Source organism: Antechinus flavipes, chromosome 2 (assembly GCF_016432865.1).
Source record: "Antechinus flavipes isolate AdamAnt ecotype Samford, QLD, Australia chromosome 2, AdamAnt_v2, whole genome shotgun sequence".
Taxonomy (NCBI): Eukaryota; Metazoa; Chordata; class Mammalia; order Dasyuromorphia; family Dasyuridae; genus Antechinus; species Antechinus flavipes.
In genome coordinates this window covers 9542347-9614230 of record NC_067399.1, presented here as the reverse complement: position 1 = coordinate 9614230, position 71884 = coordinate 9542347, and the positions used below count along the sequence as shown (strand labels likewise).

Genomic DNA, 71884 nt, shown 5'->3' with positions numbered 1-71884 from the left:
CTTTCTTTTCCTTCTTTCCACTCTGCCCCATTGGCTTGATAGAAAGAAATGCAAAAGCTCTGAGTGGATAAGTTAAGGAAGGGGGGGGGGGAAAGGCCAGTGTCGGAAGGAGCATGTGAGAGTTGGGACTGGGGCATTAATTCTTTTCCCAGAGGGGATCTCCCCCCTTATCTAGGGGGAAAAGGAAAAAAAATGGGGAGAGGAGCTTCTCGCTGTTGGCAGGTGGAGTTCAAATCTAAAAAAACCCTCCTTTCTGAAGCTGGGAACAAGAGGTGAGGGGGAGTGTAGCTGTGTGTCCCCTCTACCCCCTTCCCATGCACACTAATATGGTGGATAATAAGACCAGAGACTCCATTTTTATTTTAATTGGACGGGAAGGAAAACAGTTGGCATCCTGCCCAGCTTCTCACTCTTGACCTGAGTCCATTATGTCAAAGAACTCACCAGGTAACTCCTCGATCCTCCCTCCTGTCCGGCAGCACGGAACCAATGAGGACCCATGGCTGTCATACATCCAACGATTACTGCAGGAGCCCAATGCAGAGCCCAGCCTTGCCACTTCTGAGGGGCCAAGTCTGGAGCTTACCATCTCAGAGCTGATCCTTGGGTTAATCGCCCATCGGGGACTCCACTGCCAGTGGGATTGAGTACTACATGGTGATGATAGCCGCTCCTACGTCACAGGGTCATACGGGGCCAAAGTGAGGTAATATAGAGTTATCTCCAGCAACGTGAAGACACAGGCCATCGCCGACGAGGGCCCCCGGTGACGGGGTTCCAGAGGTAACTCATACTCGGCCATAATGGATTCTTTGAATTAATCAATAGGATGGAAGAGGATCAATAGGATGGAGAGGAGACGTTCCAGTATAGAAGAAGGCTCAAATGTAGCCGAGTTATCCATTAATAATGGATATTATTATATTATTATAATAATTAAATAATGTATCCATTAAAGGGCATATTCTGGGGACAGTGAGTCATCTGGTTTGACTAACGAGACTACAAAGTGGGGAGATGGGACTGGCAAAGTCCATTGGAGTCAGATCGTGCAAGATCGTGAATGTCGATTAAAAATTTCCGACCATATTTTGGGGACTCGGGGGGGTTGGATGTATGCACTAAGAAGGTGACTCCAGCTGTTTGCAAGGGAGAAGGTGGGGAATAGGACTGGAGGTCAGGGACACTAGGTGAGAGGGTAGCATGGGATAAATGTTGGGGAGAATGGTCCCATGCAAGATATACAGCCAAAATATAAGCAATGGGGTTTTTTGCCTAGAATTGCAAAGGAAGGGAAGTTCATGAGAAGCAGATGTTTTTAGTTTCACTTTGTTTTTCCCAGTGCTAGGACAATGTGTAGGTACTTAATAAATGTTTATTGGTTAATCGATCCTTTGGGCATGTGGGACAAAGGGCAGGCAAGGGCAAGTTTTTTTTTCCTGTTGTTTTTATGGGGGTTTGTGTGTTTTTGTCTTTGTTTTCGAAATCCCATCTGGGATTTTCTTGGGTTAGATACTGGAGAGGTTTGTCGATTCCTTCTCTAGCTCATTATCCAGATGAGAAACTGAGGCAAACAAGGTTAAGTGCCTTACCCAGCTCATTTTATAAATAAGAATCTGAGGTGATAGGTTAAGTGATATGCCCAGGGTCACATACATAGTAAGTATCTGAAGGTGAATTTGAACTCAGGTCTTCCTAACGCCAGGCCTGGTACTCTATGCCCTATGGTGCCATCTAGCTGCCCTCCAAGAGTAAGTTTGCCATAATACTATAAGAGTGACTGAAGACTGAGCTCATAGGATCTCCATCTGAAAGGAAACTTAGAGATGATACAAAAACAGCCTCAACAATGGTAACCATAATGGCAAGAGTTGGGATACTGCTCCAATTCTAAGTTTCGTATGTTAAGATCTAGAAGAGGCTTCCAGGTCAGTAGTCCAATAGACCCATTTTATGGTTGGAGGAACTGAGGACCAGAAAGCCTCAGTGATTGTCCGATATTTGACAGGTAGTGGGTGGTTGGGTGAGGATTCAAATCCAGCTCGTCTACATCTTTCTACAGAAACACGCTTCTCCTCCTACATACAGAGCCCCAGCATGCTTTTCTTTGGGGAGAGATATCCAAATTTTAATAAATAAACTTGGGGCCCCGTCCTTATGAAACTTCTCTTGATGGGGATAAAATATATAATCAGATTATTATAATGCCTAGGACCATAGCATAATTACATTGCAGATTTGATCTGTGAGAAAGGAGCATTCGTTACTGCTTGAGGAGGTGGAGGATTAAGAAAAGCTCCCTGGAGGAGCAGCCTTCAGACCAGAGATTAGAAAAAGCCGAATTTCTCATCTGAAAATCTCAATGTGGAGATTTAAGCTAATGTTATTGGCACAGAGCCTTTCTGGCAACAAGAATTTATTCAGTGATGGTGGGTGACCAATATCTCAGTCAATCTATGAGCATTTATTAAATATCTACTATATTTCATGCAATATTAAGCCTCTTTGGCTTCAAAGACAAAAAGGAGACATACTCCATCTTTGAGAAACATTCTCCATCCTCCACACTTATATTCTCTCCCAGTGTATGTATAGGTGCCTAATGAATGCTTGTTGATGCTTGTGCATTTATATATATTTAATATGTATATGTAATGTGTATTACATATATGTTAATATATAATATATATTGCAAAAATAAAACGACTTTAAGAGTCAGTCAATTCACATTTATTGAATGTTTATTGTGTTCCAAGGACTATTTTACTAAATGCTTGGAATGAAAAACAAATAGAAAGTCCCTGTCTTTAAGGAGCTTATATTATAATGGAACAAGATAAACCATAAAAGAAAATTGAGGAATGGAGGAGTAAAGGAGGGATATAAAAGTCTCCATCATGAAGATGGTAAACTCTGGGAGTAACGAGAAAAATGAGACATCACTGGCTGGGGTATCTGGGAGAAAAAAGAGACATGACTGGCTGGGGTATCTGGGAGAAAAAAGAGACATGACTGGCTGGGGTATCTGGGAGAAAAAAGAGACATGAGTGGCTGGGGTATCTGGGAGAAAAAAAGAGACATGAGTGGCTGGGGTATCTGGGAGAAAAAAGAGACATGAGTGGCTGGGGTATCTGGGAGAAAAATGAGACATGAGTGGCTGGGGTATCTGGGAGAAAAAAGAGACATGAGTGGCTGGGATCTCTGGGAGAAAAAAGAGATATGAATGGCTGGGGTATCTGGGAGAAAAAAGAGACATGACTGGCTGGGGTATCTGGAGAAAAATGAGACAAGACTGGCTGGGGCGTCTCCTTAGAGGAAGGTTCTAGAGACAGCAGGGGCTCAGACACAGAGACCTCAGAGGCAGAGGTTCCTTGCAATGTGCTGGGTCTAGATGGAGACTTGAGGATTCAAACCTAAGAGGAGGTAGGCAGTGCAGCCTGGGAGGAAGGAGGGGGTGGGCTAGCAGCTGGGAGAACAGAAAAGGCATCATGTGGGTGGCCTTGCTCGAGTTGAGTTGGAAAGGAGCTCAGAATGCTCGAGGTGCAGGTGAAGAAGGAGGAGCAATCCAAGTTTGGGGGGCAGCCGGGGGAAGACAGCGAGTTAAGCAAGAGGAAGGGGCGTGCGATCAGCTTGGCTGGAATATAGAGAGTGTGAGGAGATGGAACGTTTTGGCCATTAGTACATCATCCAAGATTGGATGTGAACCGAACCAGGAAGGTCCTGGTGTCCAGGTGTCCCAATGCCTTCCGCTAGACTCCTATAAGATGAACATCCGGCCTCTCCCTCTCCAGGGTGTAAATTTATTCAATCCAATGTCACTGGAACTAAACTTGTAAAGTATAGGTCAGGTGATCACTTGTACTGTAGGCTATGGAGAGAGTGCCTGCTAAGGGACAATTTGAGCTCTCTCCCAGTGCGGAGGTTCCATGACGATGATGGATGATGATGATGAAGATCAAGATGGCCTTCAATACAACACTGATGATGGCACTAGAGAAATACCCACACTGCCTAGGGGCATCCTGGGGGCGGGGATTTATAGCTCTCTATTGGTTCTCTTTTGAGTTCCATAGAATCTGTCTCTTCTCGAGTCCCATTTCTTACCGTGGTATTATCTTTCCCAGTCAGAAATGGGGATTCCATCAACTTGAGCACAGCTCCCCAAGCCAAGAAGATGAATGAACTGAGTCACCCAGACTGTGCTTCATTTAATTCTAAAGTAAGTGAATTCCTCTTAGTCATGGGCTCCAGTCATGGAGACTTTTCCAGCTGGAGCCTCAGTTGCCCACGCTCATTTCCTTTTGAGATGAAATCTGTGTCCGGATACTTAGCCCTGCCCACTCGACCACCGCCGCCGCCGCCGCCGAGCTTTCCCGTTAGCATCGGCCACGGCGTGCAAGGACGAGCCAGGTTCCCCCGGACTCCGGCTGCCCCCTTTCCTTTGCGCGGGACCCGGCGACTTTGTCTCATGCGACATGGCCATGTCCCCCTCAAAACACTCAAGATGGAAACATCTTCCTCCGATGCAATATTTTACCCCAAATTGCCATGTCAGCTCTGTGATGCCATATGGCGACTCCCCCCATTGAGTAATATTTAGCAGTTTGATGAACAAGGACTGAATCATATCTTAACCATCTTGGCCAAATATTTTTTTTTTAAATAGCAATGGCATTAGTAATATACATAGAGATAGATATAGATATATGTTTTTTACACTCCTACTTCCTGTTCCACCCACTGGAAATTAAGATCGAAACCTCAGGCAGCCTGTTGAAATTGCCTCAGTCCAAGAGAGCAGCTCAGTCTCATTAGGGAAATTCAATATTGTATTGTAAGTCGGATACAGAATGTCTGTTTTTATTTCTCATGAGCAGCTGTACCATATTGAGCAATCGTCCCTGGGAGGAACTCAGCAGGGGGAAAACTGTTCAAGTGTTTTATTCATAAGCAGGGCCCGGCCTTTACCTGGGGTTGTCAAAAACCTGGGAGAGTTCCAAAGCCCAGAGAACAAAGGCTGTGTTTTCCGAGAGTCAGAGGCCAGAGAGTTCCAGACTCCGCGCCAGGACCCTGGCTCGGAGGCCGATCCCTGCCCAGGATCGCTCAGCCAATAGTGGCGGAGCGTCGGAGTTTTTTCCATCATCTCCTGAGTCAGACATGTTGCCATTTGATTCATCTCAGTGATGATTTATTAAGCACCTACTATGTGCAGAGCTGGAGGCTACGAGCAGACACAGGAGAGAGAGAATCAGTCTTTGTTAAGTCCTGCTTCTGATGTTGCCTTGATCTTTTAGAGTCCTTGATAATTCTCAGAAAGGGTAAGTTATAAGTGAGCTGCCCATCTGTATGATACAAAATCACCGGAGCAACAAGAGCAAAAACAATAATGTCCGAGACCTTGGATATAGAAACAAAGATAAATGTTTTTAATTGGATAATTATCCATAAAATAATCTAATTATCCTCAAGGAGAGAGGTGAAGAAAAAGGCTTCCTTGCCTTGGCATCAGTGGCTAAGATTGAAAAAAATCCCAGTGCCCCCAATTCATAACTGCATTCACTATCTCCTTATTGTGCCATCTCTTAAAACACACACTCACACACACTCACAATCACACACAATCACACACACACACAATCACACACTCACATACACAATCACACACTCACACAAAATCACACACACACTCACATACAATCACACACACTCATACACAATCACACACACACATAGTCACACACACAATTACACACACAAAATCACACATACTCACACTCACACACAATCACACATTCACACACACTCACATACACACATGCTCACACTCACACACAGCACCTCAAACAAATAATTCTGCTTGCTTCTAATCCAGGATTTGCGAATTAGTAACTCGATTTACCAAGTAGAACCTAGTACTAAAGACATCATGGAAAGAGAATGGATTTATAAGAGAATGCCAAAAATAAAAATAAAAAGGATAATCTTTGGTTAAATGAGGTATCTAGTTATATGGGGCAGTAGGACAAATATTAGGCTTGGAGTCAAGAAGGCCAGAGTTCAAATCTAGTTTCACTTAGTTCTGTGATCTTAGCCCAGTCACTTAACTTCTGTCTGCCTCGGTTTACTTACCTCACAGGGTTATAGAGAGCACTAAATGAGATAATGTTTATCAAGTGCCATGCGGAAGGCACTTAATAAATACTCCTTTACTTTTCTTCTTCATAAAGTTTTGTTAGGGACTTATAAACCCCAAAGTAAGATGATCAAACCATAGTATCTCACCCTCTTCCTGCCCATTGACCTAGGATTGAATTCTTCTAAGAGTTATTATTGGGTTCAGCAGATCAACAGATGATGGAGCTGAATAAATCTTTCCTAGAAGATAGGGAAGCTAGGGACAGTTAGGTGACTTAGTGGATAGAGTCCTGGGCCTGGAGTAAGGAAGACTAATTTTCAATTCTGATCTCAGACACTAGTTAAGTGACCCTGGATATGTCACTTCACCCTGTTTGCCTCAGTTTCCCCATCTGTACAATGAGATGAAGTATTTTTGTCCAAAACATAAGTGAAAATGACTGAACAACCCAAGACTTATAAATTGCATTAAGTCATCCACAAACTTTTGTTAGATACTTACTTTATGCCCTACTCTTTATAGAAGTTCTGGGTATAGAAAGAAAGGCTCCAGGTACTCCATTCCCTCAAGGATCTCCCTTTCAAAAAGGAAAGATAATAAACAGACTACTGGCTAACCAGGGGTTGCAAGCAGGCGATAGGCCTACTTTGGTTAGATTAAGAAGGTCAAGTGCTTTGCAAATCTTAAAGCACTAAGTACATTTCAGCTATCATAATCATTCATCTTATTTTTCTCCTCTTCTTTTTTCCCCCAATGAAATTGAAATAGAAAAGCAGGGCTGAGACAACTCACTATCTAGCCATTATTCATTTAAATTTAATGTTCTGAAAATGATTACACAGATGTGTGCACAAAATTACTGCTTTGCAGGATTTATTTAAAGTTTTAAGCCTTAAGCTCATCTTCTATGGGCTCATTAATACATTTTCAAGACAACCCAGTTGCAGACAAGACGAAAGGAGGCTATGGATCCTATTCTATCCCATCTGATTTTGATTTCTTTTGCTAGGTCTCCAATATAGAGAATATAAAAATATCTCTAAAAGATATTTTTAATTCCATGTAGTTCGGACGGTTTTAAGTATTTTATGTGATCTCATCTATTGTAACTGTTGATCTGAAATTTTAATGGATCTATGTCCTATCTGAGAGATTGTGGACAGCACTTTTGTCTGTGATGATGATCTGGCTCTAGTAACAGTTCGTGGAATTCTCAAGGATATTTTGTAATACAGGATTTTTCCTTTGTTAGTTTATAAAAGATAATATTTTCTAATGTAAAATACCAGCTATCAAGTTGTCATAGTAGATATTCAGTAAGCATTGATTTTTTTTTCAATTCCCCAATGATATGTTGTACAGTTTCTACTTTTTATTCGCATAGTCTATATGGATCACGTGCCTGGCTTCTTTATGGATCACATGGCTAGGAAATTAACCAGAGGCAAATTGAAGCTTGATTGTAAGTAAAAGTTCCAAAAAAAAAAAAAAAAATCAAAACTGCCCAACAATAGCGTGGCCAGCTTTGAGTGTAGTAGAAGATTCCCCTTTACAAAAGGTCTTCACTATTCTTTTTCTCAGGTAGAAGGTAGATCAGAAAACTTCCAACATCCCTTCCAAGTCTGAAATCGTAGTAGTCTAGGATAGTTTGGTGAGGTATGTGTGAAAATATCAGCTGCCGTCAAAACGTGCCGGGACAAAAATTGGACAGAAGGATTTTGGGACCGAGAGTGATCTAGGGGCAAAGGAGATATTTTAGGCAGAAATAAGAATCAAACAGCTTCGGAGATGGTGCTGATGAGAGTAGGGGCTGGGGGCCAAGCTCACACAGGAGAAATAACAAGTTGTTGAAGAAGGCAAATGACCATCTCAATTCACTACATTCAATTCTTGCTTATCTTTGTGCTTATGGGTATTTGGGTTTTTTCTTGAAGTTAATTCTTTCAAAGAGCTTTGACCATGATTCTTATGATAAGAGAAGAGAAATATCCTCAGAGGATACTAGAACCCAAGGAGGCAGTGTAGCATCCTGGTTGTATAGAATGGAAGTTCCTTGAGGGCAGGGGTCATGGTTTAGAGCAGTGAAACTTTCTCAGGATTCTACTTAAGACAAGAATTCAATAAATATTTGGTAACAGGTTTGTTACTCTTCTTGGATCTTTTTCCCTATCCAGTTTCCAATTTCCCTATTTTGTTTCTGATCACTTCCCCATTCTGAGCCTCCATTTTTCCACTATACAGTGATTGGATTGGAATAAATATTATCTAAGGTTCCTCCAGTTCAGACATCTCCATTCTTTTTTTGAAGGTCTTTGTAACAATGGCTGTGTTCTGAGGTCCCTTCTGCAGTGACATCATGCATTTCCTGTTCTAAAGTCCATTCTAACTCTGATATTCTGTATTCAAAAGTTCCTTCCAGCTCAGACATTCTGTTTCATGTTTTAAGATATCTTCCAGCTCTCAAATTTTGTATTTTATGCTCTATTATTATGTTTTATGCTTACTGTGCTCACCCAGATCCAATAGGTTCTGATCCTTTGAATGTGTATGGCAAAGACACCCGTAGCTTTAAAACGAATTTTCAGACATAGCTCATCATCTCCGACGATACTGAAGAAACTTTTCTTTGCACCAAGTTTTTCCGGTAGTTAATTTCTGGATCTAGGAATGGGCTATATCTGCTTAGTTCCATTTATGACTTGAAGCTCCTTATTCAAGGTAGCAGGGGGCCATCATTGCAAAACCAAGAATGGTTTATTGTGGAGACAGAAGAAAATCGAATTATCCAGCCTCTGTAAGCACAATAGAAGCATTACAGTTGGGAAATGGCATCCTCAGAAATCAGAGGTTCATTAAAGAGATGGCCACAGAGCATAAGGAAATGTTTGAACAAAACAGGCTTTTTTTACTCCACTTCAGTAACCCTGGTTTGGGGCCCACTGAATACAAATTCAGTGGGTCAGTCAAAAAAAGCATTTGTAAAGCCTTCAGTACCAAGTACTACATGAAGAATTAAGGATACAAAGGAAAAGGAAAACCAGTCCCTGACCTCAAAGGGCTTATGTTTTAAATGGGAGAAGGACCATGCAAATAACTTGTCTCATACGTCTAAGAATAGATGGAAGGTAATCTGAGAACCTTGGAGGAGGGAAGAAAATCTCTTGCAGAGGGTGGGATTGATGAGGAATCTTAAAAGATACTAGGGATTGTGCGGAACAAACAAGAAAAGGCAGAACATTTCAGGTAAAAGGGGCAGAAAATTTCAGGTAAAAGGGGAAGTAAGTGCAAAGGCAGAAGGCACTGTGTCATGTCCTGTTCAGGTAACAAAAAGCAGAGCCAGGTGTTGGGATCATGGAGATGTGAAGGAGAATGATGTATTGAAACACTGGAAAGATGGAGAAGAAGCAGGTTGTCATCACTTTTAAAGGTCAAACAAAGGGGAGCATATTTGACCCTTGAGGTAATAGGGAGCCATTGTTGCTGAGTGCAAGTAAAGGAAGGATTTGGTTAGACTTAAGTCACTTTGGAAGTGGAGTGGATTCAAGCCAGCAGGGCCAAGACACAGAGAACCGGTTAGGAGGTGATTGCAGTAGCCTGAAGGAAAGATGATGAGTAGTGGCTGCCTGGGTGGTGAGAAGTAGATAGGAGTGAGAGATGCTAGAAATGACAGGGCTTGAAACGTGGGGTAAGCGAATGAGAACATTGTGTGAGGCTGGTGGGAGGGGCTGCCAAAGAAAGCCCTGTCCTTGCCCTTGACCCCCAAAACCACAAGAGCACATTACTTTGGAGCCTCAGAGGGATGCTGTGCCACAGGACGAGCAGAATTATGTTGCCCATTTTGTAGGTGCAGAGATTGAGGTCTGCTGTCTTATCAAGTGATTCAGTCTTCCTGAAGACTGTAGACCTGAGAGATGCTGTATCCTCTGTGACAGTCACTTACTCATTGGATCTGTCAATCAATCTCTGTGAATGTGATCACAGAGCCCACGAGTGCCAGAGGCAGGGTTTGAACCAAGGCATATCAGGATCAGTTGAAATAGCTAAGGATCCCTAACCTGAAAAAGAAACGACTTAGAGAGGACGGGAGAGCCCCGTGACAGAATTTGATGGGCTGTCACGGGGAATAAAGTTTTGCCAGAGGATTCTGGAAAGATGGTGGAATAGGTCAGAAAATTTTCAGCTCTCCAAATTTCTTCCACAAAAAAGGATAGAATATGTCCTCAGAGGGAGGATAGCAGCAATAAGCAGAAGTCAGAGCAAAGCAGTTGTTCTCCTAAGACAATTTAAGAAGACCCCAGAGACCTGACTCACAGGAGCAGAGGTTCTGCCCCCAAGACTGTCTGCTGAATCAACAAGCAACAAGCTGTGGGGGCATCTGGGATTGGGAGGTGGTCTCGGTCTCAGAAATTTTCAGACATATGTGGGGCTCTCAGTGGTTGAGTAGGAGAAGACTAAAAGTCTTCCACTGGCAAGGGATGCCAAGCACAGACACTGCCTCTGTAGGGGAGAAGGAGCTAACACACATCTGCTGAATGGAGCCTTTTAACTGTGGGCACCTGCAGAAAAACAGTCCCAGGTTTCAGTTCCAGGGCAGAGAGGACAGCTGTAGTTTGCAACCACTGGAGGATTCGCAAGACAGTACGGCTGGGGACCCTAGCTATGGGTTAGGAGTGAAGAAAAGAGTCCATCTTTGAGCTTAGGAATGAACCTCAGTAAATAAAAATAAGAAGGACCTGAAGCTTGGGGCATCATTCCTCATGCCTCATGACTAGAACTTGATAGTATTAATGACTGCTAAGTAAAACAAAATTAAAAAATAAAATAAAATGAGCAAGCAAAGGAGAAATATCCCAACCCAAATAGCTGCTATGGGGACAAAGAGGATCTTGGTTCATATTCAGAGGAAGATAATGGAACTAAAAAAGTCACTCTGTTTTCAGTGATAAATATTTCAAAAGCAGGAGTTGAGATCACAACCAGTAAAGTTAAGTATAATCCTGAATGAAAGAAAAATGGATATTTAATGAACTAAAGACTTCCAGGTATTGGTAACAAAAATTTGTGACAGAATTTAAGGGAAATTTTGACATATAAGATCCAGGAGAAATGTTAGGTAACCATTGAAGAGCAATTATGTTTACTTCTTATATATGAAAATGTTATCAATTCTTTTATTGTTATCATAATTTGCTTATAATTCTTGGATTGAGCTGAGTAAGAGTATTTTTCTTAAAATATAAAACTGTATAGAGAGAGATAAAAAAGGAATATCTCACTAAATGAGGCATAAAAGGAAAAAAATGATTCAGCAGAAGCTAGTGTGGGGAGAGTGAATAGTGCTAGAACCTTCCCCTCATCAGGAATGGGTTGAAGAAGGAACATATACATCTAGAAGAATATCAAAGTCTTCTAAATTTAGGAGAGAAAATAAAAGGGGAAAGGGATAGGGTGGGAAGAGAGGATAAGGGAGGAATTCTTGAAGAGGTAGATAGGTTTAGGAAAAGGAGGGCAAGGTAACTGGTAAAAGTAAAACAGAGAGGGGAGGAGGCATGGAATCAGGATGAGAAAGATAGTAAGAAAAAAATACAAAGGAGGAAAATGCACAATAAGTAATATTAGTTTAGAATGTAAATGGGATGAATTTACCCATAAAATGGAAATTAATATCAGATTATAATTTGAATTCAACAAAATGTTGCTTCTAGGAAATTCTATGAAAATGAAAGATACATACAAAGATTAAAAAATCAGCAGTAGAATTTATTATATAAAAAGCTGGGGTAGCAATCATGATCTCACACAAAATTAAAGCTAAAATAGATTTAATCAAAAGAAAAAATAGGGAAACTACACTCAACGATTTTATTCAGTAGAGTATTAGATTAAAATAATTAGACTGCATAAAATACCTGAGAGTATACATGCCAAAACAGACACAGGAACTATAGGAACATAAACATAAAACACTTTTTATACAAATAACTTCAGACTTAAAAAGTTGAAGTAATATGTATTGTTCATGGAGGGTAAAGTCAATATAATAAAAAAGTGACAATTTAACCTAACTAATCTATTTATTCAATGTCATCTCAAATAAATTACTAAAAAAATTCTATTACTGGGTTAGAAAAAATAATAACAAAGTTTACTTGGAAGAACAAAAGGTCAAGAACTTCAAAGAAACTGGTGGGGGGGAGGATGGAAAGGAAGCAAATTCAGCAGTTTCAGATCTTAAATGATATATAAGGGAGGGGCTGGTTAAAGTAGAAAACAGATCATTTCAATGATTTTAAATTAATTTTTTTTCTTGTTTAAATAAGACCTCTGCAATCAATAATAGAAAAAAAGTGCAGAAAATTTTGGGGAAAACTTTCATTGACAAGATCTCAAATAGGAAGTGATTAGGTTGGAATATTACTGTGGTCTAGGAAATAGTGAGTTGTTTGGTTGAGAAAAAACAGGGAAGGACTTGAACTTATGAAGAAAGATGTCCATCTGCAGAGAAATAGATGACAAGAGGAAATAAGCATAGTACGTAGTTTTCCATATATGTTTAGGTATGTTTATGTTTATAGATATCTATGTACATCTATGTATGTGTGTATATTCCATGTTTAATTGTAGCCTTCTTTAGAGTAAGGGAAGGAAAGGGGAAAGTAAAATGAAAGTACACAGCAGAGAACAAAAGAAAACCTCGTGGGAAGCACAGAAGCTGGACAGCTTTGAAAGCAATGGGTAATGTTATATAGGCTTTCCTTCATGTTTCAGATGAGGTAAATGGGGTCCAGGAGGATGAATTGACTTGGCCAAGATCACATGGTGAGGAAGTGATGGAGAGGGGACTAGAACCCAAGTCCCCCCCTTCTTGTCCTCTTGGCATTAGGCAGTGGGCAATAGTGAGCACTATTTTTTTTTTCTTTTTCTTAAGCATGCCATAGACTAATTATCACAATTACTCTCTGGTCCTTGGAGAAGTAACATTTCCAGAGGAATGTTAATAATCAAGATTAAACTTAAAAGTGTGAGAGTTTTTAATGGAGAGCTGATTGTTAAACATTTTCTAGAATGCCCCATTTATATTCACGAACTATCAGATCTAGAAATTTGAAAATAGAGAAGACAAAATGTTGAGGCTCCAAAGGTCTTAGAAGATTAAAAAATCAGAGCTGGGAGGAGCCGTAGAACTACAACATTGAGGACTGAGGGGATCTCTTCCCTTTTATTTGATAGGCCCAAAGAGGAACCAGTGATGTGCTAGGAAGGTTTATGGGCATGAGGATTTTGTATCAGAAGCCCTGACCCCAACACTGATAAGCTTGGACAAGAAAAGATTCTCCTAAGTTTTGGTCATATTAGGCAGCTAGATGGAGCAATGAATAGAGTGTCAGACCTGGAACCTGGGAAGAAATCCCACCACAAATTATACTAGTTTCTAACACTGGGCCACTCACTCAGTATTTTATTTGCCTCAGTTTCCTCACCTGTCAAATAGAGAGTAAAATATCACCTACCTCCTAGAATTGTTGGTAGGAATCAAATGACTAATTGTAAAGCACCTAGTGTGTAGAAAGCATTATTTAAATTTTGCTTTTATGATTAGTGCTCTCCTTAGGAGAAACAGTCATATATATGAAGTCACTTTGGCTTTGTCACAATGAAATGGGCTATTTTAAGGACAGGTTATTATTCTGGATTCTTTGAGCCCAGTGACATATCCCCTGGATCACAGGGACTATTTTCAAGTCCAGAGTCACCACTGCAATCTATCCCCCCACCAATAATCCCTTCCACTGACCAAATGACTTAATAATGACAGTATTAGTCACTCAAGCTGAGGTCATTCCTGGAATCTTGCCCTTTCTCCTTGTGGAGAATCCTTTCAAACAGTTAAACTTCTTCAAGAAATGATGAAGATCAAAGATAATGTGTCTCAGAACCGAAATTTGAGTTTCAGGGGGGTTTATTTTAATCATAGGATGAATGAGGGTCTCTTCTTAATAATGTTTGAGCTTCTGTCTCCTCTAGGATTTTCTCTAGACATAGTAGAATTAAACTCATGTCTATTAAAAAAAATAAAAAGGTAAAACGCAGGCAGCTAGGTGGTACACTCCATAGAGCACCTATCCTGGAGTCAGGAAGACCTGAGTTCAAATCCAAGTGGGCAAGTCCATTAGCTCCAATTATTGGGGTAGAAGTGGGAAGGAGAAAAAGAAAGAAAAGTTAAAATGGCATGCTCCTTTGCAGATGCTCAAGCTGACAAAACACTGAACTTTATTCACCCCATCAGGGAATGTAAAATGACCTGTTCCTGAGTCCACAGTCATGACAGATCTCCCTGGTATTACTAACGACTCAAAGAATGCGATCTCTAATGAGCTATAGCTCCCCTAGGCTTCTATACAGGCTTATATGGCTATTATGTGGCTGATGTTTTTTTATTAGGAGAAAGGACTTAGGGGCAATAGAAAGGTGAACTTTCCCCAGACCTGCACCGTCCACATAGCTCACATTAAGAGTGAAAGGCAAGGTTCAGGATTGTTGCTTCCCATCATGGCTCGGGCTCCCGCTTTCCCTCCCCTTTAGGTTGTACTAGATCCAAGAGCTCCTTTGTTGGACCCAGGAGGGTTAGAGTTGGTCCAGGAATTTCTAAGTTTCTCTGCTACTGCTACCCCAGTGTTGCTGGCTTCCACTCCTGCATTTCCTGACTTGGTCCAGAAACTATTCTCGCACAGTTGTTTGCACATTTTCTCCCCAATTAAACTGTGAACTCCTTGAGAGAGAGAGGCTGCCTTTTAACTTCCTTTTTGTATTCCTAGTGCTCAGTACAGCGCCTGGTACTTAGAAGGTGCTTAATAAATGGACTGACGTCACCATCTCTCAATTTTAGCATCTCATATTGTGGTATCCTGGGTGGATCTCACGGCTGTGACAGGAGACAAGGTTCGAGTCCTTTTGTGCAGCTCTTCCCTAAATGTCTTCCTCTTCATTGCAATAACTCTTCTGTCCCTTTGTTTTTCTTTTTGCTGAGGCAATTGGGGTTAAGTGACTTGCCTAAGGTCACACAACTAAGGGGGTTAAGTGTCTGAGATCAGATTTGAACTCAGGTCCTCCTGACCCCAGGGGCTGGTTCTCTGTCCACTGCGCCACCTAGTTGCCCCTTCCATCACTTTTCAAGACCACGTATAAGGCTGTAGCCTGGGTGTTAGTACCAGGAGTGAATCAATCTACCGTGCTTGATGAATGAACCTGTAGAGATGTGCAGGTACCAACCAGTAAGGGTCTCAGAGCTAGGATTCAAGAGCTGAAAAGGGTACTTCTTTCAGAGAATAGTCTCTAGTCGAGGCAGCCATATATGGGGAACACCAAGGCCAGTCCATAACTTGTCAAAGAAACAGCCTTGTCCAAGATATTTTAACAATGCTCAGGAAACAGAAGAGGGCTTCAAAAGGCAGTCAGAGTGTTCATGGAACCTCAGCCTGAATAAGGAGAGCAGAGCAGGAGCAGGCAGGCAGGCAGGGTACTCTAGGTAGCTCAGACTACATCTGGACCATTCATTCAAAATAAGGATGGATGGTCTGACTGCAAAGATAACTGATTAATAAATGACTCCCACATCAATAATCAGCCATTTCTTCACTGAGGGATGGTCAGTATTCTGTATGTGTGTGTGAGTGTGAGAGAGTGTGAGAGAGTGTGAGTGTGTGTGTGATATCGCCGGTCTAGAGTCCCTTGACTTTGCTTGAAGGAAATAGTCGTGATCCCCAGATCCAAGGGTTGCGAGATTTCTATATGATCTTGGTCTCTTCTGTTGCCTGATCTTTCTCCGTATTTTCCCATATATCTTCCCCCATATTCATGACTCTTATTGAAGCAGCTGAGAACCAAAGTCCAGGGTGCCTTAGCTTGGGGGTCCGTGTTAAGTAGGGGGCAGAAAGTCTGCACCAGCTGGGGGTACACGAGCTGCCTTTATCTTCCTGGAGATCTCCACATGTGCTCATCCAGCATGCTCAAGCGCATCTGATGATGAGGGGGATGACTCATATTGAAACATCAGCTTCAGCTTTGCAAAACACTTCTCCATAGATTACCTCATTCTATCCAGAATGGGGGAGCACCTAGACCTGGAGACAGGGAAATTCAGGGCTAAATCAGGGCTCACTCAGAAATTCACACCCCCCTGTATGCATCTATGTGTATGACGATGGCTGCGGGCTCTGGACTTGTGATCTTCACAACAAGAGTAGGTGCAACTATTGCTCATATTCCTATAAGGAAACTGGTCAGAAGTCTTGAGATGTGCCCAGATTTGCAAGGATCTGAGATGATTTGAACTCAAGGCTTTCTAATTTTAAGTCCAGTTCTCTTTCTTCTATGCTAATTGTTGCCTTCAGCCTCCACTAAATAGCTAAATTCCAAAAAAAAATTACCTACTGTGTGCCAGATTCTGTGTTGTGCCAGGTTGTCTGGGTGGTAGGAAGTATAGATTCAACATGTACACTAGTGACTATAGTCCAATTAATCTGTAAATACACTTTATTCAATACCTACTAGAGGAAAGGTGATGAGATTCCCTCTACAGAAAAACAAAAACAAATGAAACAACCCTCTTCATAAGGACCTTAATATTTTAATGGGGGAACAAGGATATAGATATTGATAGAAGCACAAATAAAGATTTTGATATAGATATTGCTATAAACATAGACAAGAATAAACATGATATAGGAGGATATATGTGAGATAAACACATATGATGGTATATAATGTAAATATATCGATATAGACATAGATAAGATATAAATATGATATAAATATAGATATAGATGTTGATGTAGATATAAATATGATATAAATATAAATATTGATGCAGAAATAGATATTGATATAGGCAGATAGGATTTAAATATAACCAAGACTTAGATATAGACATATATTTATATAGATATAGGGATAGAAATTGATATAGACTAAGTGTTGATAATGATATAGAAATAGATTTAGATATTGATATAGGCATAGACAGGATAAAAATATAAACATAGAACTAAATATAGGCATAAATATTGATACAGACTAAATATTGATAGAGAAATAGTTTTAGATATTGATTTAGAAATAGACAAAATAGAAATATAAATAAAATAAATAAGATAAAACTATGATATAAACATAGATATTGATATAGAAATAGATACAGATGTTGACATAGGCATTAAAGGATTTAAATATAATACAGACATATATTGATATAGATATAAGTATTGATATTGATATAGGCATAGACAGGATAGAAATATAAACATAGAAATAGATATAAGCATAGATATAGATACAGACATAAATATTGATAGAGAAATAGTTTTAGATATTGATATAGAAATAGACAAAATATAAATATAATATAAATGTAGATAAGAGAAAACTATGATATAAATATAGATGTTGATATAAAAATAGACACAGATGTTGATATAGGCATAAACAAGATTTAAATATAATACAGACATATTGATATAGATACAGGGATAGATATTGATATATATATATAAGTATTGATATTGATATAGGCATAGATAGGATATAAATATAAACTTAAATATAGATATTGCTATAGATATAGACATAGATATTGCTATAGATATAGATGTTGATATAAACATAGGTTATAAATGTAATATATCAGACATACACTGATGTAGATATACGCACAGATACTGGTGCAGACATATTGATATAGAACTAGATTGAAATATTGATATAGAAATAGACAAACTATAAATATAAGCATAGTTGTAAGCATAGGTATAGATATTGATATAGATGTAGCTATTGAAAAGCAAATCCTTTGTATGACTTTTACAGCCCTTCACTATCTGCCTGTTAAGCCTAATTATCTTTGCCTGCAAGGCAAGGATTCCATGATCCAGCCCGCATTGTCTTCTTGCTGTTTCTTATCAATCTCTTCCATCTCTGTTCTTTTGCACTGAGAATCTTCAGGCTCTACAATGAACATCCTCCTTATCTCTTTCTCTTAGATTCCCATTTCCCTTCCAAGCTCAACCCAAGTACCAGCACCTATCACTGGAGGTCTCTCTGTAACCCTGCAGCCCACTACCTTTGCTATCTGAATTCCTTGTATTCACATGCGTCAGGGTAGCTAGGTGGAACAATGGGTCTGCATCTCTCCCTGGGTTCAGCCATAAAATAAGGGCCAGAAAGAGCTAGTGACATCCCTGACTTTAAATCTCCCTACTTGGCCCACTGTACTCCAAGCCTCTCAGCTTGGGAGTGGGGAGACAGCAGGAACTTCCAGAGACAAGATTCTTCTGGTAGAACTTTGAAGAACCAATGAGGGACACTTGACTAGATACTATGCACATTTATTACGAGAATTTTGTTTCTCCCCCCTGTGGGGAGATGGGAAGGAGAAAACAACAAATCCTTGATAATTAAAAATATACATAAATACATATACATACATTTATTTAATTACATTTTTTTTCAGAAAAGAACAATGTCACCCCCAAGTCAGAATGAAACGCTAGATTAGGAGGTTGGAGAGAAACCAGTGGAAGTGGGAAATGCTACATGGATGAAAGCCCAGATTCCCTAACAGACTAAAGCAAAGCTACACTGCTACCTACAGACATGGGAAGAGGTGGGGTGCCATCGTGAGTGGGGAGGGTATGGTTGTGAGATTTAGTTTTACATTAGACTCAATAGGCAGAGTCTCTCTGTAGAACCACATGGTATAGATCTGTGAGGATCCAGCATCAGCAGACTTGAATCTGACCAGTTCTTCTACTGCTTAATACCTGGGTAACTGCAATATTGAGTTCAGTTGGTTCACCTGTGAAATGAGGCAGTTAGAGCTGTCCCAGCTTTAAAATCCTGGGAAATTCTATAAAATCCCAAACTCTCAAAGCTGGATGATACTGTGATGGTCATCTGGTCCAATCTGCTGGATGATACAGTGAATAGAATACAGGGCTTGCTTGCCAATCTCCAATTCTCTCTCTTATTTATAATATATAACATATACATATATGTATATATGTGTATAAATGCACACATACAAATTTCTAAGGTTTTACACATTATTCATATTATATTTATTATACTTAAGGTCTAATATATATTATATATTTCTAAGGTTTTATGGGTGCTTGCAAGACATGTATATGCATTTATGTATACACACATGTATTTTTATCTATATATGTATACACACATGTGTTTTTATCTATATATGCACATTTCCCAGGCATCACTTCAAGATTATCCATGTGCTGCTGAGTACTCAGTGATTAGCTAGGAATTAGGATCATGGCCACCCTCAGGGATTCTTGTGTTTGAAAGTCTCTTCTAGACTCGGGTCAAAGCCTTCAACCTGAAAAGACTTGCAGAGATCCTCCTTTCAATATCTTTCTGGGCGACAGAAGAAGTTAGGTCTCCTGAGGTAGAAGCAGCCAAAGCAGGAACCCCCCTCACCCTCACTGCAACCTTTTCTTCCCTCTCAAATCCTCTAAATCCATCACTTGCTCCATGTTGCATAAAGGCTGATACACATCTTTGGCTCTCTGTGGGGGCCCTTGGTATGGTTTCTCCTACTTCCTGACTTTCCTCTTTCAATAAACCAGCAGTTTAGTTCAGGGGAGGGAGGTGATGAGCGAAGGAGAAAATGGGCATGGGAATTCATTTCCCATTTGCCCATTTTAAACTTTATGCTTTCCATATGCCTTATTCTGCTTGATTCTTCCCAAACCAAAGCTAGTTGGAGGGACTGTATAAGTTCTGAGCCTCTGAAATAATCAAAGGACACGGAAATATGTCAGTGCCTGGCTCTTTGGTGCCAAGGAAATGCAGTGCATGATGGGTGTGGGGGAGGGTCACTCCACACTGCTAGTCTAGCAGGAGAAGTGGCATGAGATGGTACAAAGAACAAAGAGTCATCGGACTCAGAAAAAAAAAAATCCATGAGATGGGGGAAAGTGAGCAGGATTCTATATGAAGAGGAAAGGATAAGTCAGATGCTCTATGAAAATGTACCCAGATGTGATGAGCTGGAGTCCCTAGGAAAGAGTCCCAGGAAGATGTGATTAAGAAGCACAGATGCAGGGCAGAGAGAGTAGGGAAGGTGGAAAGGGTGAAATGGAGATTGAGGGCTTGGGGGAGGAGTAAACTACCCATACAGTTAGGGGAAGAACCTGCATGGAGATCACAGGTGTTGTTGAGTGCTGAAGTGCACCGGGGCTCTGGGATGAGAGGACTTTGGATGTGCAGCAGGGGCCTGGCTGACATCCCCATGCTCCCAATTTGGGCCTCAGCAATGGTTACCATCCAGCTTGGCCTTTAAATGAATTCAGGATTAGATAATCTCAAGTATCCTTATTCTTTTTTACAAATGAGGAAATAGGTTCACCAAGGGAAGGATCCTTCTCAAGATCCACTCTAAGAGGAAAGAGGTCCACCAAGGGCAGGGTCATCCTTCAAAGTTCATTCTAAGAGGAAAGAGATCCACCAAGGGAAAGGGCCTTCCTCAAGGTCCACTCTAAAAGGAAAGAGGCCCACCAAGGGAAAGGTCCTTCCTCAAAGTCCATTCTAAGAGGAAGGAGGTCCACCAAGGGAAGGATCTTTCCTCAGGGTTCACTCTAAGAGGAAAGAGGCCCAACAAACGAAGGGACCTTCCTCAAGGTCCACTCTAAGTCAGAATAAAAAACAAAAAGCCCTGGGTGTTGATGTCTAAACAGTGTTGGAATCTCTTCCTCCAGTGGTCTTTCCAGACCCTGGAGTCATTGTCTGAATCAGTTTTTTTTCTTTAAAAACAACAACATTTTATAATTCTGAGAGACTTTGGAATTCTTAGCCTGCAAGATTTCTCATAGTTGCCCAGGACTTTCTGGGAGAGAGGTGATGGACTCCAGGTGCAGATTGAAATACACATTTTTGGACACGGTCAATGAAGAGAGTTATTTTATTTGATTATGTCTGCTTGTCATAAGAGTCTTATTTTTCTTTTCTTTAAAATGTAAGTGAGGTGGGTAGGAGAGGAAACATTGATTTTTGTTCTTTAAAAATAAATTATTTTAAAACTATTTTATCAATGCTTTGTTTCACACAATTGCCTCTTTCCAATGACCCCAACACCTCTTAGCATCCTCCTGAATTACAGCAAAGCAATATAAACATACATATTCCACACCTGGAACCCAGCACCTCTAGTCAGAAGAATGGCTTTCATCATTGGTCTTTGGAATTACAGTAATCTGAACTCTGCAGCTTCTGAGCAATGTTTTACTTTGCATTCTGGTCACTGAGCAAGTGCTTCTCGTTGCATCATGTCCTGTAGGCTTTCCCAAGTTCCTATTGATTCCTTTTTTTCCATTACATGGCTCCTCTTCACAATATTCACATATCTTGGAGAAGAGAAGGCTGGCTAGAGTGGGGGAAGAGGAGAGGGAGGAGATAAGTGCTTCAATATCAGATTATCAGGGGGAGCAGAGCTCAGCCTTTTTCTATTTGGCCCCAGAGACAGAACCAGGAGCCACGGAGGGAACTGTGAGGAGCCTAGTTAGGTCTGATGTGAGAAAACAAATGTCTTAATAAGAGCTTCCCCCAAGTGGCAGGAGCTACTTCTAGAAATAATGGTTCCTTCTTTTAAAATTTCTGAAGTATATTATAGTGGGAATCCCTTTCATGTATGGGTTGAACTCAATTATAGGATCAAGGACTTAGAGGAGTGGGAGCTTCCTTAACTCTCTTTTTATCTTTCTCTGTATCCCATCTGTCTCTCTGTCTTTTATTTGGCACACAGAAGCAAGGGTCCCATTGTAGGAGAAAATCATTTGATGTTGACAGTTTTCTTATGGATAATAAAGCCATTCTCTCATCTTCAAGGTTCCCAAAGCCTCCTCCCCTCATACTTCCTTGTTGTTGATCATACAAGTATTATTTGCCCCATTCTGCACAAGGTTCCAGAAGAAAGATGACTTCTGTGGTCAATAAGTTACTCTACAAACATTTATGGAGAGCTCCTTGTGTTCTAGGCTCTGTGCTTGCTGAGTGCTAGTGAAAATAATAAAAATAATAATAAAAAGGCAAAAACAAGGATTCCTTCTCTCAAGGTCACGCAGCTAGGAATTGTCTCTCTGGATCTAAATTACTGCCCTGACCCCAGTTCCTGCAGATCTATAGGCCACTTGACTATCCATGACAGTTTCTTAGGGCAGCATAGCTCAATGTGAGCTAGAGGGTTTCATCATAGTTTAGGGAATGTTGGGCTTTGGAACTTATTCTATGGTCACTTCTGGCCATAAAAGGGGCTTTGTCATCCTTTTGCGTATTACAGAGCCCTCTTTCTGGGAGAAAGTGAGCTAGTGTGAGAGGAAGAGAGAGAGAAAGAAAGGAAGGAAGAAAGGAAAGGAGGGAAGAAGGAAGGGAGGAAGGAGGAAGGAAAAAGAAAGAGAAAGAAGGAGGGAAGGAGAGAGGAAGAAAGGAAGGAAAGGAGGGAAGAAAGGAAGAAAAGAAGGAAGGAAGGAAGGAAGGAAGGAAGGAAGGAAGGAAGGAAGGAAGGAAGGAAGGAAGGAAGGAAGGAAGGAAGGAAGAAGGAAGGAAAAGGAAGGAAGGAAGAAAGGAAGGAAAGTAGGGAGGAAGGGAGGGAGGGAGGAGGGAGGAAGAAAGGAAGGAGGAAGGAGGGAGGGAGGGAGGAAGAAGGAAGGAAGAAAGAAGCAGGATGGAATAAAGGGAGGGAAGGAAAGAGGGAAAAGGAAGGAAAAAAGGGAAGAGAGGAAAGGAGAGCTGAGTTTGAGTTTAGGCTCTATGGCTCCCAGGGTGCTTTGGGGTAAGTCACATCCTCTTGATTGGTCCAAAACAGATTAGATGGACTCCAGGGCCCTTCCTGCTCCAGATCTCTCATCCTGTAAACTGGTCAGCTTGTGAGAAGTGTACTTTGACAACCTCCCTAAGTCTCTGCTTCACCACCAGAAGATGGGAATGATCTTACTCTGTGAAAATACAAGGCTGAAAGACATGTGAGTTATCTGGTTGCCTGGTGGGAAAAGCCTGGGAATGCAAGGTCAGTAAGGACGATTTTCCTCATGTGATCTTGGCTAAATGATTCTGGCCACAAGGCGATAAAATAGTAGGTGATACAATGGAATCAGTGCTGGTCTTGAAGTCTTAAAGATATAAATTCAAATGTACCTTCAGCTGCTTATTAGATGGGACTGTGAGGAAGTCAATGAACCTGCCTGCCTCGGTTTCTCTATTTGTAAAAAGAGGGTGATAATAACTCCTGCCTTTTAGGGGTGGATCAGAGGTTCCAATTTGCAAAGCACCAGCTGTAGTTTTTCTGGTCTGACTGTCCACTGTTCCAGGCAGCATTTTAGCATGCCTAGTGGCCATTTAATATAGCACGGATGCAAGTGTGGCTGGATTTCCCTTGCCTAACATCTGGCTGGAGCTGAGCAGAGTCAGAATACCACCTGCCTATTAATGACTTTAATTCTGCAATGGCCACAAAGTGTTCAGTGCACGTAGTCGAGGCCTCTGGGATAAGGGACAGGGGCTGTATATTTCCGGGCTTTTGCTTACTCTTGCCCTCCTCCCCCCCCAAGGTTTAAAGATGCTACTTCAAATGGACTGGAACAGAAATCCTCACCCACATTACGCAGGGAAAGACTGGGCTGTGTGTGTGTGTGTGTGTGTGTGTGTGTGTGTGTGTGTGTGTGTGTGTTAATCCAAGCTCCCTAGAAAATATGATTTATTCTTTGGAAGGGAAGACAATGACAAAGAAAAAGGGCCCATACAGTGTTGGGGGTGAGGGGAGTGCGTGAGCCGGACCAGTGCTCGACGAGCTAGGATCCCAGTCCTTGAGTCTCTTCCCCTCCTTCCTCAAGTTCAAATCCAGCCAGTCCCGACCTCATACTGGGCCGGTCACTGCCACATCTGGGCAGATGGTGGGGGGAGAGAGAGTAGGGGGAACGCGTGCCGAGAATGCACGCCTGCTAGGTGGTGCAGGGCAGGTGAGTCTAAGACCCTGAAAGTGCAAGAGAGTCAATGAAAAGCGGGGATGGGGGGAAGCGGTGAAGGGAAAGGGGGTCAGCGAGCTGCTGTTGGCCAGGCCCCGTGGCCAGTCTCGGCGGCAGTGGCGGCAGCCCGCGGAGCGCCGCCCGCCTTCTAGACCGGGGGGGCGGGCACGTGTGCCTAGCTGCAGCCCTAGCTGCCCCTTCTCTGCCCGGCACAAAGCCGGCTGCGGAAGGATATCTCCACGGGCTGACCCGACACAGTCCGCTCGGGGTCCCCAGCCCGTGCCCTTGCAGGCGGTGGCGACCCGAGCGCGGAGTAGCATTCCGCCCCCCCAGCCTTAGAACTGATTGACGGGCGGGTTGCTCAATGAACGGCGTGCGGCAGGGGGCGGGGCGGGACCGGGGCCAGCCCCTTTATGCCTGGGAAGCCCCGCGGAGCGGCTGGGGCGGGGGGCGGGCCGTGCTGGTGACATTGACTAGGGAGCCCCCGGTGGGAGGCCGAGCCAGACTGCCGGGTGCGCGCGCACAGCAGGGCTCCCACCGGCGCGCGCACAAGCCTCCTTCACAGTCTCTCCTCTCTCTTTCTCTCTCTCTCTCTCTCTCTCTCTCGCTCTCTCTCTCTCTCTCTCTCTCTCTCCTCTCTCTCTCTCTCTCTCACTCACACACACATACCCTACATACCCCCCCCACCACACACACACACACACACACACACACACACACACACACACACACACACACACTCAGACAAGAGATCCTGAGCCACGTAAGTAGCTATTAATACGGACCGTGGCGGATGCAGGCTTCTTGAGCGAGGGCTCGGGCCCGGGCACTGTGGGTGCCCCCCGTTTTTTCCGCACCAAGCCTCCTTCCACCAGCCCCCTCCCCCCCGCAGAATCCCCGCCGGGCCTCTCGCCTGCTTCTTTCCAAACTGTCAAGACCCCCCCTCCACCGTTGCTCCCCTTTCACTCCCTCCCAGAATTTCCGCCTTGGGCTCTGGAGAGAGAAAACAAGAGCCCCGGACCGGCATCACGGAGGATCGGCGAGGCGAGCCTTGCTTCGGGACTGGCCGAGAAGAGACAGAGAGAGCTCGCCAGCCAGAGCGGGACGAGACCTGCTCCGGAGGACCGGCCAGCGGGGCCTGGGCTGAGAAGCGGGGGCTGGAAGTCGGACAGCCTCCGGTCCCGACCCTTCCACCCCACGCTAGGGGTGTGTGCGGGCCCCGGGCTGAGAGTCCCGGAGGGGCCTCTGGAAGGCTCGCACCCGCCTCTTCCTGACTCGCTCCGGAGAGTTGAGGACAGCAGCAGAGGCGGCAGCTGCAGGAGCTAGAACTGGAAAAGCATGAGCCTCCTCTGACCCCGAGCTCTCCTTCTCCAGCGAGGACGCCCCGGGCTGCGCGCCCCACGAGCGGGTCGGCTCGCCAGGCTCGCCTCCAGGCGCCGCTTCGGAAGCAGCTTTTGTTGGCTGCGCCGTGCGCCCGCCCGCCAGTCTGCCTGTCCGTCTGTCCGCCCCCTCCCCCTCCCCCCCGCCGTGTGTCTGTCCGTCTGTCTGTCCGCCCGCCCCAAGTTCAATGCTCCCTCGATAGTTGGTGAAGCTTTTGAGAAGAGCCTTCGCTCGCTGGGAAAAGGTGAAGACGCCATCTACAGTTAAAACGTAGACAACTCTCCTCGCCTCCCCACGCCCCCCACCAAAAAAAAAAAAAAAAAAAAGAGGAGGAGGGGGACCTCCGGCTCCTGTATGCTGTGCCTGGAGTTGCAGAGCTCCGCAGGCTGCAGCTTTTTTGCCTTCCACGTTGGGGCTTGGACTTTTCTTCCTTCCTTCCTTTTTTGAAATCCGTTCCTCGGGCAGCCTGGACCCTGGGCCCGCTGAGCGCACGCCCTCGGACCCCGCCGCCCCGGTGCGATCCCGCCCTCCGGCTCCTGCCGCAGCTCGCGCTGGCTGAGCTCGCCCCGGAAAGCTCCCGCGAGCTCCCCAGAGGCGGCCGAGCGTTGCAGTTCGCCGCGTCCTGAAGCCGGCTACTTTGTTTCCCTCGCCCTGTACGTTCGGAAGCATTCAAACCAAAGCAAACCCAACAGCGTTCGAACGGCGGTTTCAGTTCATCGCCCGCAGCTGCGGCGGCGGCGGCGGCGGCGGCGGCGTTCCGAGCTGGGAACAAAAGGGGCCGCTCGCCGACCCGCCCGCCTGCGGAGAAAGTGCTCTCGGGACCGGCTCTCCCGGCGGCGGAGGTGCCCACCCTAGCCGCCTCTTTCTCTGCCCCTCGGCTCTCCTAACTCTTCCTGCACGCCAGCCCCCTCCCCTTCCCTCTCTTCTCCTCTCCTCTGCTCTCGCTCCCCCCTCCACCCCTTTTTAATCTCTAACACAAAGGCGCCTGCAGCCGGACTCGCCAGCGTTCGTAACCCGTCCCCACCGGGTTTTGTTGTTTGCGTGTGATCGCCACCCTCATGAACATACAAAGATCCACCCCGATCACAATCTCACGCTATGGGAGACCGCGGACCAAAACCCAGGATTTCGAAGAGCTGTCGTCCCTGAGGTCCACCGAGCCCAGCCAGAGCTTCAGCCCCAATCTCGGTTCCCCAAGCCCGCCGGAGGCTCCGAACTTGTCGCATTGCGTTTCCTGCATCGGGAAATATTTATTGCTGGAACCTCTGGAGGGAGACCACGTTTTTCGGGCTGTGCATCTGCACAGCGGGGAAGAGCTCGTGTGCAAGGTAAAACTCCCCCCTCGGCCCCCCAGACACCCTCTTGCTCCCGTGCCAGTTCCGCGGTTCTAGAGGAAGGAGAGCCGCACACTCCCGTCCCCGAACTCTCCGGCTGGGAGGAAATTCCCGGGTACCTATTTTAATTTTAGGATTGTATTATGATTTGAACGGAGGACGAGCTCAGAACTTTCCCGGCCACTTCAGACAATAGGGCAGGCTCTGTACCGGGGGCGTTCCAGGGAGAGACGTTCTGAGAATCAGGGAGCCCTGGGTAGGAAGAGAGGCCGGGGGGGACCATATGTCCACATTCTGGCAGGCTTTTATTGCAAAAGTGCGAGCGGACGTCTGCTGCAGGACGGATCCTGGGACGACCTCGCACCCCCCTCTTCGGGCTCTCGAATCCCCGCACCCCTCTCCCAGCCCCCACAGATGGAGGGAATCCCCTGCTCGTTTTAAGACAATGCTGGTAGAATCCCATTGAGTCAGAGCTGGAGGGGTCCTGGGCCGATACCGCTCATTTCGCAGATGGGGAAACTGTGGCACAGAACTGCAGAAGGTTTTCGCCAGAGGGTCTGGCTTGGTGCTTCCCTCCCTAGCAGTACGGGGTGGGGGGTGGGGGGAGGAAGCTTTGTTTGGAAGCAGGCTTGGAAAAGGAACCTGGAGGTCTGGCAGTCGGGTCGTCCGGGGCCCTCCCTCTTTCCCTCCTCGGCCCCTTTGTACAATGGGAGAGGGAGAAAATCCCAGGCGCACCTCGGTTTGGGAAGAGGCTGCCGCTGCCACCTGCACACTGCCTCCCGCCCTCCCTTTCTTCCCCTCTCAGCCCCCCTCCCCTTCCCTCCCCTGCCTTTACCAGTTCTGCCAATTCTCCCAGGCTCCCTTTAAGGTTTAAAGGGAAGTTAGTGCAAAGCATGGGCACAGCTGGGGGAAGAATGAACAGGTCTGGCTTGGAGCTTGGTGGAGAGGGAAGGCATCTGGGCTTTGGGGGGTTGACCCCAATAAGGCCTGAGAGAGAGAGAGAGAGTGTGTGTGTGTGTGTGTGTGTGTGTGTGTGTGTGTGTGTTTGTGTGTGTGTCCAGTAGTCCTGGAAAATCCAAAATCTGCAGAAATAGACTCAGCCTGGATTAACCTGCTCCCCGCAGTTGGCCAGCATCAGCATTTCATCCTCGTCCAGCCTTGGGTTTTTTTATTATTATTATTTTTAATAACTGCTGGGTTTGGAACTAGAACACGGGCTGGGCATTTAATGCTGGAAAGCTAGGGGAGACAGGCAATCCCTCCCCCATCCAGTGCTTACGGTAGCCTTTGGCAGCTTACAAAGGAGCTTTTGGGAGAATGGTTCCAGAAGGTACAATGACTATTAGCACGTCATGTTTTTTACAGCTGGGGAAACTGAGGTGCAAGGGCATAGGCCTTGGAAGGGGTAAAACCTGTTGGAACCTGACTCCCAAGTCACTGGCCATAGCGCTCCTGCTTTCTGGAAGGGTATTTGATTCCTGGGGATGTGGGGATTGGCGGCCCCTCCCTCCCCCCAGCTGGATGTGGAATGTTGAGGCAGGTTTTATTGCAGAGTTAGGATTTCCAGGCCTCCTCCCACCATCTTTGAGTCTCTAACCTCAGGGAAAAGATGGGGAATTTTGTATTATCTGGCTTAGGAGTGAGCCAGAGCCTTGACCCACCCCTTCTTCCCCCTTAGGGCCATTGATTTAGAGTTGCGAACTTAGAGGTCACAGAATCCTTAGAAGCCTTTCTAAGGCTTAAAGGATGTTGGGACCAAGCTCAGAGAGCGCTGTCCTGGGAGTCGAGACTCTGAGGCAGGGTCCAGAAGTCCTGGCCCTGTGGGCGAGCAGCACCTCTGAGATGCTGGGATCCCATGATGCTGGAGTTTCCAGCAGGCAGCCAGTCCCTGCCTCCTTCTGCTCCTTTTCCAAAGGGCCTTGTTCCTTTTTTCACCAGAATTAGGATGGCTTTGCTGAGTGCCGGCCTCCCAGGGAAAGTTCTGTGTGAGAGTCCTTTGTTTCAGACCAGAGCTGACCACGTTGCTGGCTCAAAGCTGGAAGGAGCCTTCATGATTCTCTAGCTCCCCCTTAAGTCCCCTCACCCCCCGCCCCTTTCTTTTAACAAATAAGGAAACTGAGGCCAGAGCCAGGAAAGTAGCTGCTTGCCTATGGTGACCGGAATAAATCCTGCCAGATCCTGGCAGTTGGGTCCCCGGGCCGGCCGGGCTCTGTCCACAGTAGCAGCCTTTTCTGCTCATCCTCTGAATCCAGTCATTCACCGCTGCCTGTGTAAACCTGTGCCCTGCCATTGGCCTGGGTTCTAACAATACACTCTGTCTGTGACTTGCTCAGCCTCCAGCACCCCCTCACCCATTCGCGGGCTCTTTAGCGCCCCCGTGAGGACAGGACTGGTATTACGGTCTGAGCCAAGGCTGGCTGGCACGTTTTCACCTTCTCCTACCTGCTTCCAGACAATGCTCCTTAGGCCCACGCAGGCTAAAGGCGGATGCCAGGCTGCTCCAGCCCGGGCTTTGAGAAGGATGCCAAGAGAAAAGCGGGAACTGGCTGGGAAAAGCAGCCCGGGGAGCCCGGGCTCCTTCAGGTCAGGCTGCTTTCTACCTGCTTCTCCTGCCTGGAGAACAAAAGCTGCTCCTATACAGGTCAGCTGATAGTCACAAAGGATGGGTAGAGCGCTGAGGATAATGGAGGTGGCGGCGGGGAGCGAGTCAATCAGCAACCCTCTTAAGAGGCAGGATCTGAAAGAGGAAGGAAGGGAATCAGCATTTATTCTGTGCCTGCTGTGTGCCAAGCACTTTGCAAATATTAGCTCATCTGATCTGCCTGGGACCCCCCGGGAAGCAGGTGCAATTTCTACCCTCATTTTACATTTGAGGAAACTGAGGCAAAGGATTTAAGTGACTCACCCAGGCTCACACAGCTAGTGAAAGTCTCAGGTCACATTTTAATTTTGTTCTTCCCGACTCCAAAGCCAGTCCTCTATCTAGTGCTTTACCTAATTACCTGGATTTGGGGTCAGAGAGTCTGGGTTGGATACCGGGCTTTGTAACTTGCTCCCTGTGTAACATTTGTTGGATCGCTAAATCTCTCTGGGCCTCAGTTCTCCATTCATAAGACAAGGAGTTACTCTAGATCGTATCTTCTGGTTGCAGATCTTTGATCTTTTAAGATCTCACCATCACAGAAAGTCATTTTGAGATCCCAAATGCAGATTCTTTTAAGGGTTTTTTCTGATATGTCATTTATCAGACAAATAGACTCATTTTAAACACTAGATGTAATTAAGGTGCTGGAAGAATAGTTAGTGTCTTTGTTTGGCAGGAGGTTTGTGTTTTCTCTCTCTCTCTCTCTCTTTTTTTTTTTTTTTTGATAGGGAATGCTGGGATTGCATTGAGGGACACTCAGTGTAGAAGTTGCCTTCCCTGTTACAGGCAGATGCTTAGTAGCCTGTCTTAGGAACAGTTCTCAAACCCCAAACTTTCTGACTCCCAAGTCCCAACCTCTAACCCTTATGGTATATATCTCTCTGGAAAGAGGCGATTAGATGTCAGATAATTCACCATTTATAAAGTATGGAGAGTGGAGAGAGGTCTGAATTTGGAATCCAGAGAAAGAAGGTCTGGTTTTAACTTAGGGGGGACCAGGATAGCACCTCCTTTGCTACATGCTAGGCACTTGGGGGTGATGCAGAGATAAGAAACAAACCAGCCCCTGCCCACAGGGAACTTACCTTGTGTTAAGTGAGAACAATAGCTCTCAGAAAGTTAAATATAAACCTGATTTAAAAAATACAGAAATGTCTGGTGGGAGAGCCTTAGCAACTGGTATGATAAGGTTTCCCTTCCTGTAGGAGGTGGCGGCTCAGCTGAGCCTTTAAGTATAAGCCAGGGATTCCGAGAGGCAGAGGTTAAAAAAATAAAAATAAAAATTCGGTTAGTCACATGGCCTGGAATGCTTTGAGTACAGGGAAGAGACTTGAGATGACTTCTTAGGATCCTTCCTCTGCTACATCCGTGACCCTGTGACTTCCCTCCTCCCCGGGACCTTAGGTTCTGTCTCTATAAAATGAATGGGTAGATTCCCACCCACTCATTTTGAGTGAAATGGCCTGGCTGATCCCTCTGGGGCTCCAGCATTTAGGGAGATGTCATCCATCACTCTCTACGATGAAGGTCCCCAAATGAAGAAACCAGACTTACCAAGTGCTGGCCAGGTTTCCTCCTTGGGGAATAAAGGAGGATTGATTGGCAATGCAAACCCATAAATGGAGTTATTTCCTCTAATAAAAATTTGGCTCTTTTGCTTTTTATGAGACGGAAGGAGCTGCTCTGTTTTTTGAGACAGTCTGCCATTTTAGACAACGACCCCTTTCCTCCTCCCTCCTCCTCCTCCTCCTCCTCCTCCCTTTCCTGCTGGACTAGCCCATGCTTCCATCTTTGATTTTAGGAAATCTATCTCCTGCCAGGAGGGATTCCTTCCCTGAGGAGGAAAAACAATAGGCTGCATCGGCCTTGTCAGATGAAAGGAAGCAGCAAAGGAGGGTGGAACGAACAGTTGGGAGACGAGGCTGAGGGCTGCCTGCCAAGGTCACTCTCCCTCCATGCTCCAGTTGCTTTTTGACCTCATCCAATTCCACAAACATTGATCAAGCATTTACTCTCATAACCAGAGCCGACGCGTAATCTCATAGGTTTACAGACGACTTCACTTATTAATTATCTCTTTGAATCCTGTGAGGTGGAGGCTGTTATTATCATCTCGATTTTACAAATGAAGCAATTGAGGCTCTGAAAGGCCCGAGCCAGGGAAGATCTGAAAAAGGGTGGCCAGGGGGAGTCAAACCCAGATTTTCCTGGCTCTCTGCTAGATCAGAGGATTCAAGGGTAAATCCTATAAGCCGTTTCCTTATTTGATCTTTGATTTTCATCTTGATAAAATGAGGGGTTTCTTCATTAGAACTGGAAGAGACTCTAAGAACCATGGAATCTATCTCCTTTATGCTACACATGAGATAACAGGCTCACAGGGGGTTAAGTGACTTCCTCAGTCACCCCCTAAGGAGCAGAGTCTGAACTGGAGCCCCTGTTCTGCAACTCTGGGGACAGCCAGCTTTTCTATTGTCCTTGGCTGTTTGTTGACCGAGTGGTTCAGATCCTGGAAAGCCCCAATGCCTATGCTCTAAGGCTCCTTCCAGCTCTAGCTTTAAATAGTCAGTACAGTGGAGAGAACCCTGCATTTGCAGTCAAAAAGCCTGCTTCTAATACTACATCTGTTACTGGGTCACAGTAACACTTTATAAGCCTCGGTTTCCTCATCTGTCAAATAAGGAAGAATTAAGTTGTGATCTCTATGATCATTTTGCTGCTAAATTTATGATCCTATATTCTTCTCATCCAGCCCCTTTATCTGAGCTCTAGAGAAGGAAACTGGAGAGAATAATAACTGGCCTTAGAACACATGGTTATTAAGGGTAGTCTTCTGCTGCTCAAATTTAGTGCATTTTCTACTACTCCATCTCATATTCAAAGGCTCCACATTAGCTCTCTACTTCTAGAAAAAACATCTCTGAAAATCACTTTAATTAAAAAAAAATTAAAAAACAACCTTCCTTTAAGAAGTAGATAGTAAATTGTAGTCAAATACATTTAGAGATGTCAAACAGGAAAATGCCGGCCCCACATTTGCTATTCTCTAACACGCCCTCTGTTGCTGGCTGGTTACGTCTGCGCAGAGCTGGGAGTCTTCCCCGAGAAATCTGTGAGGCTTCCCCCAGTTTCAGCTGCCCCTTTCTGGGTGTTCCCATTGACTCAGGCATTTCCTAACCTTAATTGCCCCGGCCTCTGAGGGCAGAGCTCTGAGGTCAGCACTTGACAGTCTCCCTGTGTGATTTGTGGTTGTGGGAGAGATGTCGATGTGCTGTTCATTCTTAAATTCTCGGTGGCAGCCGTGGTGGCTGGGTGGCTTTCAGGAGAGAGATTTATTAGAGCTCGTCCACCCGCAGTCAGAACGTGCCTTATCGCTTATCCACTAGCAGGGTGAGTGGGCTCAGAGCCTCAGTTTGACCTTGAATCTAATCATGATTTTTCCATTTTATTTACCTATGTGACCATGAAAATCACCTCTTAGGGAGCCTCAGTTTCCTCACCTGAAAAATGAGTGGATTGGTTGGACTTAACGGTCCCTTCCAGCTATAAATCTATGATCTTATAACCCAGGATGAAATCCTGGCTCGGATCTTTACTTCCTGTGTTACCTCACGCATGGCCCACTTAGTTTCCCCATATTAAAAATGAGGGTTTGGGACCAGATTCTGCCTTTCAGATTTCTCCTACTCTGAATCTGTAGACTTAAGATCCACACTCTTAGGAAATAACCTGAAAATGCTCTGGGATTCTCCCTTAGTCTTAAGCAGGAACTCAGAGCCGATGACTGTGCTCGGTAGCTAATAGACTTGCCGAGTCCCGAATGGATGTTAATTGATAATATGAAGTGCATTGTTTAGAGAAGGAGCCAGGCTGCTTTCTAAGTAACGGTTCCGCCCACACTTTGTGTCTGCCTCTCTCTCTTTCACAAGCTCTCGCATGAATGACATCGCTAACCTTCATTCCTGGCCATGTTTTTCAGTCACATGGTGAATCCAAGGACTTGCAGACAATAGACTGGATTTCCACCACGTTTCCGAGCCTGGGTCCCCGTTAGACGGGGTTTCGATTCCTCCTGCTTTGGGAGCGTTGGATCAGCTCACAAACACCTGGGGTTTATCAACCAGTAAGAACTGGAGACCTAGGAAATCACGCTACTGGGGTTTCATTAAGGCGATCGGGCCTGAAATTCTCTGCTCTCCTGTCTCTCTACTTTTTGAGATCCCACCCATATTTCAGCACCCAGCTTCAAGGATACCTCCTCATGAAGCCTTTTGCCATCCCCCGCTCCCTAAAAATAAACGACATTGATTTCTCGGGTCTCGGAACTCTTATAGCTCTTTGTATGTCTCAGACATATTCTCCTGTGGATTCTAGTTATTTCTACTTAGGTTTTCCTCCCCTGCTAGACTGAAACAACTCCTGGGCTTTACCCATTTCCCGAACCCCTCCATATCTAGCTCAGGGCATTGGATGAGGGAGCCGCCGTCTAGCTGTTTTAAGGAAATGAATTGGCTAGAAAATGTAAACGGGTCTAAGAGATGCAAGATCATAGTTGTAGTCTTGATCCTCATCCTTAATTCAAAGTGAATTTGACCCAGTTATTTCTCTTCTTCTCTGGGTTCTGGTTTCATCCTTTATGAAATGAGGGGGTCAGACTACATCTTGGTATGCCATCCAATGCCAACATTCTCCATATCTGTGAGGTGCCATTCAGTGCCAACATCTTCCATATCTGTGATGTGCCATTCAGTGCCAATATCCTTCATATCTGTGATGTGCCATCCAGTGCCAACATCCTCCATATCTGTGATGTGCCATTCAATGCCAAAATCCTCCATATCTGTGATGTGCCATCCAGTGCCAATATTCTCCATATCTGTGATGTGCCATCCAGTGCCAACATCCTCCATATCTGTGATGTGCCATTCAGTGCCAACATCCTCCATATCTGTGATGTGCCATTCAGTGCCAACATCCTCCATATCTGTGATGTACCATCCAATGCCAACATTCTCTATTTGGTTTAGTGTTTGCCAAGGTTGTTCCTAGTTAGAACATTTTCATTCTGAAGTCCTTCCCCACTCTTATGTTGTGTGTCCAAAGGTTCCTCTTAGCTCTAACATTCTGTTTTATCTTGTCAGGTCTCTCCTCAGCTTTGATATTCCATATTGTAAGGTTCTTTCCTCTGTTCTCCTTTCAAGTTTTCCCATTTCAGCTCAGATATTCTATAGTATATTCCCTCTTTCCTTCCTTCATCTCTCTTTCCCTTTTCTCTCCCTCTCACCCTTCTGTTTCTCTCTCTCTCTCTCCTTTTCTTTCTCCCTTTTTCTCCCTTTCCCCCTCCCTCTCCCTCATTTGAAAAAAATTACATTTTATTTTTAAACAAAATTTATCCATTAATGTTGAGGGTTGAATTAGAATTGAAGGGGAAAAAAAGGAAAAAAAGCAAAACAATCTGTGATATACATTTTATACAGAAGAGAGAAGAGGGAGAAGCTAGGTTATAAGGAGGGGGAAAAGGTATTCACCCATCCATATCCACACAAGGTGAAGGAAAGATAATCTGAGGAGCAGGTTCAGGACTCTTGGCTAATCTTGGTGTGGGCATTCACTAGGTACAGTTACCCTTGCAGAGTTAGGGGCACAGAATCCCTGCCACCTGAGAAATTCGCATAAGATTCTTTGGCTCTGTCTGACTTTTTTCTTTTTATTTTATGTTTTTTTTTTTTTTACAGTAATTTGTTATAAAATTTGGGTTGAGTATTTGGTCATAGGCTCTGTGATATGTGATGGCTTTCATATGTTTATGATATATTCTCCAAAGATCCTTCTGGCCTGTCAACTTCTGTTCTATATTTTAAGGACCCTCCCTCAGGGCTGATATTTTGTGTGGTAGAATCATTCCTGACCTGACACTTTTCCTCTTGACTGTATTTACTCCAAGCCAGGCCTTGACCCTCTGCTCTCCTGCTTCTGCCTCTCCTAGGTGTTTGATGTAAGCTGCTATCAGGAGTCTCTGGCTCCCTGCTTCTGCCTACCTGCTCACAACAATATCAACCAAATCACCGAAATCCTTCTCGGGGAGACCAAGGCGTATGTTTTCTTTGAACGGAGCTATGGGGACATGCATTCCTTCGTGCGAACCTGCAAGAAGCTAAAGGAGGAGGAAGCGGCCAAACTGTTCTACCAGATCGCATCTGCCGTAGCTCACTGTCACGATGGGGGACTGGTCCTTCGGGACCTCAAGCTTCGAAAATTTATCTTCAAGGACGAGGAAAGGTAAGGCTCTCTCTGCTCCCTCATTCCTCACCATCATGTCCCAGTGGGCAAGTGCTTCTTTAAAGGAGATGTCATGGAGATGTGTGTGTTCAGGGTGTATTCCCTGAGAGGCAGCTAGAGAGTATAGTGGATAGAGGACTGGTCTTCCTAGACTTGGATTTAAATCTTACCTCAGACCATTAGCAGCTAGATGAAGTTTCCTTCCTTCTCTTTAAAAGAAAGGGGTTCAGTTCAATGACTTCTCGGGTTCCTGCCAACTCTAAATTTATGTATCCATGAAGACAGGGTAATCATAATTTTTAAAAAATGGCTCTGGGAGACCATCAGTATAAATACTGGCAGGATTTCAACAAAAACCTAAAAGGTAAGAAAACCGAAAGCACGCGCATCCTTTGTCAATCTCTTTGTAATTAGATAATAGCAATTGAAGTAGGGATAGGGGCCAGATGTGTGATTCCATGGGTACAGGGAGTACATCTACTATAAACCTTCAAAAGGAGGTGAATGCATTGAGACTAAAAGTGGGCCTGCTTTGCTACAGCTAATGAATAGCGGAATATGGATTTGAAAGCAGGTCCTGGGAGATGAAATCCTAGGATTTTGCTGTTCTTCCGGTTTCCTCTCTTCAGATTCAAATCTTCCTGTTCTCTCTTTTTAGTTAGCACATCTGGTCATCTCCAATTCTGTCCCTAAATATTTATGGGACCTTGGCCAAAGCTTTCTTTTCTTTGTATCTTACTTTCCTTACTGATGAAACAAGGAGGTTGGACTAGATGTCTTGGAGGCTGTCATTCAATTCTCAAGTAAAATGACATGTGACTGTCCTGGCGCTCAGCAGGACTCACACTTCACCCCTATTTCTTCTTCCAAAATTAAAAAAAAAATGTTTAACTGGTTGAAAAATCATAGAATTAACAGAAGAGGTGATATAGGTCAGAATAGCAAGGAATAAGTACTTTAGAGATGACACAATCCAAGTATTCCTCACCTTGTTGGTTTCCTGGATCCCTTCTCAGAATGATAATTCCAAATGCACACAAAAAAATATAGAATTTGACAAATCAGCCAACTATATTGTAATAACTATAAAATTATTTTTTAAAAAACAAGTTTATGGACTCCAAATTTAAAATCCTTGATTTAATCCAATATCCTCATTTTGAAGTGAGAGAACCTGCTTCCTAAAGATAGGAGGTAATTTGCTCAAGAGCCTAGATGCTCTAACCCTTGGTACTGGGGATTTTAATCCCAAAATCTAGCTCCAAAAAAGCAATCAATCAAGAATTATTTGTTAAGTCAGGCACACTACCTTTAGAATGGAAGCTTGAATCCTTTCTCTGGCTTTCTCTGTGAAGGAAAGGTCTGAAATTCTGTTCTTTGTTGTGAGATCTTGGGCTCTTTCTGCTTCTTTATACAGCAACACACCTGGGTTTGGGTCCTCATTCCATGACCTTTGATAAATCACATGAGGCTGTAGTTGTCAGGCCTTCGGATCCCTCCTAAGTCATGATACCCATTGATGTGGGTTTGAGTGTCTGGATATGTTGAGGGATGTACCTGCCTGCCTGAAATAGGCTTTGGAAGGAGATCGGAGAGATGTCGGAAAGGGGCAGGCTGTGGCTGTGTTCATGAGCTCATTAGTGCTTTTGGAATTTCTGGAGGTCTAAGTAAGCTTCTCCCTTCATTTTCCCAATGGGAATGAAGCAAGATTTTATACTCTGAGGATTGGGATACTATAGACATGAAGGTGATGAGAGATTCTCTGCAGCCTCAGCACAAGTGAATAGTGAAGCAGCATCTGGCATCTAGGCTTTGGATCAGTTCCATATTTTGGGGGGGAAATAAAGACTGGGTTTCATGCTCTACCTTCTTGGTTCCTACAGCCAGGCAGGTACCGAGAGTTCTGGAGTAATGGGTAGGGTGATTCCGTAGTAGGGGCCATGGTGAAGTGGACTCAAAAAGTCATGATGAGACAGATATTTGGGGAAATGTGAGATTGTGAGATTCATTTGTGAAAATGTGAGAAGTTACCGTGACTTGGTTGTTGTATGGAGCACCTGATCTGGAAAATCACTTGACTTCTTGGACTACCAGCACAGATGTGGTCTGGGGGGTGGAACCAAGGGATAATCCTAGGATTTTTGATTGCATTGTTCAGTAAGGAGCCTTCTAGCTGAGGTGTGCTGGGCTTAGTGGGTCTACAAAGGACCCGAGATAAGATTGAACTTGAAAGTCTTATCCCTCAAAGGGATCCTCTGCACTCTCCCACCCAATAGAGGAGAAAGCAGATCTTCAGAGAGGTCCTGGGTGGGGAGGAGGAGATGGGACCTTTAAGGTCAGCTGGCCCATCTTCTCCAGGCGAGGGACCAACAAAGATGAAAGCCCTCGGTCGCGTGGCTCTCGGTGCTTGAGTAGGAGGACGTCTCGGATCTTGCCGCGTGTGCCCTTTCCGTGGCGGGCTCCGAGCTGGGCCCTCGCCTTTCACTGGTGCCAGAAATTGAGACCGAGGAGATCTGCTGGATGGGGAGTAGCTGGCTTATGTCCTGACGGGGAAGACAATGTAAACACAGGAAGGAGTGACAAAGATAAACATACTCACTTATGCATGCAGTCTGGATCTTTCTCTCACTCTCCTCCTCTTCCACCCACCCCCAACACCCTGCCCGGCCCTCCGGGGAATCCTTGTACTAGGGTGTCCCTGGGGTGGCAGCTTCTCCTGATTCATCCCTCCTCCAGAAAGAGGTACACACTGTTCATTGTCCCAGAATTGTAGAGCGCAGCGCTATCCTGGAAAGCACCCTCTGGCCATAGCAGATCCCACTTGGGAGGAAGCTTCAGAAGATAGAACGTCAGAGCCTGGATGGGGAGGGCCCTTGGCGTATAAAATCAGCGGAGGTGGGCAGAAACCTGGAACGTGGGATGTCAGACCTTAGGAATCGCAGAAAAGCCTTAAAGAGGACCCAGGTTAGTGTATGGAGTCAGTAGCATTGCAGACCCCTGAGGAGGTCGTTCTCCTTTATGTCTGGATCATACAGAGACTGCCTGCTATTGGGGTTTTGGTTGAGGGGCCAGGGGCAATGGGCCCAGCTGGAGCAAGGGGAGACCAACCAGAGGCTGGGGATCAGTCAAATGGCCCCTCAGGTTGTTTTATTTATCCCTGCTCTCCCCCCTAAACTTGGGCATCGAGAGGGAGACTTGAGTTGGCGGTCGGTAGTGACTTGAGAAGACACCACTTAACTGAAGAACGCTGTATATTTTCCCCTCGTGGTGTAGCCCTGGACCCCAGCAAAACTCAATAACTATTTCATGTCATTGCCTCGGCCCATGTGGGTCAAACATCTGGCCGGCTTCCTTCTGCCGGCCAAGTGTAGGCCAGTGTGTTCTGCTGAAAGGAGGAAAGAGCTTGGAGTCGGCAATCTGGGTACTGGATGGGACCCTGCTTTAATTAGAAAGCTATAGAGACAGAGAGGGGAGGGAGGAGGAAGGGAGAGGGAGCAGCTAGGTGGTCCTGTCGATAGAAGGTCAGGCCTAGAGTCAGAAAAACCTGAGTTCAAATTCAGCCTCAGGTACTTACTAGCCGTGTGACCCTGGGCAAGCCAATGACTCTCTATATGCTTCAGTTTTCTCAACTATAAAATGATGATAACAATAGTACCTGTCTGCCAGAGTTGTGGCAACGGTCAGATGATACAATAATTGTAAAGAGGGTATAAATGTTAGTTATTATTATTATCATTATTATAAATCTAGATGATAGATAGTGGAGATAGAGATAGGCAGATAGGATAGGTAGGTAGATAGATGGATGAATAGATAGATGATAGATAGATAGACAGAAGGATGGGTGAATAGGTAGGTAGACAGATGGACAGATGGACAGATAGAAAGATAGAAGGATAGATGGATAGATAGGTAGGGAGATGGATGGATGGATAAGTAGATAGAAGATAGATGGATGGATAGATAAATAAGTAGATAGATAGAATAGGTAGGGAAGATAGGGAGTAAGGGAGGGAGGTAGAGAGAGAGAGAGAGAGAGAGAGAGAGAGAGAGAGAGAGAGAGAGAGAGAAAAGAGAAAGAGACAATAGATTACATAGATTTTAGGGAGAGAGATGAAAACTAGCTAGCTAGGTTTATGGATAGATGGAAGGATGGATTGCTGAATGAATGGGTAGATAAAGCTATCATTTTTTTAAAGCACTTATTCTGGGCCAGGCTCTGTGCTGTGTATTGGAGATAAAAATGCAAGCAAAAGAAAATCTAGTTTTTGCCCTCTAGTATTCTAATGGGGAAGATGATATAAGAACAGACTATGAGAAGGTCAGGAGGCCAGAAGTGGAGAAGTCCAGATGATGATGAGGGGAGCCCAGAGAGAAAATTAGTTCAGACACTTTTTCATTGAAGGCTCCAGAGGGAAAGAGAAGGTGGAGGCCTCTTCCAGGGAAAACAAACTGCTGGTTCCCCTCTGAATCAGACCCTCTACTAGTCTGAAGGAGCTGTGGAGGCTGAATTTGGAGAAGAAAAGGCTCAGGGGAAAACAGTGTTTTCTTAAAATATCTGAATGGATATTATACAGAGTAGAGATGGAAAGGGATCATGCACTTGATGAGCTCCTACTATGTGACAGTCACTAAATTAAGTACTTTATAAATATCTAATGCTCCTCACAATGACCCTGGGAGATCGATTCTGGTTTTATCCTTATTTTTCAGATGAGGAAACTGAGGTAGAAAAAAAAATAAAGTGACTTGCCCAGGGTCACATAGCTAGGAATATCTGAGTCCAGATAAAGTCAGTGATCTATTACTAGGTCATCTAACTACCTGAAGAGAGACTAGACTTGTTCTGTTCTTGTGGGAGAGACCCAGGAGCAAAGAGGCTGGGGAAACCCGCTGACAGTGAGACTTCCTCGGCAGTGGAAGCAGCTACCTTGGAGGATGGAGGTTCCCTGTGCCGGGGCGTCTTTGAGCGGGGGCCGGATGACCACTCGGCGGGGATCCCCTTGGCACAAGACTTGATGGCTGTGGAAGCTGCTTCCAGCTTTCAAATTCTGTGATTCTGGGCCTACTGGGAAAATAATATCTGACAATGACAAAATGCTTTAAAGTCCAAAGCTCTTTGCAGGTATTATCTTGTTTCAGCCTCACATCAAGACGGGAATGGGTCACACGGGACAGTTTTGTTATCATCTCCTTTGTACAGATGAGAGAACTAGGCCTTAGCCTTGCCCAGTCACACAGCTAGTTTGTTTGGGAGGTGAGATTTTGAATTTAGGTCTCTTCTGCTTCTGGTCTAGTATTTTTTCCCTATTCAGTACTGGCATCCTAATCTTGATCTCTTTTCCAGGCAACTGATGGCAGTGGATAGAGCACCAGGTCTGGGATCAGGAAGGTCTGAATTCAAATCCAGCCTCAGACACTTTTTGTCTGATTGTGTGATTCTGATCTTGTTACTTAACCTTGTTTGCCTCAGTTTCCTCATCTGTAAAATGGAATTAGCTAATATCACCTCGATTGTGTGAGGCTCAAAAGAGCTAGTAATTACAAAGAGCTTAGCATCATAGTAGGTGCATAGAAATGTGAGCTATTGTTATTTACTGATATTTTTCCCAGGAGCCTCCTGGTGCTCTCCGAGTGGGGGCTTACTAAGTCTTTGTTGAAATGAGTGTAATGGGAAATATCCCCTTCCTGGGGGCCCGCTGCTTCATCAGTCCAGTGCAAATGACATCTCAATTCCTCCCTTCTTCCCTCCAGTGTGCATGCTAGCATAAGAGATGAGGCAGGACATGAGAGATGAAATAGGGCTCTTAACAGGTGTGTCAAACAGTCAGGGAGCTGCTTCATGACTGGGTTTTGGATGAATGCATGGATAGATGAATAATTCACTTATTGGTTGCTTAGCGTCATAATGTTGGAAGCAGACTGATACATTGACCAGGCCGGGACCCTCCATCCGTGTGTGAGGCCATTGTCATGTCAGGCTTCTCTCTGGCATCTAGGCCGGGACCCTCCATCCATGTGTGAGGCCATTGTCATGTCAGGCTTCTCTCTGGCATCTAGGCCAGGACCCTCCATCCATGTGTGAGGCCATTGTCACGTCAGGCCTTTCTCCGGTGTCTAGGCCGGGACCCTCCATCCATGTGTGAGGCCATTGTCACGTCAGGCCTTTCTCCGGTATCTAGGCCGGGACCCTCCATCCATGTGTGAGGCCATTGTGACATCAGGCTTTTTTCCGGTGTCTAGGCCAGGACCCTCCATCCATGTGTGAGGCCATTGACATCAGGCCTTTCTCCAGTGTCTAGGCCGGGACCCTCCATTCATGTGTGAGGCCATTGTCACATCAGGCCTTTCTCCGGTGTCTAGGCCGGGACCCTCCATCCATGTGTCAAGCCATTGTGACATTAGGCTTTTTTCCGGTGTCTAGGCCGGGACCCTCCATCCATGTGTGAGGCCATTGACATCAGGCCTTTCTCCAGTGTCTAGGCCGGGACCCTCCATTCATGTGTCAGGCCATTGTCACATCAGGCCTTTCTCCGGTGTCTAGGCCGGGACCCTCCATCCATGTGTCAAGCCATTGTGACATTAGGCTTTTTTCCGGTGTCTAGGCCGGGACCCTCCATCCATGTGTGAGGCCATTGACATCAGGCCTTTCTCCAGTGTCTAGGCCGGAACCCTCCATTCATGTGTGAGGCCATTGTGACATCAGGCCTTTCTTGGTATCTAGGCTGGGACCCTCCATCCATGTGTGAGGCCCTCATACATTGCTGAAAAACTGCCTTCCACACTCTTGTGTAATAGCTCTAAGAACGGAGAAGGCCCTCCTTCATATGACAGCCACCCATCATTTTGTTGGAGAATTATCTCTAAGAAGGTTGGGTTTTTTGTTTCCCTCTTATGTTGCTCTCCTACCTGTCTCCATGTAAAATCTCTGCATCCCAGGGTGGGTAGGAACCTCTAAGTCTATCTCTCCCAACTTGAACCCCCTCCTCCATCGGACTGGTCAGCCAGACCGAAGACGAGGAACAGCCTTTTGATGTAGGACATCTCTGATCCCTGGAAATTGTTTTTATGTTTTCCCATCGAATTTGCATGTTTGTAATTCCTTCTTCCCCCTGCCACTGCCTCTGGTTCTCTCTTCTGGCACCGAACAGGACAAGGGTAATTCCTTTTAATCCTGCCCTCTGATGCTAATCTCCCTCCTTTAAAGAACCTCTTTGATTTCTTAAAGACAATGATCACATCCCTCACAAAGGGGAGCACTCCCATTACAGTGGGAGGAGTTCTGGGTTTGGAGTCAAATCCTCATTCTGTGCCTTGCTATCTACGTGACTTCAGGCAAGTTTTCTGATTTGTTAGATGAGGAAGGTGGTCTCTTTTTATCTCTAAGTCCTCCATTCCCATGATCCCTATTAACCATCCCCAGCTCCTTCCTCCATTCTGTCCATGGCATGCTATTGGATCCCTTCTCCATCTGGATCTTGCTTTTCCAAATGAATACCCCCTTCTGTGGGGGTCTTATTTAGGGGGGACACTTCAATTCCTTTTCAGAAAACTGAAATCATGTTAGTAAAGTGGAATGCTAGCATTGGAGTCAAGGACATGGGTTCAAAGTCTTAAGTCTTTTCCCTGTGGGAATTGGGAAAATCAGTCTCTCTCTCTGGGTCTCAGTTTCCTTTTTTGAAAATGAGAAGTCGGACTGTATGATCATTCAGGAACCTCCTCATTTTAATATGATCTTGGGTCTTTTCTGCCATCCCTAGATGCAGATATTTTCTAGGTCTCCTCTGCTGTGTTCCAAGATCTGTTCCAGCATTGAATTCTGTGTTCTAGAAGGTCCCATCTGGCTCTGCCATTCTACGTTGTATATTATCCCTCTCGTTGACCTGAAAAGTCCTTCAAGGCCGGGGCTGTGTTTTGCCATTTTCCGGTCTCTCCGGCGCTCGGCGTAGCCGTGTCTGTCACAACGTACGTGCTTGATAAATACTCCTCATCTCTTCCCCCTGTGACATTCTGCCTTCTTAGGTTCTCTCAGCTCAGATGTTCCGGGTTTCAAGGTCCCATCTGGCCCCAGATCTTAGAGCGTCCGAACTTGGATCCTCCGTTCTGAACATCTGAAAATTTATATTCAGAGGAGTCTCTCTCGATGTTGTTTTGTCTAATACCTGCCTAGGGAGAATCTGCGAGTGACATCTGTTCCTAGTGACCCTAATACTCAGCACTATATATAGAGCCCGCAGTGGCTAAGGCTGTCTTTGCATCCAGGCTAACGTGGAAAAGTGGAGACGGCGGGGAAGACGGGCCGGTGAAAGAGCCAGGGCCCTGCCTGTCTCGTAAGGGGCTCGGCCTGTGCCCCAAACCCCGATTTTCCATATGAAGCCATCAGGGACCTTCTCGGGGATTGCTCCAAAAGTTGTTTTTTTTTTTTTTTGGGGGGGGTGCAATGTATCAGAAAGCAGGTGTCTCAGTAGCTACCAACTGTCATGCGGTGTGGGCCAGCCTGGACAAGAGCCTCCTTGGCATGGGCACTTGGCACTTGGCATTAATGTCGGGAAAGCCCACACCAGAGAACCCCCTAGAACTGGCTTTTGGGCCACCCCCACATTCTCTTTTAGCATATGTCTACTTTCTTCTGGTCCCTAGAAGACCAGTTACAAGGCTCATTGGTCTTTTGAGAGACTGCCTGCCCTTAGTCAGGGCCTGACTTCCCGTCCTGACATTGCCGGTGCAGCTGTCACATTTCCTCTTGGGAGGATCGGTTTCCTGATCTGTAAAATGGGAATGATAATATCTATATTCTAAGGCAAACAACTGGTTACCTGAATGAACATTAGGACTTCAATAACACCAAATATTGTTTAAGCTCTCCCATGCTGAAGGATCTGTGAACAATTTAGCACCTAATTTGCCACATACTGTGTCACTGCCAAGCACTAAAAAAACTCCAGGGCTGATCACCTGCTGTGTAGTATATAGACCCACCCTCTGTCACTAGCTTGCTGAATGACCTTAGATAAGTCACAGACTCTCTGGAACTCCATTTCCTCATCTGTAAAATCCAGGTCAGTTCAATTCAAATGATTTTACGCAGAGAGGAAATGCAAATATGGCAAGATGCTACCTGCCCCCTGGAGATAATATTCTAATCCATCATAGAATCAATTACTGAACATCAGTCTGGGAATGATAAATATCAATCAGTATTATTCAGGGTTAACTATGGGCAAGGAATTGGAGAAAAGTCCTTCTGGACTGGACCAGAATCTCATAGGAATAGGAGTCTAGGATTGGAAGGTTCCTGCCTCAGTATCCCCTCCCAGTCCATCCTCCCCAATTTGTCAGATGAGAGAAGTGAGACCCTGGTCACAGAGACAGGATTTATGCCCATGTGCTCTTACCACCTTCTCCCCCTGCTCTCCCTCGCCCCTTAGGACCATCCATCTTCAACAGGAAAGATTTCCCAGATGAGGGAGGTCAAGTTCATTGTTCAGAGTCACATAGACAGTCAGTGACAAAGCCAGGAGAAGCTGGCTGATAGGTGGTCATCAGGGTTTACTGAAGAAGGAACTCTCTTCCTCCAGAGGAAGCTCCTTGCACTTTCAGACAGCTTTGATCTTGGTCTGAGCACAACGATTCCCGATCTACCGAGTGCTCATTCTAGCAGGCTCCCTGGGAAGAGGAAGCGAGAGGTCAGTCCGCCGTGATCTCCCGGGGATGGTGCCATGTTTGTTCTTTTTCTAGGTATCCACCGATCATCCCTTGCGCAACACGCATCAGGATGTTGCCAGGAATATGTCAAGTTCATTGACCTCTAGTTTGTAGACTCGTTTCTTCCTCTTAGTTTTCTTCTTAAAAATAAATATTCCTATTTTTGTTCTCTAGCCCCTTTCCCATTATCTTCATTTTTCAAAACCCAAAGACCACCGTGCTATCCTAAGCAAAGATAAATGCATCAGGGATACGACAATCACAGTGTGTTGTGAGACCTGAGGGGGAAGGTCACGATTAACAGTGGGGGTGCGGAGCACTTGTCAAGGAAGAGGCCATATTGGAATTGGGCCAACATGATTTGACAGGAGCTCAAGAGTCAGAGATGGGGGAAGGGAAGTCCAAGGGGACCCAAGGTAGGAAATGGTAGGCACTCACGGGAGGTGCCCGAGGATTTGTTTTGATCAAAGATTGCACAAATGGTGGAAAATAGTGTGAAATAAGGTTGGGACAAGAGAGTCTCATGCTCTAGCCTGGGGGATCAGAATTTTATTTGAGGGACAGTAAAGAGGCTCTGAAGGAAGAAATTCAAGCAAGGGGTACATTGGGAAGTCTTGTCTGTTGGTCCTGGGAAAGAGAGAGAACAACAGAGAGAGAGGAGGGCCAGGAAACCGGGAGGAGGCCATGAAAGTGGTGAGAAGGCAAAGTGGCGCATACAAGGGGTGCTGGGCTTGGCAGAGGAGTTCAAACCCTAGTTCAGGTGCATGAGCAAGTCACTGAGCCTCAGTTTCCTATTTATCAAATCAGACCAATAATACTTGTAGCCCTCAGGGCATAGTGTTACATGGATCAAATGCTTGAATGCATTGGGCCACTCATCATCAGAGTTGAAATGGGTATAAAGTGAGTGGTTTGGACTGTGTTCAAGCATCCCAAATCCTTTTAAGTCCTGACATTTCTGTGTCTGAGTTGGGAAAGGAACACTGTTTCTTGGTCTGTATGTCATCAGGTCACTGATCAGATTCAGGTCCCCTGAAATCCTGGCCTTGGCTGTTATTACAAAAGGGGTGCTAGGTGCATCAATCAATCAGTCACCAACATTTATTAGGCACCCACTGTGTCAGACACAGCTATTTGCTGTGATATAGATGACATATATTCTCAATGAGAATATGTGTCTCTTTTTATATAAGAATATGAGAATTATAAGAATTATTTTATAGAAGAATATATATGTGTGTGTGTATATATATATATATATCTCACTTATTTTATATAATCCTCTTTTAACAGAGGATGAATACCCTGAGACATTAGGAAGGAGTGAGATTATTTCTGTGTACTGATGCTTCTCTTAGTTCCCAGAGTCACAGAAGCTCACCCTGGGAAGGAGCTGCCCAACTTCATGCCCAAAATAAGAATCCCCCTCTCCAATATTCCTCTTAGGGATTATTCAGATTATACTTGGACCCCTTGAGAGATGATAAACTTTCTACCTACCCAGGCAGCCATTCAATAGTTTTTTTGTTTTTTGTTTTTTTTTAATATTTTTTTTTCCTTGAACAAAAATCTGCCTCTTTGGTACTTCCATTTTTCTTAGCTCTGCTCCGTTGGATCAAACAGAACAAGACAAATCCTTCTTTTTCACAATAGTTCTAATGTTTCTGAAAGACAAAGATCTCACTTCCCCAGCACCCCTCCCCCAGTTTTCTGTTCTGTAAGCTAAATAAGCATCTCCACTTCCTTGTAAAATCTCTCCACAATAGTTGCTCCTGGTGGGAGTGCTTAGTATAAATTTATCCTGCCACTCTCTCTGGAGGACAGTCCCTCACTCAGGGATTGTTTGTAACATCTGCAGGGTTAGAAACATGCAGGTTGCCAGTTAAATTCTTGGTTTTCTTCAAAGATCATCTCAGCCACTATCTTCTGCTTGAGACCTTTTTTCATCCCTCCCAGTTGCTAGTCTTCTACCTGCTTTCTTCTCCACCCCAGAGTGGAAGAGATACATTTTATTTACTTTGTATAGATTTACATGTATACATATTGTATTTTTCTCTAAGCTGCTTGAGGGCTGGGACTAATTCATATTTGTTATTGTATCCTTGGTGCCTAAAAAAGTATCTGCTAAAAAGCAGGTACTTAAGAAGGGCTTGACAATTAATTGATTGAGGGAAGAATTTCTGAGAGGCAACATGGTGACAAAAGACAGGATAACTGTGTAACAGTCTAGGACACAGAAGACCTGCATGGACCATTTTCTTCAGCTGTGGGACCTTAGCCATATCACTAGACTCAGTTTCCTCTCCTGTTAGGTGGGGCTGTTAGAACTCCCACTATCTTTTTCTCAGGATTATTGAAAGAAGAGTAATGTAAAATATTTATTAAAAAATGATGGCTGCCCAGTGATGGAACAAACTGTTTTAAAGGTAGTGAGTCCCTCATCACTGCAGTTATGCAAGCAGAATCTTGATGAGTACTTGGCAGAGCTGTTGTGGACAGGATTCCAGTTTCACATAGTAGGGCCTGTTGAGTATTATTATTATTAGACTCTGAACTTCTGCCAAACACTGGTCCCAGGGCTCCCTCACTGGACTGTCACTAAAGAAAGAGCCCTTGACTCTCTGATCCTTCAGATAGCCTGGTAACTCTCTGGCCTCGGGGGAAAGGGACTAGTCTGTGAAGCTTTTGTCAGGGGAGACTCCTCCTCCTCATTTAGAAGTTGTGGACTGCTCCCTCTGGACTCTGTGTGGGGAGGTCAGTCATTGGCACAGACTGTCCCTAGCTCTTTAACTCTCCAAAGTGAATCAGCTGGGAAGGGGAGGAACAGGAGAAAGGAGGTGTGTCCTAAGGCTGCAGCCAGGTGGAAGACGAAGCTTCCCAGAGATCCAGTTCCTGGCTGCCACCCTCACCTGTGGGAAACCCGCTGCAGTCTACAAAGCCTCATCTTAGCCGGTCGCCTCCACGCTCTGGAGATGGAGGCAGAGAGTGTCAGACAGGAACATTTAATCTTCTCCTGTTTATCAGGCAGAGGCTGAGTTTGGGGGGACCCAAAGAGGAGCAAAATAAAAGTAGTCCCTGTATCCCCATTTATGGGTGAGGAAAGGTCAAGGAAAGGCTCTTAGGACCACAGACCTCAAACTTGAGTGACCTTTTGACAGAGTCTCGTCCAACCAACCCATTTTACAGGGAAGATGAGTGACTTGTTCACAGTCACAAAGTTGGTGAGCCTCGAGGGGGACTTTGAACCCAGGTGTCCTGATACCAGAAGCAGAGCTGTTTCTATAGCGTGTGGAAGATGACATCCAAAGTCACTGAGTCACCTTGAATCCAGGCCCTTTAACTCTCAGCCCATGCTTCTCCCTCCTCAATATTAGTCCTCAGCATTACCCGGCCAGTTGTTACCACCAGTGGTTTTTATAGGTGTTTAAAATTTGCAATACACTTCATGTGTGGCGTCTCACTTTATCCCTGAGGCAGCCCTCTGTGGCAGGTCCCGAATCCGTATTATCCGTATTTTACCCATGAGCTAGAGGCAGCAACATGGAAGACGTTTAAGATCAGGAAGATCTGAGTTCAAATGCAGCCTCAGACACTCACTGGTTTTGCAGCTCTCCAAGCGCAGAAGAGGTGGAGAAAGTGCCGCTCTTTAGTTCTAGAGCGCTTCCTCTCCCAAGGTGGCCCCGTGATGGGAGCCCAGCAGCACCCGGGCTCATCCTGAAGGTCCTTCTTTGCCCTGTTCCCTCCTAACCCCTGAAGCATGGCTGTGTGCCCGGTGTTCAGCAGCCCCGGTGTTCCTGGTTTCAGGAACCTGTGTCAGACCCAGAGGATTCATGTCCAGTTCTGGCCTAGAGAGCGTCCGAGATCGCTTTCCAATCTGACTCCGAGACTTCCCTTCCCTTAGCTCACAACAAGTAGGGGAAGAAGCAGACCCATGAATTACGACCCATTACGTGATGTCCAGATCTGGAAAATCCTTGAATTGAAATCTGAAAGTTTGTTCTTCTTGTTGTTTTATGATGAATTGATAGAGATTTTGTACTTCTGGCCTGACCCTTCTACATTATAGATGAGGAAGTTGAGGGACTTGCCCAAGGTCACACAGATCAAATGCATCTGAGGCTGGATTCAAATTCAAATCCCATTCCTCTGACTCCAGAGCTATCACTTTGTTTCCCTACTCGAATATATTAAGGAGAACATAGCTCCTGTCTTCACATCTTCTCTAAGTCACTGGGTTCTCTCTACTTGATGCCTTTCTTCACAGGATTCTTTTTTCTTCCCTAGAGTTTAACTCTTCTGTAACTGCCTCCTAGCTCTCAGATCCTCAGCAAGGGGCCCTTTTACTTCTAGACTGTACCTCTCTCCCAGGGTTCCAGCTGTGCTAGTTCAGCTACATTCTGCCCTGCATTGAGCATCACTGGAGCACTGTCTAGTTCTGACTCTAACCTTCTTGTCTTTGACTCCATTTCCCCATCTGTAAAATGGAGTAATAATCACATCTCTGTGTTCCATTCCAGCTCGGGGACGCTAGCATCCTCTGAGCCCCTCCGCCGTATCCCAAGAACCCTGGCAGTCGGAGGTCACCTTCCGCCCCCCACCCTGTAAATGGAGCTTCGCTGGGATCACACGGGTGATGGAGAGAGAGAACAGACACTTGCTTTTTCTCTTCAGACAGATTTTATCAAATAATGAAATTCTTGTCGTTCTTGTAATAGACCTTGGCCCCTCTCTGACAGAGCAGGGGATTACCCAGGTGCCTAGGGGGAAGCAGCCAGAATTTCAACAGCATTTGTCCACCCTATGGCTTATCAGAATGGGGGCCCCGCGCGGGCCCTCCGTGACCATCGGGTCTCCCAGATTTGGCCGGGCCCTCCCCTTGAAGGGCAGGTCCTTGAGTCCATCCTGATCTGCTCTCTGTCACCCAGTTTCTGGCAGCCGGGCCATCTCTCTGCAAGCCAGCAGCAGCATCCTCCCCGCCGGCCTCCTCAGCCTTCTCAGACTCACAAAACTAAGCAGGTAGAGGCTCACAGCCAGTCAGACCCAACCAAAGGCACCCCACTGTAAAATAAATATAAAGGCCCCCCCCTCCCTCAGAAGGAGTTATTTCTTTTCTGCTTGGAGACCTCGAGTGAGGGGAGCCCATCACCTCTTGGGTCAGCTCAGAATTGTGGGAAAGTTTGCTGCTGCACATCAGTCTAAATCGTTCTCTTTGAAACTTGTTTTGTCCTTTGGGACCTAACGGAGTAAATCTAATCCTTCTCCCATGTGACATCCCTTAAAATAATGGAAGACAGGACAGCTAGGTGGTGCAGTGGATAGAGCTCCAGCCCTGAAGTCAGGAGGACCTGTTTGGTCTCCTGTATGACCCCAATTGCCTCAGCAAAAAAAGCAAATAAATAATAGAAGATGGCTACCATGTCACCCTGATACTTCTCCATCCAACTCCCACCCTGTTCTTTCAAAATTCTCCTTCTGTGCTCCTGAGAAAATCATCCCTCTGGGTGCTGACTGCTCCCTCTCTCCTCCATTGCTTCAGGGGCTGAAGAAGGAGGTGGACCTTCTCCTGGTCAAGGCCAAACGCTTCCTGTCCCATGGTTCTGCCAAGCCCACCTTCTCTGTTAGCTCGGAGCCGACCTTCGGGCTTCCTGCTTTTAGCTATTTCCTTGGCAGCCTCTACGTTGGTCCCTTGTGATAGTGACTCTCTCCTCCCTTGGGTTTGCTGACAGAGCCCCTTCCCAGGTGCATTAGCGACCGTGTCTCCCTGCGCATCACTCAGCACCCTTCCACGGTGGCCGTTGCCCAAGGTTTTGGCTTCCTGTGTGTTCTCCGGAGTTGGCGGGTCATCCAGGGGGATGTCAGCTCTCCGAAGGCCCGTCTTGGCTCCTCGCATCCCCAGGGCTCAGAGCAGAGCTTGGCGCATAATAACTAATAAACACTCTTTCATTCACCCCTTTATTCATCCTCCGTTGGACCTGGAGAATGACTCTGCTTATGGCGATCTGTCTCAGATCAGTCAAACAGTTTCCCCTCCCAGGTCTTAGTTTCCTTATCTGTCAAATAGGGTCAGTTGGGACTCTACAACTTGGAGGGGACTCCCAGCTCAAAATCCGTGTTCCTCTAATGATCCCGTAGCACTTTTAATCAGTTAAGATCTCAAGTTTAGGGCTGGAAAAGAACTTGGAACTCATCTTCCAGCCCCTTAATCTTATACAGAAGATAATTGAGACCCAAGGAGGGAAACTGATTCTTTTGGAAGTCACACAAATAATCACAGCAAAACTGAGTCTTGAAACCAGTTCCCCTGGCTACCAGTTCCAAGATCCTCCCAGGTTATTTTCTTGAGAGGAAAATGGCCATTTAATAGATGAGAACACTGAGGCCCGAGGCAGGTTGGTGGTTTGTCCTGGATTACAGGAAGTATTTGAGTCCCCTGCCCCTGCATCCTGAGCCCTTCCCACCCCCCAGCAGCATTTCTCAGATCTGGGGACTCACCTACTCCTCTTCCTTCAGGGCAAAGGAAGCCTGGAGGGCTTTGGCTAATTTTGAATGAAATTCTGAATCACCTGTACTGTTTCTCCCGGAAAAGAGCTATTTTCAGTCACAGGATCCAGGGAAGGGATGGAAAGAAGGAAGGAAGGAGGGAGGGAGAGAGGCAAGGAAGGAGGGAGGGAGGGAGGGCGAGAGGGAGGGAAGCCTTAACCAATCCTTTACACCTTTTGGGCTTTAATGATTTATGGGAAAGTGACATGCGCTCCAGAGTGTTGGCAGTGTTGGTGGCAGGGTGTAATTTCCCTTGTGAAAGGCTTTTGTAATCACAATTAAAGAGGGGAAATCTTATTCCAGGCTCCGGCTAGGAGAGCGCTGTAAACAATCCAAGGCGCACAGGCTGCCGGGGGAGGCAGAAGTGAAAGCCCATTTCGCCAAGGGCACGTGGCTAGCCTTTGGTAGAGCTTGAACTCCAACCGTCCACTCATTTGGGAGGCATTTATTAAGCACCTACTATGTGCCAGGCACAGGATTGCTATTTCTTGGACTGGACCTGAGAGCTCCTTGGGATCTCTCTTCCCAAAAGGAAATTCAATCAATGCAGAGTGACACCTCCCCTGCACATAGTGGGGCACTTTGTATGTATGGGTACCACCTCTGCACCTAATAGGAAGTAATATTTGTATAGCCTTAGCACATAGTGGGCACTTTGTATGCACGGGTCCTTCCCCTTCTCCCAGATGGGCTTAGAGATTTATTGGGGACAAGGAGAGGTCCCAAAGAGCAGATTTAGAGGTTGAAGGAACCTCTTTTTTTACTTCATTTATAGATGAGATAGAAGACCTGGCCAAGGTGGAATTTGAACCCAAGACTCCTGCCTTACAGGCTTACTCTCTGCCTATCTCTGGGCTGTGCTGGGGCTAGAGAGACAAACCAGGAAATAGCCCCTGGCCTCATGGGGTTTACATTCTCCTGAGGGGAACAAATGTAAGATAAATAGGCTGAGAATTCGGGGCTGAGCTAAACGCCCACTGGGACAGTGGTGTTTACAAACAGGCTCCTGCCTTCATGGGCCCATTCTATAGCGAGGCAAGTGGGGAAGTGGGGAAAAGCAGCGAGTTTGTAGCCTCGAGGACTCTGCCATTTTTGTAACTGCATGATCCTGGCTCCTTCCTGCCTCAGTTTTCTCATCTGCAAAATGGGAGTGGTCTATGACATTTGCCTTTTCCCAGGGCGATGCTTTGAGCACTGAGAAGGGCTGAACACATCTGATGCACTCTTGGGGTCTTCTGTCCCATGACTTAAGGCAAAGGAGTAGCAGTGATTTGGAGACTGGGGTCTATTAGACCCTGAAATTAAGGGCATTCCTAACTTCCCTGAAAATAGTCCTTAGATAACTCCTTCCCTCCTCCTCCCAATCTATTCTGCTTTGTGGAGCCCTCTCAGAGTGATTCAAGATCTGCTCAGATCAGCATCTCCTTGGGGAGAGATAGGTGGAGAGCCATTGGAGTCTCACCTGCACAAATGTAGAGATTCACGAGCTTGCACGACCGTAAAGGGCTGGGTTTCTTGTGTAGACCAGATCTCCTAGCAGGAAGCCTGGAGCTTCTTACTTACACACACACACACACACACACACACACACTCACATTCACACACACTCACTCACACACACATATTCACTCACAGATTCACACATACTCACACACAATCACACACACACTCACACATACTCACTCTCAGATTCACACATACTCACACACAATCACACACACTCACACTGATTCACACATACATACACACTCACACACACACACTCACACATACTCTCAGATTCACACATACACACTCACACACACTCACACTCACTCACACACACACTCACACACACTCACTCACACACTTTCACATTCACACACATTCACACTCACTCACAATCGATAGCTGATTTGTGTGGGCTACCACACACTTCTGAAGCTCTCATTACATGCCAGCTGGCTAGGTGGTTACTAAACAGGGAGGACACAAAGCAAGGCAGTATCAGCCCCGCCCTCAGGAAGCTTCCAGGCTGCTTAGTGTCCCTGCTGCTCTTGCTGGGAGTGCCTGGGGAATGAATTCTCCCTCAGCCAGGTGTCTGCTCACTCTGTGCCCCCTGCCGTTCCCCACACGCTTAAAGGGGCCTCCTTGCTTCTTTCAGTTGTCAGCATCCTTCAGGGCCCAGCCTTGGCCTGCCTCCTTTCCCTGCCTGTTCTAGCCCATAAGCTAGAAAGCCTAATGAAAACTTCAGCATGCAAAGCCCGAGTGTCTGCGGAGCCCCCCAGACTCTGGCTTATGGGAGCCTCCTCCCAGCCCCAGGAGCCTGGAGCCTTAGGGGCTGTGCTCCTGGCTCTAGTCAAATATAAGAGGTCGGATTTTAGCCCACAAAGCTAGTGCTGTCCAAGGAAGGAAGGCAGGAAAGAAGAGAGAAGAAAGGAGGGAAGGAGGGAGAAAAGAAAGGAAGGAGGGAAGGAAGGAAGGAAGGAAGGAAGGAAGGAAGGAAGGAAGGAAGGAAGGAAGGAAGGAAGGAAGGAAGAAGGAGGAGAAGGAAGGAGGTAAAAAGGAGGGAAGAAAGGAAGGAGAGAAGGAAAGAAGGCAGGCGGTAAAGGAGAGAAAGTAGGAAGGCAGGAAGGCAGGCAGAGAGGAGAGGATTTCCATTTAAATCCCAGCTGTGCAGTTATTAATAACTGTGTGCTGTTGATAGCCTGCTCTGTGTACCCTTGAGCAATCCACTTAACCCTGGCTTCTCCCTCGGTTAAGAGATGGGCTTGACTTCTATAACTTCCTGGGCCCTGCCTGATCTAAAGGAGGAACCCCCCCCCCCCATATCAGACTTAAGCAGAGCCTGATGACATTGAAATGAGAATGCTGGAGCGGGAAGAGATCTGTGGCCCTAAAGCCTGAGAGGGCAGGGCTGGGAGGGCCCCCGGGCTGAGAGGCCGCAGGAGCCTGCTCCCAGTGTCCAGCCCCGCTCCCTCCCAGAATATCTCTAGGAGGACATGGAGAAGAACCTTGGGAGTCCCACTGGCCCCGTACCCACCAGGGTGCCAGGAATGGCGGAGGGGCCTGTGAAGGGGCTTTCGGGGTCCCGGTGAGAGCCCCGTTCAGCCTGGGTGCTCTGCCTCTGTGAATGGCATATTGATCAGCCCTCAGAGTGGCTTTGTTTTCCTTGGGCTTCCCTGTCTGTTTCCATGGAGATGGCCACGCATTTCCGGCGGAGGGCCCGGGCCACCCTGTGACTGCGCCTCTGTGCTTCCATTCAGCACCATGGGAAGGCATTCATGGGCAGAGCAGAAGGCCCCTCCTCCCCCTTCCAGAGCCAAGTGTGCTTGGGGGTGCGGGGCCAGGATGCCGTGGGTGATGTATGTGTGTGTGTGAGTGGGACTTCTGTGTGTGCTACGTGTGAAAGAGTGGGCTCTGGGTGGGCGTGGTGGTGGCTCTGGGTGTGGGGGATGTTTGTAATGTGTGTGTGGTCTCTCAGTGGTGTGCATACGTGTGTACATGTGAATGTAAGCATGTGTGGGGGTCAAGCTCATCCCTCCCCTTCCTCACGTCAGAAAAATGGAAGCTTTTGTGCTTTTTAATCAGTGGCCAGACAAATGGCTCTCCCCACTGCCTCCTTCTCATTCCCATGTTGTGACCTGGAAGAGCAGCCAGAGGCCTGGTGCTAAGGCAGGACCGGAGACCCTTCGGCAAAGTCGGGAAGGGGGCTTGGCCGGGACTGGCAACCGGACTCAGAACTTGCGTGATTCGGTGATGTCGGAGTTGGACAGCCCGGAGACGGGCAGAATCTTACCCTGGAGACTTGGCTTGAAGGCGTTTGTCGTTGGGAACCAGAGTATGTTCCCTTTACCTTAGAACACAGAATAGAAAACTCGGCCTTCTCACACTCAGAGGTCATTTATTCTGCCGCTTCTCTGCTTAGCAAACATCCTGTTCTTGTTTACATCAATCCATCAGGAACAGAAGAAATGAGAAAGTTCAACCACGTAGAAGAAACGGCCTTTACCTAGACAGCACATTCATCATCCATCAATTCAACCGTCCCTCTATCCATCCATCATCTATCATCCATCCATTTCTCCACTATCTATAATCCACCCATATACCTATCTTGTGTAGACCAGATCTCCTAGCAGGATGCCTGAAGCCTCTTACTTACATACACACAGGGGAAGCGGGGAATAGAGAACATTGCCAGGGATGACTTCAGAATGCGGAACTTTAAAACAGGGCATAGAATGTCAGAGCTGCAGAGGTCTAGAACATAGACTGTCCAGCTAGGGGAGACTTAAAAGACAAAATCTTAAGAGTATAGAAAATAAAATGTAATAGCTGAGTTCCTTCTTAGCTTAGACCACAGAACCCAAGACCTAGAATATAAAATGTTAGAGCTGGACTGGGCCATAGAACAGAGAATGTAGAATGTCAGGGCAGGACACAGACTGTCAGAACCTGTCATCCACCCAGTGTCCTTCCCCTGCTTCCCCCTCCATCTGTCTTAGAGATGAGGGGCCAGAGGGCAAAGGCCTTGCCCGGCTTAAATGGCAAACGAGACCTCCCCGCTTGGGTTTCTTGCTGTCTAGGTAAAGGCCGTTTCTTCTACGTGGTTGAACTTTCTCATTTCTCCTGTTCCTGATGGATTGATGTAAACAAGAACAGGATGTTTGCTAAGCAGAGAAGGGGCAGAATAAATGACCTCTGAGTGTGAGAAGCGAGTCCTGCCTCCTCCTCCGTCCCCAGTCCTCTCCCTCTCCCTCATTCCGGCTTGTTCCTCGCATTTTGAGCAATAGCAGGCGCAGGAGGGGAGATCGGCCTCCTGCCCGGCAGTGGCTGGACTGAGGGCACTCATGAGCCGGGCACGTTCCCGTGAGATGGCTGGTGGCGAGTCCCTGGCTGTGCCGGCCCTCTGGCTGTAGTGGGCCCCTGGTCGTGGTGGGCCCCTGGCCGTGGCGGGCCCCTGGCCATGGCGGGCCCCTGGCCGTGATGGGCCCCTGGCCGTGGAGGGCCCCTGGCCATGGTGGGCCCCTGGCTGTGGCGGGCTTGCCATCTCCATGCTCCAGGAGCCTGTTGTTTGTCTCTCATACTTGGGAAGCCAAGGGAGGGATGTGCCCATGGGACAGCCAGTGTTCTGGGGGAGGGGGGAGGGACAGGGACGGGGAGCGGCCATTTCAGGGACAGTTTCCAATAATCACAAATGAGCTATTTCCATGTATTAATCGGGGCAAGGGAGGAAGTTATCCCTTTAGAGCTGGGAGGGGCTTGGATTGTCCTACCACAGATGGGCAGAATCTTAGGATTTAAGAGAAGGAAGAAATGTCCAGAGCAGAACCCCCATCAGAGCCTGGCCGTCTCCAGTGGCGGCCCCTTCGAGGTGGGACAGCGCCACTTCACAAATCGGGCCCTCCCCATTCCTCCGCTTCTGCCCTCCGTGTCCAAGCACAACGCGGCCGGTCTCTCCCATATGGCAGCACTGGCAGTCCTTGGGGTCGCCACATGCTGCCTAAGGTGACATCGCCAAAAGAGCCCCGGGTCCTTGTGTGACAGGACCTCAAGTTTGGACTCAGTCGGCCAAAGAGCATTGCTTGGACCAATTGCATTAAAATGCAGCCTTTTTTTCTGGGTCTTTTCTTCACAAGGACTTGACTAGGAATCCAAATACTGTTCCCATTTGCAAAGGTTTCCTTTCTCACTGAGCCTGACCCGGGCAGTGAGGAACAGGGGAAATTCAGATCCTAAGTGCTTGTATGACCTTGTGTCACTCTCCCCCACAAGCCTCAGTTTCCTTATCTGTACAAAAAAGAAGTTCGACTACCTGCCTTTGAAAACCTGTCCCCACTAAGCTTCTGAGTTGGGATTCTTACCTGACCAGAAATCCTGCATGGCTCAGTGGCTCTGCCTGCCTGGGTTTCAACCCTGCCTTTGCCATTAATAATCAGGTCCCTGACCCTCCTGTCTGGCCACAGTTTCTTCACCTAAAAAAATGGCGACAGTAGGCGGCATAAGGTCCGAGCCAGGAAGACCGAGTTCAAATCCAGCTTCAGACACTTCCTAGCTGTGTGATGTTGGGCAAGTCACATAATCTCTGTTTACCTTAGTTTCCTTATCTGTAAAATCAATAATAGCTCCTACTCCAGACTTGTTGGGAGGATCAAATGAGGTAACAGTTGTAGAGCTCTTAGCACAATGCCTGGCTCATAGTAAGTGTTATGTAACGGTCAGCTGCTTTGGTTATTATCCTTATTATTTCTCCATTCCTGTGGTTGGTTTAAGGGCGAGGGATGCCCCAGAGAGCAGAGCAGCCATGGTCAGTCTAGGAAGGATTTGGGTTTAATCTGGCTGATTCCACTTAACACATCTGGCCTGGTCCTATTTTTATGACATATTTAGTCAGAGATATGGATATTTAGAGTAGTCTATAGCTTCTCTGTGCCCAGAAGTTAGATTTGATAGACAGACAGATAGCTAGATAGGCAGATGGATATTAGATAACTTTTATATATGATATAATTTTATATATAATAAATGCACTACATACATCTGTGTAAAACATTATATAATGTATATGTGTATTGCAGTGAATTCCAAAAAAGCCTACAGAAGCATTGGATTGAGTCCCTTCTTTTTCAGGAGAAAAAAAATAAGACATGAGAATGGAAAGGATTTATCCACAGTCCCAGAGCCTCATTGGATCAGAGATAGCTCTGGGAGCCAAGTCTCCCAACAGCCAGTTTTGTAGTTTTCTGCGCCAATAAGGAATGGAGAGCCTCATTTTATGTTCATGTGAAATCTACATGTAATCCACTGTTCATTTTAAGATCCATCTATTAACATGCATCTATTAAGAACAGCTGTATAGAAATTTTCTGGATGCTAGGGATTTCCTTTCAAAGGGAAATAAAAATGAGTTCCTACTTTAGGGAGGCAAATGTGTGTATGTCTGTGTGTATGACTGTATAGACATGTACAATGCAATTTCATATATGAGATATAAGTCTGGGTAAATACACACACATATATTATATTATATGTTAATATATATATATATATATTATACCCACAGCATCTATATTTAAATCTCTATATATTAGGGAAGCAAGATGTATGCATAAACAGAATATATATATATATATATATATATATATATATCTGTATATACATTCATAATATACAGATGTGTATATATATATATATTCTGTATTATATTTAAGCATTATGTACTTATTTGTCAGACTTATTGAGTTCTCAGACTTGGGTTGGCAACCAGAGTTTCCTCATCTGTAAAAGGAGTGGGTTGGGCTGGTTGGTCTCCGAGATCCCTTGAAGATAGATCTGGGATCTCATGTCTTTTTCCTGTCAATATCAATGTTTTGGTCAAAGGGAAGGTAGCTTTGTATCATGATTTCTCCATGTGGCTCTTTTGGAACATCCCCTGAAGTCTTCGTCTGTAGCCTCTCTGGCTTGGCAATGCCTTTAGCTGAATTGCTCTCTCTAAAGTTACGGTGATCTCTGAAATTGTTAGCTCTTTAAGAGTAGGGACTGTCTTTTTTTTTTTCCCTCAGTTCTTAGCACCGTGTCTAAGTTTGTTGACTGACTATACTGGGGAGTATGAACTCCGATGAATTCTTAAGTTAAGGTTAAATCACCAAGGCTTCCTTCAGTGTCCTGGTGATGGATGGTGATTCTGCTGTCTGAGAACTAGCTAAGTTCAGCCTCTCCCTGAAGCATGTTCTGTAGCTGCTGGAAATTAGTGGACTAGAACAGCTCCACACTACTATATGTGGTTCTAGTGATACAAAGGTGAAAAAAATGACAGTTCTTGCCCTCGTAGAATTTAAAATGCATTGTCTTCTAAAAATTTCCAGCCACCTTTTTTGCAAGCCTACAGAAGAGCTCATGGGGTCTTGAAGGACCTGCTAGTGCACATATTCACATTTTATGTATTTTTATGAAAGCATCATTGGTGTCTGATCCAGTTGCCAAGATTTACGTTGCCAGAGGATCATGTAGAACCACTAATTCTTGTTAGCATTTTAGCCATTTTCCGGGTACCTGTGGGGAGGCAGAAAGTTGTACACTTACGCATGTATATATTTCTTCAATAGAAGAGTGGCTTAAGATAAGTTTTGTGAACTTGCTAAGTGGATGGAAGGATGGATGGATGGTTGGTTGGATGAATAATGGATGATGGATAAATGGATGGATGGATAGATGAATAGCTGGATAGATAATGGATAAATTTAGGGTAGGTGGATGGGTGGATTATGGATGGTGGAGAAATAGATGGATGGATGATAGATGATGGATGGATAGAGGGATGGTTGAATTGATGGATGATGGATGACAGATAAATGGATGGATGGATAGATAGATGATAGATAAATAGATGGGTGGATAGGTGGAAGGATAAGTGGATAGATGGATGAATGGACAGATATAGAAAGATAGATAGATAGATAGACTATTTCAATATAGTTAGTTTGTAATTCTATGTATTATTTTTTTAGGCCTTTAAATACATTATTATAAAAAAAGGTCCATAGGCTTCAGTAGGCTATTAAAGGAATGGGTCTATACCATGACACAAAAAAGGTGAAGAACTCCTTTGCTATGGCATCGTTCCATCAAGGGGAATAGGAAGTAGGTGAACTTTGAATTTAGAGAAGGCAGGTCTGGAATGGAAAAAAGTACTAGGTTAGGAGTCAAGGTTTAGAGTCCAGCTTGTCCTTAGTTGTGTGAACTTATACAAGTCATTGCTGTTCTTTCTGTGCCTCAGTTTCTTCAGCTGTAAGATGGAATTCATATTGTTAAATCTTTGACTAGACATATAGCACAACTCAGAGAGAAAGAGACAGATACAGAATATGAGAATTTTATAACTTTTTACTTTCACTTGGGAAACAAGATAGTATTTACTAAATGAGATTTATTGGAAGTGCAATTTGTACATTTCATCGTCAGCTTTGTTTAAAACAAACAAACAAAAAAATTGAGTACTCAGTATTGAAGGGTGAACAATTGTGTATTGGGGGGGGGGATGGAGGAGAGGGTTGTTGATTTGTTTTCTTAAATACCCCCAAAACCATTAAACTAATTCAGGAAGGAATAGACAAGACATTTTTCCCAGTGAAAGAATTGGAAGAAATTGTTCCACTCTGCAGCGTAAGAGAGTTTAAACCCCGGCTCTTGCTACTTATTGTCTTTGTAACGCTAGTCATTTTCCCCCTTCGAACCTCAGTTTGCTCATCTGTGAAATGATAAAGTTGATGAGATGATCCATAGGATAATCTCCTGTGTCTCAACAACCACTGACTTGGATCCTTCCCACCGTAATACTTGATATTCTTTATTGCTAAGACCCATTCCGTTTCTGCTCATCTATGTTTGAAGGGACCTTCTTTTCTGACATTCTCTTGTCTTTCTAAATTCTCTCCCATCTCTAATACTCTATATCCTGGTTCTAGCTTCATTCTGGTTCTGACATCATATGTTTTAAGTCTCCTTTTTTTTTTTTTTTTTGTTCTAAGGACATCTTTTGGCTCTAATGGTCCTTGTCGAAAGTTTTCTTGGGGCATTTTTTTTCTCTGATGTTTTCTATTCCAATTTTCTTTCCTTCCTGACATGCTCAGTCCTAGATTTTACCGTCCCTCCAGCTCCACCTTTCTCTGTTTTTGACATTCCCTGTTCTCAGGTTCCTCTCTACTTGGATGTTTGAGAATGATGAGCTGACTCTTTAGTTTGTATTGTGTTGTATTAGATAGATAGAGAGAGAGATAGATAGATAGATAGAGAGAGAGAGAATAGAATCACTATTTATTAAGGAAGAGGTCAAGGTTGTAATATATTCATTCCAGTCCATCAGTTACAGGTTCACGGGGGATGACCCATTTTGAACTATGATTAATCCCCACTCTGATCTCTTCATTCTGTTGCTCTCTTCTGGAGGCTGGTGCTCACCTCTCTGCCTTTTTCTTCCCTCTCTCCGCAGGACTAGAGTAAAGCTCGAGAGCCTGGAAGACGCGTATATCTTGCGAGGTGGTGACGATTCCTTGTCCGACAAGCACGGCTGCCCGGCCTACGTGAGCCCGGAGATCCTGAACACGAACGGCAGCTACTCTGGCAAGGCCGCGGACGTTTGGAGCCTGGGCGTCATGCTCTACACCATGCTGGTCGGACGCTACCCTTTCCATGACATTGAGCCCAGCTCCCTCTTCAGCAAGATCCGGCGGGGCCAGTTCAACATTCCAGAGACTCTGTCCCCCAAGGCTAAATGCCTTATCCGTAGCATCCTGCGGCGGGAGCCCTCCGAGCGGCTGACCTCACAGGAGATTCTGGACCATCCTTGGTTTTCAACAGATTTTAACGTCTCAAATGCGGGATATGGTGCTAAGGAAGTATCTGACCAGCTGGTGCCGGATGTGAACATGGAGGAAGATTTGGACCCTTTTTTTAATTGAGCACACTTAAAGACTCAGTGTTTAGAAGGTACGCGAGTCACATGAAGGATCCCTTCTTGACTGAGTTCTACCGCCCACCCACGTCGGCCTAGCTTGGTAGTAAAAGAGGGACACGCTCACGAGCTGCTGGGTCCGAGGAAGGAAGCTCCGCCGTCCGAGAGCTGCCCCACTCCGTCACGTAGAGCGCGGGGGGATAACCGAGGCTGGGGTGGGGTGGGCCGGGGCAGAACTCTGCTAGCGGGGTAGATCGATGGGAGCAAAGGCAGGAGGGAGACTCCCCTCGACGTACCTTGGCTCCAAGGAGATGGCGCACGGCGACTCTCAGTTCCGGGGCAGCTCTCGACCGCTCCCGTTCGTGTTTTGTTTTGCAGATCTCGGTGGGACGGGAACTTGCTTTTCTCCTTTTTTGCCTCAGACACACATCTTGGCATCGCACTGTTAGTATTTAATTCCTCGTCATCTATTCAGGGAGGGGACAATTGGCTGACGATTTTTACTTTTCAAGAATACCGACCAACCTGGCGATAACTAAAACGGGACTCGCTCCAACACAGAACAGAAACTGGTGCAAAAACGGTCTAGCGTGTGAAAAGCGGGTGCTAAAATTGAACACGGGAGGAGCTCGGCTCACGGGGGATTGATTTCTCCTGAGGTGACTGGTTCACCTTCACGTCAGGAGCGGACACTCGGGTGCCTCGTTACCTTCCTGGGGAAGGCTCTTTCTCCTTCAGCAAACCCTTCTGTTTTGTGTTGAACGAACGGGAAATCACAGGAAGCTCTTTGGATTCTACAGTTCTAGGAGCGTTAGTGCTAAAAGAGCTCATTGTTTTTAATAGAAAAAGAGAGGGATGTTGGGAAAAAAGGCTGGAGAGGGTATTGAGGAAATAGATTGAGAACATGAGCTTCCCTGTTTTTCTGGGCTTATTATTAGCAAAAGGGCCAGAGAGAACGGGAAGCTGTGAAGTCCCTGTGGGACTGGCCCAGCTCTGCCTCTTCTCCCGGCCACAGTCTCCTCCTCCGTAAAACAAGAGGGTGGTTACTAAAGTCCCTTCCGACTCTTACCATCCTGAGTTCCAGGTTCCCTCCCGGGTCTCCCATTGGATTCTTCTGTGATTCTCAGCGTTGGGTTTTGACACGCCAGCATCGAGACCGGTTGGCCCCAGGCTAAAAGCCAGGGCTCATCCCTGGCGTCTTGGGGAGAGGAGCCTGGCCCTGTCTGAGCTCATGGGCTCCCCCACTGGACCGGGTGTTAATTAGCCTGCGGCTTCTGATTCAGAAGAGCAGCCCGTCATCCTCACGCTCAACAGAGGAAAGATGCACCTTCCTTTTGTATCGTATTGTCCGGAATCACTCTATTTATTAAAGAAAAAGTCACAGTTGGGATTTATTAATGCCAGTATGTCAATTACGGGTTCACCGGGATGACATGTTCCATGCTGTAGCTCCCAATTATCCTTTTTTTTTTCTTTTTTCCTTCCTGCGTTCAGCTACTCGTCCCCGAAACGCCGGTTTCTTTGGCTCTCCCAGGTAGCGAGCTCTCTCTGATTTAGCCTGCCAGCTCCCCGCCTTTCTCTCGCTGTATGATAAGAAACTCCCTCGGCCTCCGTCTTTGTGTTTCCAGTCCGTACCTCATTGTCGGGACTTGACTGCCTGTGTGTGTGCTTTGTGAAATGGTCACATTTTCTGGGTAGGTAACACGTGGACTCTCTAGGATGTAAATGTTACTTGAATTTGTGTTTCGTCAGAGTTTGTGGCATGTACGTGCAGATGCTTGGATGCTGCCGACCTGCCCGGCAGGATATACCGCGGTCACACTCACAAGACAACGGTTCCCAGGAGACAGAGCTGCCGCCCACCTGCCCTCGGATTCATTTTGGTCACTGAGACTCTCTAAAGGAGGATTGTTTTATTTTATTTTATTTTATTTTATTTTTTACACTCTGAAGATGGTGCTGTGTCAAGAAGGACCTTTTTTTCTCCCCCTGTTTGTTTGTCTGTCTGGTTTCTCCCTCCCCCACCCCCACCCTGCCTTATTATTTTTTTTTTTTAAGTCCCCTGTAGGAAGAAAGATCGATGATGTGCATGGCGGGGCTCTCCACCCTCTGGTGCTTTGTCACAGATTTCGATTTCATGTTTTTGTCCTAATCTCTTCAATAAATAAAATTGTGCATATTTAACTAAAAGCATGGACTGGGCTGACCGACTCCATTCTCTCTGTGTCCGTCTCATGGGCTCACGCGCCTGGCCGGCTACTTGAGAGCTTTGGGGGTGGGTAAAAAGTTGGTTTTTCTTGCTCTTCAATGCCTCTCAACACAATGCACTTAAGAAACGCTAGTTTAAAATGCCAGATTTGGGGCAGCTAGGTGGTGCAGTGAATAGAGCACCAGCCCTGAAATCAGGAGGACTTGAGTTTGAATCTGGTCTCAGACACTTAACACTTCCTAGCTGTGTGACCCTAGGCAACTCACTGAACCCCAATTGCCTCAGTTAAAAAAAAAGCCAGATTCATAGAATTTCAGAGCTCAAAGGAACCACAAAAGGCATCTAATTAATCCTGATTTGAATGAGCAAGACCTCTCTTCCCTCCCCCAACAAATGATCAAACTGTCTTGGCTTGAAAGTCTCCAGTGATGGGGGATCTCCCTGCCTCCCAAAGCAGCCCTTGCTACTTCAAAGCCCAATAGCAAGTCTACATCAGCCCCTTTGCAGCTTCTGCCCATTCCTCCAAATCGTGCCCCCGGAGGCCAAACAGAACAGATGAACTTGGTCCAGTGGAAATAGCAGAATGTTGAGAACTTGCTTTTAGTTCAAGGCTCAACCCTTCAAATACTAGATGCCGCTTTCCCTCCAGCCTTCTCTTCCCTGGCCAGAACTACTTCTTTTGATGTAGTATTAAGCGCTATCTGTGGAGGAACATATTCTTTCCTGATAATAGCAGTCCGCATCACTAGTTTTGGACAGTCAGCACCATGCTTTTCTCACTATAGGTCTTGGACGTAGAGATACAAGGATTATTCCTGTGCCCTGAAAATCAGGAAATCAAGGCTCATGGAGGTGACTAGAGATGGCTGAAATGACACAGCTAAGAACTGGTAGACATGGGCCCTGTAGTCCAGGGCTTCTTGAACCTTTTCTACCTGGGTCTCTGAGCCCAGGAACGTCGGCATAGAAAATAGGCATTTAGATCAAACATTTACTGATAATAAATCAGAATTTCACGACCTCCATCTTCAGCTACATAATCCCTTATGGGGTCACAAGCCATTCTAGCCCATTTAATCACAGCTCATATTTTACAGAGACTGGAATCCCAAGTATAAACAGCCCACCCGAGGGGGAGGAGCAGAATGGGGAGACCCACATCTTCTAACTTCAGATCCCCTACATTATACTGAGTCTTCCTTCAAGCCAAAAGAGTCCCTCCATTAATGTCTTAGGGTTGGTACCAGCAGCAGTCAAGCTATGCAGAAAACCTTCCAATAGAAATCCTGCTACGGGGAGCTGCTAGTGACATTGCAATGGTTCCTTGGAATCATGGGTCTCTCTGAAGGAGGCTGCCCAGAAGAGGCAATGTTTAGGGGGAGTTTTAAAGGATGGGGAGGACTTCATCAGATTGAGGGGTAGTATTTGAATGCAAATATAGAGGGGAAAAAGGCAAGGGGGGGAATTGGGGGATGAGGAGGAAGTCAGAAGGAAGTCCATGCACTCATTGGAATGGTTCTCCTTGTGAGGGGAACAGTGGGACCAAGTCTCATTGTGAGGGAGGTGTGTGTGAGTGTGTGTGTGTGTGTGTGTGTGTGTTTTCCTAACACAGGCACGTTGGGTGCCATTTGGTCTCTGCCACTTTCCTGTATTAAACGACACCTGGTTCTATCCTGGGGAGTCAAACAGAACAAGCCCAGTCCCTTCCCCTGGCAGCTGTCAGTTATTTATGGCCCCTTGGAATCGTGTCAGTCTGTCAGTCTATCCATTACCATTAATTAAGTGCTTTCTTTGTGCCTAGAACTGTGCTAAGTGCAAGACAAGGGCCCAAAGGAAGGGGGAAAATCACCTTTGCTTTCAAGAACCCCCTTTCTAAAGGGAGGAGATTCTGATAAAGAGCAGGGACTCAGGAGATGCACACAAAGTCATTTGTTTCAGAGCAGAAGCTCTGAAGAGCACCTGGTTCTCCTGGGTAATGTCTCCAGGTCCTTCAACCTAGTTTCAGACTTTGTGGATCAGAATTTTCATCTTCCTGCTTGCCCTTCAGCTCACCAATCCCTCCCAGACCATGGCTTCTAGAACAGGATACAATCCTCCCTCAGGACAGTCAAGGAGAGCATCACTTTTCTGCATTTGAAAGGAACCTCCCTTAATGCTGCCCAAGTTTTTGTCAATGCCCTTGGCGGGGTGGGGATGGGCGCCTGGCTCTTTGCATTGAAGCAATAAAGAGAATGATAAGTTCATTGACCAGCAAATAGGCGGCATTGGGTGTGAGTTAGAGGCCGTGCTCTGAAGGATTTTCCACCAGAAATTATCTGAGGCCTTTGTTTGGTCAAGGGGGAGAGGGAGAGCAGCATGGGATGGTACAAAAGAATGCTGGGATCCATGTGGATCACAGCTCTGCCATGTGCCTTTTGTGTGATCTTGGCCAATCATTCTACTCTGCTAGGCTAGAAGGCTTGGTCCAAGCTGGCTGACCTCTCAGCCCCTTCCAGCTCTCATCGTGTGCTCCTGTGATCCCATAAGCTTCAGGGAGAACGCAAACAGCAGGGATCTGTCAGGCTCAAGGTGGACTCTTCCCCTTCCAGGACTCTTTTCTGAGGGCCTGAACTCAGCCTGAGCCAGGCAGCCAGACTCCCTCTTCCCCAACAGCTGGGATCACTCGGAGGGAGTGCAAATTTCAAACAACCGGACTCACTGATGCTCTGTTTCGGGAATAAGCGGGAGGCAGGGTCCCCCTGGAGTTCAGCAAAAATTCTCTCTCTTTGTTTTAAACCCTGCTGATTTATGGGCTATGAGGGGAGCAAGTGGGAGGTATCTCTAGGCCAATTTTCCTTCCGGGGCCCCAAATGGCATCTCCTTGGTTCTTGAAAAGCCAGCCCAGAGCTTGATCCCTGGCGGAGTCCGACCTCACAGAAGGGGTTCCATGTCTCACTCAGCCTTGGGGAGCAATATGACTGGATGAGGGTAGATGAAAAATGCCCAGGCTTTGGATTCTCCAAGGAAAGCTTTTAGTGCAGACGTGAGCCAAGAGGCCCAGGAGCTGACACCCAGTGGAGACAGGGAGCCCAGAACCCGAGTCCTGGAGGAGATGGCTCAGGCTGGGCTCAGAAGCACCTCAGCTCCCACCACCTCCAAGGAAGAGACTTATTAACTAGTCTGAGCTCTAAGACTGGACTCCCAGCCCACCCTGGTGCTGTGCTCCAGCTGCCACAGCTCAGAAGCCAGGGGCGATGGAGGAGCTCTGGAGAAGTTCCTGAATTTCTCTGGGCTGGTCTCCCCATCTGTGCAGGAAGGCTGATGAACAAAAAGACCTCCAAGGTCCTTTCCAGCTGAAAAATTATTCCTTCCCTCCCTTCCTTTTCTCCCTTCTTTCTGTCTCTCCCTCCCTTTTTTGTTCCCTTTCTCCTTTCCTCCCTCTCTGCTTTTCTCTCTCCCTTTCTCCCTTCTTTCTTCCCTTTCTTTCTTCCTCACTTCTCCCTCTTTTCCTCCCTCCCCCCCTTTTATAAATCTCTGTGTGGACTTCAAAGCCCTGGAAGAGAAGCTCTTGTTGATCCTAGAGGCCCCAGAGTAACTGTGGGTTGGAGAGCTGGGGAGCCCTGAGATTTCGCTGGTGTGGAGGATTCCCAGTGTGGAGACTCTTCTCACTGATGCAGCTTGACATCTTTCCTAGAACCGAGATTTGGGAGAGTTTCCCAGCTACAAGGAGAAGTCAAATGGCACCTAGTCGTGCAGTTGTCTATATGAGCTGAGATCCTCCTGACTCCAAGGTGAACCCAATTCTCTGTACCATGCTGCATTTATAAAAGCTATTGGCCAGATCTAGTCACAGATACTTACTAACTGGGTAATTTGATTAAGCTGGCTTAATTTCCCTCTGTCTGCCTCAGTCTCCTCAGCTGCAAAATGGGGAACAAAATAGCACCCGCCTCCTTACCCAGGATCATTGTGGAGATCCAACAAAAGAAGATTCACAAAACCCTGAGCGTAGTGCCTGACATGCAGTGGCCACTCAACAACAGCTTCTTTTCTTCCCCTCCTTTGCCCCTGCCACGATCCCAAGGATCAACTAGAAACTTCTAGGTTAGTGTTTACTGTATTCTCAACTTCAGTCTTTCTTTTCTTGCTGACTTTCTTATACATTATACACACACACACACACACACACACACACACACACACACACACACACTTTGTAACACAGAAATACTAGGCTGTTTGCTGCTCCTTACAAACACCTCCTCATCTCCTGTCTTCATGTTCCAGTACTGGAAGGCTCTCCCTCCTAGACTCTCTGGCTGCCATCAATGCTTGGCTCAACCCCCACCTTCCACCTGTGGCCTTCTCTCCTCCCAGGTGCCGGGTCCTTCCTCCTTAGGTTCTCTTCTGCTCATGTTGGAAGGTGGCCCAGTCTTAGATGCCTTTATCTGTGTGTTCTGGGCCCTCAGCGTCAAGGCAGCTCCTTGAAAGGAGGTCAGGTTTATTTTTTTGTGTTTAAACGCCCAGCCTCCATTTATTGTGATAAACACAATAAATACTTGCTGAACAAAAAATGCTTTCATGGCCATATGGAAAGAAGGAGAGATAATGATGAACTGACCAAGGCCTTCACTGGCCTCTCCTGAAGTGTCAAACCAAACCAAACCAAACCAAACAAAAGGCTCTAGGCCCTGGATCTGGTGGGAGGGTATTCTGGGGAAGATGAATGAGGAGCTGTGGATGACAAGTGCCCCCAGTTTGCAAGCGGCTAGAAAAACCCAATTCAAGTATCAAGGAGCCACAATAAGGATCACCCAGGATCTGGCAGTATCCACATTAAAAGATCGAAGGGCCTGGAATATGATATTCCGAAAGGCTAAGGAACTTGGTATGCAACCAAAAATAACTTACCCAGCGAGAATGAGCATCTTTTTCCAGGAAGAAGATGGACATTCAACGAAGTAAGCGAATTTCATCTATTTCTGATGAAAAAACCAGAACTTAACAAAAAGTTTGATCTACAAATATAGAACTCAAGAGAAATCTAAAAAGGTAAAGATTAATCTTGGGAACTATATTTTGACTATATAGATGCATAAAGAATACATGTATACCTTGTTCTAGAAATTGATGTGGAAAGGACATTGTACCAGAAAAAGGGTAAAGTGGGGGTAGTACATCTCATGAAGAGGCATAGGAAACCTATTATATCTGAGAGAAAGAATGGAGGGGGATGAATATAGTGGGTATCTTACTGCCTTCAGAATTGGCTTTAAGTGAAAAATCTTAAGACATATTCAATCTATGGTGAAACTTCTCCCATCTCATTGAAAAGTGAGAAGGGAAAAGTGGAAAGGGAAGGAATAAGCTAAGCGGAAGGGAATACGGGAACTGGGAGGGAAAGGGGTAAGATAGGGGGAGGAACTCTAAGGCGGGGGGAGGGACACTAAAAAGGGAGGGCTGTGAGAAACAAGGGGTGCTCACAAGCTTAATACTTGGAAGGGGGGGAAAGGGGAAAGAAGGGAGGAAAGCATAAACCGGGGTTAACAAGATGGCAAGTAATACAGAATTGGTCATTCTAACCATAAATGTGAACGGGGTAAACTCCCCCATAAAGAGGAAGCGGTTAGCAGAATGGATTAAAAGCCAGAATCCTACAATATGTTGTTTACAGGAAACACACCTGAAGCGGGGAGATACATGCAGGTTAAAGGTAAAAGGTTGGAGCAAAATCTACTATGCTTCAGGTGAAGTCAAAAAAGCAGGGGTAGCCATCCTGATCTCAGATCAAGCTAAAGCAAAAATTGACCTAATTAAAAGAGATAAGGAAGGACACTATATCTTGCTAAAGGGTAGCATGGATAATGAAGCACTATCTATATTAAACATATATGCACCAAGTGGGGTAGCATCTAAATTCTTAAAAGAGAAACTAAGAGAGCTGCAAGAAGAAATAGACAGTAAAACTATAATAGTGGGAGATCTTAACCTTGCACTCTCAGAATTAGATAAATCAAACCAGAAAATAAATAAGAAAGAAGTTAAAGAGGTAAACAGAATACTAGAAAAGCTAGATATGATAGATCTCTGGAGAAAATGTAATGGAGACAGAAAGGAATACACTTTCTTTTCAGCAGTTCATGGAACCTATACAAAAATTGACCATATATTAGGACATAAAAACCTCAAACTCAAATGTAGTAAGGCAGAAATAGTAAATGCATCCTTTTCAGACCACGATGCAATGAAAATTACATTCAACAAAAAAGCAGGGGGAAGTAGACCAAAAAATAATTGGAAACTAAATAATCTCATACTAAAGAATGATTGGGACAAGTGCCCCCAGTGAGAAGTCATAGCCCCCCATTGTAGCCACAGAAGGAACAGCTACTTTATTCATTAAGAATTAAGAAACTTCAGCCTGTGCCTTTCAGTCCACAGACTCCTCCTGAGATCCATTTGGATTCCAGCTCTGCTGGCCCTTACACCAGCTCTCTCCTGTGGTCTGATGGCCTTCACAGTCACGAGGAGCATGGCTCTACCTTGTAACAATCATGGGCTCATCTGCGGGGCTCAAAAGGTTACAAAAGCTTTCCTTGAATCTTGAGAAAGGAAACATGAGTCTTACTAGTGCCATTTTCCAGACTGACTAGCTGGATGAGTCTGGGTAAGTCACTTAAAATCTCTTAGCCCATCTATAAAAATCTCTATAAGCCATCTATAAAATCTCTTTTCCCATCTATAAAATAGGGGTCATGGCAATAGCACTTACTTCACAGGATTGTTGTGAGGATCAATTTTTTTTTTTTTTGGCAAAAAGAGGTGCCATGTAAATGTGAACCACAGTTATTATATATTGTGCTATACCATATTATTTATATAATAGATATCCTATATTACATATGTCATGTCATGTTAGATATTGTGTCACATCAACTATATCATATTGTATTACATCATTATGACATGACATAGCACATATATTATGTCACACCATGTCATTTATCATATCATATCAGGATCAGGGGCAGGAACTCTCAAGGAACCCTTGTATAATCCAGGGGCTGAACCGAGAGGATATTATTGTTCTCACACCCCTTCATGGGTGTCCTGAGGAACATTCAACTGGCCAGTTGGCCATGTAGAACTTTCTCCTCCAGCTGGAACGAGTGCAGTATCCAAGACTGGAGAGGACGTTCTTTGTCTCACAGTGAAAG

General features: G+C 45.6%; 1 protein-coding gene across 1 annotated transcript; it reads left to right on the top strand.

Annotated features, from left to right (window-relative positions):
• The first annotated feature begins 26588 nt into the window (after positions 1–26588).
• Positions 26589–64669, top strand: TRIB2 (tribbles pseudokinase 2). Its single transcript, XM_051974126.1, has 3 exons — positions 26589–26873; positions 35510–35802; positions 62018–64669. The coding sequence occupies exons 1-3, from the start codon at positions 26604–26606 to the stop codon at positions 62484–62486; spliced, it is 1032 nt and encodes a 343-aa protein (XP_051830086.1). The 5' UTR covers positions 26589–26603; the 3' UTR covers positions 62487–64669.
• The last annotated feature ends 7215 nt before the right edge of the window (positions 64670–71884 follow it).

Bases quoted from the DNA above. Each gene is read 5' to 3' on its own strand.
- TRIB2 (XM_051974126.1), top strand. From the start codon at position 26,604: ATGAACATACAAAGATCCACCCCGATCACAATCTCACGCTATGGGAGA. The intron at 26,874-35,509 runs GTAAAACTCCCC...TGCCTCTCCTAG, and splicing joins GGGAAGAGCTCGTGTGCAAG to GTGTTTGATGTAAGCTGCTA. The intron at 35,803-62,017 runs GTAAGGCTCTCT...CTCTCTCCGCAG, and splicing joins ATCTTCAAGGACGAGGAAAG to GACTAGAGTAAAGCTCGAGA.